Source organism: Gigantopelta aegis, chromosome 13, assembly GCF_016097555.1.
Source record: "Gigantopelta aegis isolate Gae_Host chromosome 13, Gae_host_genome, whole genome shotgun sequence".
NCBI classification, from domain to species: Eukaryota; Metazoa; Mollusca; class Gastropoda; order Neomphalida; family Peltospiridae; genus Gigantopelta; species Gigantopelta aegis.
The window spans coordinates 17,981,230-18,042,346 of NC_054711.1; the positions used below are offsets into that span (position 1 = coordinate 17,981,230).

The 61,117-nt window shown below is 38.6% G+C and overlaps 2 protein-coding genes across 4 annotated transcripts; both read left to right on the forward strand.

The window, feature by feature from the left end:
• The first annotated feature begins 890 nt into the window (after nt 1-890).
• On the forward strand, nt 891-36,198 carry LOC121387030 (mammalian ependymin-related protein 1-like). Of its 3 annotated transcripts, XM_041518038.1 has the most exons (5): nt 891-1,070; nt 26,203-26,321; nt 27,464-27,660; nt 34,921-35,067; nt 35,123-36,198. In XM_041518038.1, the coding sequence occupies exons 1-5, from the start codon at nt 975-977 to the stop codon at nt 35,140-35,142; spliced, it is 579 nt and encodes a 192-aa protein (XP_041373972.1). In that variant the 5' UTR covers nt 891-974; the 3' UTR covers nt 35,143-36,198. The 3 variants fall into 3 exon arrangements, with proteins under 3 accessions (XP_041373972.1, XP_041373971.1, XP_041373973.1); XM_041518037.1 differs by having other exon boundaries at nt 34,921-36,198; XM_041518039.1 differs by lacking the exon at nt 891-1,070 and adding an exon at nt 23,314-23,453 and having other exon boundaries at nt 34,921-36,198.
• A 5,039-nt stretch (nt 36,199-41,237) lies between these two features.
• LOC121387569 (mammalian ependymin-related protein 1-like) lies at nt 41,238-51,113 on the forward strand. The gene is made up of 4 exons (XM_041518727.1): nt 41,238-41,392; nt 42,705-42,829; nt 45,218-45,420; nt 50,888-51,113. Exons 1-4 carry the CDS (start codon nt 41,303-41,305, stop codon nt 51,052-51,054), a joined length of 585 nt encoding a protein of 194 aa, XP_041374661.1. The 5' UTR covers nt 41,238-41,302; the 3' UTR covers nt 51,055-51,113.
• Nucleotides 51,114-61,117: the final 10,004 nt, after the last annotated feature.

Sequence of the window (61,117 nt, forward strand, 5' to 3'; positions counted from 1 at the left end):
AACTTGGGAAACTGGCGGCGAGTATGGTTCAGCGACGAGTTTCCTTCTACAGCGACGTGATATACGACAACGTGTTTACAGACGCCGCAGTGAACAGTTTGCCAACAACTGCGTCGCCCAAGTTGACAGATTCGGTGGAGGGAGTGTCATGATGTGGGGAGCTATCTCACACACCGGCAGAAGTGAACTTGTGTTTGTACAAGGCAACCTGGCAGCTGTACGCTACTAGGATGAAATTCTTCGCCGTCACATGCCGTCACATTTTGGTTCGACAGAGAGAACTCTTTCAGCAGGACAATGCCAAGCCGCATACGACACGTGTAACAATGGATTTCCTACAGAATGAGAACATTAATGTGCTGTCATGGCCATCAAGATCGCCAGATCTCAACCCCATTGGACATCTATGGGACGAACTGGACAGACGTGTACACCAGCCTGACCCGGAGCCTCAGACGCTTCCGCATTTGTCACATGCACTGCAGGAAGAATGGGCTAGGATTCCACGTGCCCGGATTCAGAGACTCATTCAGTCTATGTCAAGGAGATGTCGCGGAGTGATTGCTGCTGCTGGTGGGTACACAAGGTACTGATTACAGTGCCCTCGTGCAACACTGTTTGGTGACGAAAACGCCTCCACTGCCGTCAGTCCATAGCACGAAGATTGTCACATACTCATGTCAAATTTGACTGTGATACAATCATAAATAACGAAATTATGCCACTTTGTATTAAAGAGATAATTCCATGAATATTTCGCCTATGCGTTTCTTTTTTGACACAGTATACACACACACACACACACACAATACATTGTACCCATCATATGATGAACTGGTCGGCTTAAATTACATTAGCTGACCAAGCTGAATAAATAAACCACCTGACACACCTCCCTATAGCTAATTTCAAAACAGACAGACAGTCGACTTTAAATATTGGAGTCCAAGTCACCGGTCAGGTAGGATCTCACAATGATGCAGTCCGTGCTTGGTTCGATTCTTGTCCTCGTCGTCGGGGTTACATTCGCTCAGTTTCCATCTCGATGTATGTCTCCGCAAGAAATGCAGGTATGTATTTGAAGATGGAATGGATGAGAGGATGGATGGATGGATGAATGAATGAATGAATGAATTGGTAGATAAATAGCATAAACGAAATATGAAAAATTAACAGAAGACTGAAAGAATTAATGGATGAATAAATAAACGAATGAATGAACTTTGAATGAACGGAAGATTAAACGAAGGGGTGAATGAATGAATGATTTGGTGGATGAATAAGATAAACGAAAGAGGAAAAAATGAACAGGTGATTGAACGAATGCATGGATGAATAAATAGATGGGTTGTCGCATAAAGTTAAGTTTGAAAAAAACGGAAGATTGAACGAATGGTGAATGAATGAATGAATGAATGGATGGATGGGTGGCTGAATGGATGGATGGATGGATGGGTGGGTGGATGGGTGGATGAATGGATGGATGGATGGATGGATGGGTGGGTGGGTGGGTGAGTGGATAAATTAATGAATTGGTGGATGAATATGATAAACAAAAGAGGAAAAATGAACAGACGATTGAACGAATGAATGGACGAATAAATGAATGAGTCGTTGCATAAAAATAGTTTGAATAAACAGAAGATTGAACGAATGGGTGGATGAATTAATGAATTGGTAGATGAATAGGATAACCGAAATATAAAAAAAATGAACAGAAGACTGAACGAATGAATGGATGAATAAATTAATGGGTTGTCGCATAAAGGAACGTTTGAATAAATGGAAGATTGAACAAATGAAGTTATGAATGAATGAATGAATGAATGAATGAATGGATGGATGGGTGGATAAATGAAGAAATGACTAGCATAATGAACACTGGCGTAGCCAGGATTTTATATTGGGGGTGGGAGAGGGCTGCCCATATTGGGTTGGGGGTTGGACAACAATACTCTATGATGTGTGTATTATTGTATGACGACAGGAAAATTTAAAGGTGCTGAGAGAAAAACAGCTGTGATTGGGGTATGGATTGGGGTGGTATCCCCCGTCGTCTGGCTACACCTATGATAGTGAATGAATGGGTGAATGGATGAATGGGTATGTTCAATCTGATTAAAATTAGCTCTACTGGGTCTACCAGTAGATGTAACAGCATTGCGTGTATTCCCATGTCCAGGTGATATTTCATCTATAAATAACAATTTAAATATCGACCAATTACACTTCGCCTCAAAAAGTACAGTAATAAACTCTGGATTATATAATAGTATACCATATGCAATTAGTTTCCGGCATACTTCGTAATTCACCCGAATCATTTCGTATACCCTCGGCATAATCCCGAATGTTTTCAAATTCTTTTCAAATCACTGGCATGATTTTGCAAGTAAGGTTTTAATTGGTCGAATGAAAGGTCAACTGGACATGAACTCCAACGGGTTGCTGTTAGATCCACATGTAATAGTGGAGCTAATTTTAATTAGATTGGGGTATGTTCGTCATGCACCTATTGCGGTGTTCATTAACATGTGCACTTAAGGTACTCAATTAATGGTCTTAAAGATAAGCAAATTGGCTAAAGTTTTATGTAACCCAAGTTACCTTTGGTGTCATATCATTGTTAAAGCTACAATCTCAAAAAACCCTCGAATACCCCCCTTTTACTGACTATTCATTCATTCATTCATTCATTTGTTCGTTCGTTCGTTCGTTGATTCGTTCTTTCGTTAATTCGTTATTTCACAATTCAGATATTCATTCATTCATTCATTCATTCATCCATCCATCCGCTCGGGGCGGGACGTCGCTCAGTAACATAGCGCTCGCTTGATGCACGGTCGGTTTGGGATCGATCCCCGTTGGTGGGCCCATTGGGCTATTTCTCGTTCTAGTCAGTGCACCATGACTGGTATATCAAAGGCCGTGGTATGTACTATCCTGTCTGTGGGATGGTGCATATAAAAGATCCCTTGCTGCTAATCCAAAAGAGTAGCCAATGAAGTGGCGATAGCGGGTTTCCTCTCTCAATATCTGTGTGGTCCTTTGTTGAGTGCGTCGTTAAAAAACCCAATTTCCTTCCTTCATTCGTAACAATATAACGCGCCCTTTTTGATAGTGTACACCCTCTTGAAACTATCCTACAGTCGTCCCTGCGATATCTATAACACCTACACAAGAGTGCCTGGCATCAGCCGTTACACATCATGTAGTTTGTATTGTATCTGTACATGCATTAGCTAGTTCGGGGAATCCCATTTTCGTTTTCCTTGAATTAGTGGTCTCCATAGACGGCATACCGACACGCGTATGAATACGAGGGTTTAAGTAATAGAACTACTTACCTTTAGCTGTTAACATATCGACGCATATATCTCCAAGTGACATCGACATCCTACATTTCTAATCTGTTAAACTGTGCACCTGTGTATCGCTGGATGTAATGTGAGCAACTTGTTTTGTTGTGACGTGTCGTTTATCGGATAACAGTATTCGCTGACCTGTGTTCTTTAGGCTTACAATCCATTGGTTTTTAACAGTTATATAGCATGCTCTGTATTTATAGTTTGTATGTGCTGTGGTTTTTTTTTTTTTAAACATTAACCTTCTGTACATGTATGTAGCGTACACTTAGGAAATCAGTATCGAACACGATGGCAAAGCGTGCAGGTTGGAATAGAAAGCAGAGACCCGATATGGCGGAAGATAACAAAGACATGCACAAACCGGCGCGGACGGAAAACCCGACTAGCGAGTACGAGGAAGATGATCAATTTAAGGGAGATAACTCTGGTGACAACGAAGCCCATCGCAGTTGCAACGTCAGTGCTAAATTCGTTTGTTTTATGTAAGTAAAGAATTATTAGTAGCATAATACCGGCCTCGGTGTTGTCTTGGTTAAGCCATCGGGCATAATGCTGGTTGGTATAGGGTTCGCACGGACATACGGTCATATTTTGACAAGACCATAGAGAGGAAACCCTCTACATTTTTTTCCATTAGTAACAAGGGATATTTTATATGCACCATCCCACAGACAGGATAGCACATGCCACGACCTTTGATATACCAGTCGTAGTGCACTGGCTGGAATGAAAAATAGACTAATGGGCCCACTGACGGGGATTGATCCCAAACCGACCACGCATGAAGCGAGCGCGTAACCACTGGGCTACGTCCCGCCCCGATATTGCTTTAATTTATATGAAGCTTTATCAAGACATAGCAGGAATAATTCCATATTTACAACACTGGGTGGTGATCAGGAGCGATTTGGTACGATCCATAACAATACATACATGTATGACTCATATGAAGTTTATTTTGTTTAACGACACCACTAGGGCACATTGATTTAGATTTATTAATCGTCGTAACCATTTTGTAAATTTTACATGTAGTCTTAGAGAGGAAAGCCGCTACATCTTTCCATTTGGCGCAAGATATATTTTATTAAAATAATTTTGTTTTGTTTAACAATACCACAAGAGCACGTTGATTCACTAATCATCGGCTATTGAATATCAAGCATTAGGTAATTCTGACATAGTCTTAGAGAGGAAACCCGCTACATTTTTTCCATTTGGCGAAAGAGATATTTTATTTTTTAAAAAAATATTGTTTAACGACACCACTAGAGCACATTGATTTACTAATCATTGGCTAGTGGATATCAATCATTTGGTAATTTTGACATAGTCTAAGAGAGGAAACCCACTACATTTTTCCATTAGGAACGAGGGATCTTTGATTAAAAAAACCCCAAATGTTTGTTTTGTTTAACGACACCACTAGAGCACACTGATTTGCTAATCATCGGCTATTGGATATCAATCATTTGGTAAGTTTGACATAGTCTTAGAAAGGAAACCCGCTACATTTTTCCAATTGGTGCAAGAGATATTTTATTAAAAAACATTTTGTTTTGTTCAACGACACCACTAGAGCACATTGATTTACTAATCATCGGCTATTGTATATCAATTATTTGGTAATTTTGACAGTCTTAGAGACAAAACCCGCTACATTTTACCGTTAAGAGCAAGGGATGTTTTACATGTATCATCCTGATCTATAGACAAGATTGCACATACCATGATTTTTTTAATATCAGTCGTCGTGCACTGGCTGGAATGAGAAATATCAGCTGTGGGACAGAGCATCAAACAAAAGCGTCAAGTGACGATGTGTTTATAGAGTAACCTTAACTTACTTCGTGGAGGTTGGCTCAAGGTGTGTTATTCACATTTCAAAACATACATTTAAAAATATGATTATTTTGGTTTTTGGCAGGAAACAGCAATTTCATATAAGGGTCTCCTTATCTATGTCCCGTCCGCTGGACTCACTTTATTGCGAACAGTTTTAAGATGTCCAAAGCTTGTAGAGACCAATTAAACAGGAGCTGGTTGCAGGAAGAAACACGAATGGATGGACGAACGAAGAAAGGAATAAATGAAAGAACAAGGAATGGATGGGTGAACATGCTTGAATGAACAGATGATCAAACATTTTACTACTCACGTTTATCACCAGTCATAGTACTTGTGGTATTAACTGTTCTATCAAAAGATGAGTTCACCTCCAACTTTGACCCAGCCTAACGCCATTTCCTTTAGTAGTATCTAAACGACGCTGACATTTTTTTGTTTTCATTGTGTTTGCAGGTTCGCTCTATCCCTGACGCTTCCACTTATATTCGTATACTCCAACTACACTGACATATTTTGTTTTCATTGTGTTTGCAGGTTCGCTCTATCCCTGACACTTCCACTTCCATTCGTATGCTTCAACTATGCTGAAATATTTTGTTTTCATTGTGTTTGCAGGTTCGCTCTATCCCTGACACTTCCACTTCCATCCGTATACTTCAACTACGCTGACATTCGGCGACTGAACGGAATGTTTGACGCTGTGACGGCCGCGTGTGGCGGAAACGACCACACAGTTATTCGAGTCTGTTTAGAAGGATTACTTTTGAAACAAGGTGAGGTTTTCCATATAGTTTTATTTATATCCGAACAAAACGACATAATACAAGACACATCAGACAATGTCACCGACCCCAGCCCTTCTTCCCAATCCATTGCTGCTAACCACAGGGGAATGGACTCTCATTTTTATAGGGGTGGGGGAAGGAAGGGAGTGGGCTGTCTGATTTTTGCCGGAATTAAACGAAACTGCCTGAATCTGAATAACAGCGTTTATTCATATTTACATGAAATGCGGAATTTAGCTCAGTCGGTAGAGTGCTCGCTTGAGGTGCTTGCGTCGCAGATCGAACCGCATCGGTGTATCCATTCAACTGACTGAATGTGTTCTCGTTCCAATCAATGCACCACAACTTGTCAAAAGCCGTGATATGTGCTTCTCTGTCTATGGGAAAGTAAATACATATAAAAGATTCCCTGCTGCTAACGGAAACTTGCTCTTCTTCTTGTTCTTCTTGATCTTTTTCTTGTGTTAGTCTGCTCTTTCGTCAGTCTGCTGGAATGTTGCTTAACACATATTTAAAAAAAAGGATTAATTTGCCATAAATCAGAATAATCAGAAGTTTACTGTAATTCATATTTCACTCCAACAACCTCCCCCCCAAAAAAAACACAACAAACAACAACCAACAACAGAAAAACAAAAACAAAAAACAAACAAAACAACAAAACCTCTCACCAAAATAACACCACCAACAACACACACACACACACACACACACGCACGCACGCACGCACGCACACACACACACACACGCACGCACGCACATACGCAGACATCAACAACATAACGAGAAGAAGCAAAAAAGAAGACAAAAACCAAAACCAACGAAACAAACCAAATTGTAATTTAAAAAAAAAATCTAATTTGTAAATAACTGTTTTCCATTGTTAATTTTTCTTCAGGTGCCCTTTGGATTGGTATGTTTAGCAACAAGAATTGTATTCCGATCAGATTCCATCGTTTCGACGCCAAGTCACATTTCGAAGAGTCGACAATGGATTTCTATGACGTCGTAGATGGCATCTACAGCCCCGGCGCATTCACCCCACCAGCAGAGTGCAACAGATAGATAACTCATCTACAACCCCGGCGCATTCACCCCACCAGCAGAGTGCAACAAATAGATAACTAATTCTAAACTCAATATCTTGAATCTAGAGATAATTATATGATGTCGGGTGTCTGTATATCTACAACCCTGCGGACTACCGGTTTTACTGATGTTGAATAAAAGTTCTATATAGTACTGCAGAGTTTTATTGTTTGAAACATATTTTATTGTATATAATACACAGAAGGATTGGGCACAAGTTATTCAACTTACGATGCCCTCAGAGTTTAATGTCTGTTGATCCAAGACCGACCGCACAGCGAGCGAGCGAACGCTGTACCACTGAGCTACGTCCCGCCCCCAAAACTATAGAAGTCACGTGGTTATGCAAGACTATAAGACTCCATCATATGCTGTCATGTGGGATAGAAAAAGTACACGCGAGATGGTGAAAATTTCGACCTGGGACGAGGCTTGCCGAGTCCCATGGTCGAAATTTTCACCACCGAGGGTGTACTTTTTCTATCCCACATGACCACACATGATGGAGTCTTTTTCTCTCATTCATTCGGTAAATAAACCATTATTTTACACGAACAGACAAAGATGGCTGAACAAGTAACTTCTTTATTTGACAATTTTATCATAAATAAACTACACTATCGTATTTGCCGTGTTTTTTTCATGTGTTAAATAATATTTCTTCGATGGTGAAAATTTCACCACCTCGGGTGTACTTTTTCTATCCCACATGATCACATATGATGGAGTCTTTTTCTCTCATTCATTCGGTAAATAAACCATTATTTTACACGAACATACAAAGATGGCTGAACAAGTAACTTCTTTATTTGACAATTTTATCATAAATAAACTACACTATAGTATTTGCCGTGTTTTTTTCATGTGTTAAATAAAATTTAAGACTACAAATTAACAAGATAGCTTTTAAAATGAAGGTTTTAATAACAAAATATTAATTTAAAACTGTTTAATGACCTCACGTCACCGCCTCACATTAATATGACGTCATATATTACCAACGACGTCATTTTAAACGCAAGCGCGTGATATCCCGTGTAAGATAGAAATTTCTTACATAGCTTTCTTTCATGGGATAGCTCTGTTCCATATACCTGAGGATGAGAGAAAGATTTATTCCGTATGGGCTGACGTCTTGCATGGCTAGGGATTGAGAACAAATGATCTTACATAGGCAGATAAGAATACACAGACAAAGGACGTTTAAATGGAACACTAGTCGGTATAGAAGAAAAGACCCAACGGGGGCACTGGGTGCAATCGAGCCCATGACGCCCACACTTGAGGCGAACGTTCTACCACCAAACTAAAACCCAAAACCTTCCGCCAGAAGTTTAGCGAATCATAGGGATGAATGAATAAATGAATATTTTAACGATACCCCAGCTAAAACAAACAAGCAAATAAGAAGAAAAGAAAAGAAGAAAAAAGAGAAAGACAAAAAGAAGGGAAAAAAGAAAAAAAAGGACCAAATGAAGAAAAGAAAAAGAGCAATTAAAAAACCACAGCCTCTTCCCCCACCCCACCCTCCCTCCCGAAAAAAAAGCGCCCCCAAAACAAACAAAACAAAACAACCAACAAGAAATAAAAAAAAAAAATAAAAAATTTAAAATAAAAATAAAAAATAAAAAGGAAAGTCCCCCACCCCCCCCCCCCCCAAAAAAAAAAGAGTTAAAAAAACGAAAATAACAAGAAAGACAACAACAAAAAAACAAACAAAACAACAACAAAACAAAACAAACAAATAAGCAAACAAAAAATCCCTACACCAATAGGCCAGTGAATGTCAAACACAGGTAAAAGATAAGGATATGGGAAAGTAATGTCATGGTATTGTCATGGTATTGAGGGAATACCGGTTTACCGAGGGTCCGGTTTTGAGAGGTTTCACTATATATATATATATATATATATATATATATATATATATATATATATATATATATATATATATATATATATAATTAAAAAAAGTAGGGGATATCCCATTAGAATGAGTCATCAATAGGAAAGTTTTAATGTTTTAATGCGATAAACATGATAAGGTGTCATCTGATGATGCATTACGATGTTCGGTAGATTGCAGGGGACCAGGGATTTCACGTGATGAAGGCAAAAACACATCTACTGTCAAACATCAAATTTACCATGAATGCGGTCAGTATTGTGTAAATGTCCCTCTGTTTGCGAGACAGGCACGAATTCGACGTGGCATATATAAATAATCAGGTTATTCCACTCATCCTGCAGAGCAACGCCAAGTTCATGGCGAGTGGTCGGCGGCTGTTGACGTTGACGTAAGCGTCTACCAAGTATGTCCCAGACATGCTCAATAGGGGAAAGGTCAGGACTGAGTGCTGGCCATAGTAAAGTGGTGATGTTTTGTGCCTGGAGGTAGTTGGTAACAATTCTGGCTCTGTGTGCCCTGGCGTTGTCATCTTGAAAGCTAAAACGACGGCCATGGCGACGTGCAAATGGCACAACGTGTGCTGCCAAGATGTTGTCACGGCAGTGCAGACCAGTGAGACGTCCACTGACAATGCGCAAAGCTGTTCGTCCCGTAACTGTGATGCCATCCTAAACCATAACGGACCCACCTCCAAAACGGCCGTGGTGTCTAACGTTTACATCATGGAATCGTTCATTACGTCGACGCCACACTCTGTTGCGTCTGTCATGGAAGTCCAACGTGAACTTGGATTCATAAAAAAACCCATAACATTACTCCATCGCCGATTGTCCCAGCGCTGGTGCTCCTGACTCCAGCAACGTCTTTCAGTAATGTGACGGTCGGTCAAACGTGGAATGACACGAGGGCTCCGTGCATGTAAATGCCACCTGTGTAGCCGATTTCTAATCGTCTGACCACTCACTCTCACACCTGTAGCTGTGTGAAGCTGGTTTCTGATCTGAGTGGCACTTTGGGCACGGTTTCTTAAGGCTGACGTACGGATGAAACGATCCTGTTGAGCTGTTATCGACCTTGGTCGACCTCAGCGACATCTCTCGTCCTCATTATTTGGCTGACGGTATCGTGCCCATAATCTCCTTATCACCGATTGTGACACGTTCAACGTTCGTGTCACAGCGGCCTGTCTCGTGCCAATATGTGACATGTCAACGGCACGTGAACGCTCGTCATGTGACAGTCGACGCATGTCAGAAATGTGTAATTTCAATAAAAAACAGTACAATCTAAAGTTTGAGTCCAAAAGAGTATCGATGCAATGGCTAGGAATTACGTGTTCACTTTAATGCATATCTCGCAGTGAACCCCTATGACTTTCATATGGACCACGTGCAAAACGCCTGCACTTGAGTGTTGTGTTTTTGCGTTTTTTTTATGACAGGTATTGAATAGTCTAACATGGTTCATACTTCAGCTTATGCAATCGCATTCTCCAGAATTATAAACGCGAAATGGAATATCCCCTACTTTTTTTTGATAGTATAGATACTTAGGCAAAAGTAAAGAATCAACTGACTAAAACTCACATTGGACCCGAAACATTATATGTGTGGTGCATTACTTAAATTGGGTTAGAAATAAATAAAAATGTAACAATCTGTTCAAAAGTCATGTTGGTTAATTGATTTGGTTTTTATTTTTTGTTGTGCAAATGAATACCACATGATACATGCCCACTAAAGAAATAATTTGTAACTACAAGATAAAACATGTACAGTGAATGTAAACTTAAAACATTCATAAAGTTATGTGTGGTGCTTGACTTTTGCCATAGTGTATACATTTTAGTGAATTGATGGAAAAAAGTAAAGTCTGTTTTATTTAACGACGCCACTAGAGCACATTGATTTTTTTTTATCTTATCATCGGCTATTGGACGTCAAACATATGGTCATTCTGACACTGTTTTGTTTTTAGAGGAAACCCGCTGTCGCCACATAGACTACTCTTTTACGACATGCAGCAAGGGATCGTTTATTAGCGCTTCATACAGGCAGGATAGCACAAACCATGGCCTTTGTTGAACCAGTTATGGAACACTGGTCAGTGCAAGTGGTTTACACCTACCCATTAAGCCTTGCGGAGCACTCACTCAGGGTTTGGAGTCGGTATCTGGATTAAAAATCCCATGCCACGACTGGGATCCGAACCCAGTACCTACCAGCCTGTAGACTGATGGCCTAACCACGACGCCACCGAGGCCGGTCTGAATGGATGGATGAATGATGGACGTATATAGGGATGGACGAATGGATGAGTGGATGGATAGTTTAAAGTGTGAATCGATGTATATGTGGACTGATGAACAAATTACTTCTTGGGTGGGTGGCTTTAAGGAAGGATGGATAGATGACTGATGGGGAGCATTTATTCATGGATGGATGGATGAATATATGGCTGGCTGGCTGGCTGGCTGGCTTGATAGATAGATTGTTGGAAGGGATGGTTGTTAGATGGATGTATGTATGGGTGGACGAATAATTGGATAGATGGATGGATAGATGGGTGGGTGGACTAATGTATGAATGGATAAGATGCAAATAAAACATACTGGTGCGTTGTCACACTAAGTCTTAGTTTAATGTAGTGCCGTGGTATAGGCTATTTCTTCCGAAAAGTAAGTAACTAGGGGTCCCTAAATGTACTTTCTCACAGACAGACCTTTGATATACCAGTCGTGGAGTGTCGGCGGCGGGTTATCTCTTTAATAATCTCTGTAATCCTTAACCATATTTCCGACGCCATATATATATATATATATATATATATATATATATATATATATATATATATAATGTATATATATATGTCTATATATGTCTATATATATATATATATATATATATATATATGTGTGTGTGTGTTTGTTAATGTTCCTGGAATGGGACAGCATGCCCAAATGCACTCTAAAACAAATTTAACGCACGTTGTGGCACATTGTGCGACAATTGCAGGAAATCGGCGTGAAATGGTCAGATTTTGGCGAATGCACGTGAAACTCGGGAAAACGATTGGGGTAGTGATGGGTATTTAAAGCTTCAATGCTCACAATGATGCCTCGTTTCCATTTCGACGTAGACGGGTTACAAGATGCCAATACTAAGCCTGCCGAATCGAAACATTGTAATAGGCCGCCTCCAGTTAGACGAATCGCAGTCAGCAGTCGCACGCCACACGAACGTCCATTAGAGGACCATTTCACGTGTCTGGGACAGGTACCAGCAGTTTCAATCAGCTGAAGACCGGCCCAGAAGTGGAAGACCTCGTATAACAACTGCAGCACAAGATCGCTACATCCGGGTTCTGCACTTGCGTCACCGAACTGCCACAGCAACGAACAATGCTGGACACATACCTGGTTTGAGAAGAGTGTCTGCACAAACCATTCGGAACCAACTTCGATAAGCTGGTTTACGGGCTAGGAGACCGTATGTTGGCCCCGTCCTGCGACGTCAACATCGACATTTACGTGTTTGCTGGTGCACGAATGTACAGGGGTGGAAATTGGGAAACTGGCAGCGAGTATGGTTCAGCGACGAGTCACGTTTCCTTCTACAGCGACGTGATGGACGACAACGTGTTTACAGACGCCGCAATGAACGTTTTTGCCAACAACTGCATCGCCCAAGTTGACAGATTCGGTGGAGGGAATGTCATGATGTGGGGAGCCATCTCATACACAGGCAGAAGTGAGCTTGTGTTCGTACAAGGCAACCTGACAGCTGTACGCTACCGGGAATGAAATTCTTCGCCGTTACATGCTTCCCATTTTGGATCGACAGAGAGAACTTTTTCAGAAGGACAATGCCAGGCCGCATACGGCACGTGTAACAATTGATTTCTTACAGAATGAGAACATTAATGTGCTGCCATGGCCATCAAGTTCGCCAGATCTCAACCCCATTGAACACCTATGGGACGAACTGGACAGACGTGTACGCCAGCATGACCCGGAGCCTCAGACGCGTCTGCAACTGTCACATGCACTGCAGGAAGAATGGGCTAGGATTCCACGTGCCCGGATTCATTCATTCATTCATTCATTCAGTCTATAGAAGGAGATTTCACGCAGTGATTGCTGCTGCTGGTGGCCACACAAGGTACTGATTTCAGTGCCCTCGTGCGACGCTGTTTGGTGACGAAAACGCCTCCACTGCCGTCAGTCCATAGCAAGAACATTGTCACATACTCATGTCAAATTTGACTGTGATACGATCATAAATAACGAAATTATACCACTTTGTATTAAAGAGATAATTCCATGAATATTTCGCCTATGGGTTTCTTTTTTGACAGAGTATATATATATACAGTTGAATTTACAATATATACATGTGTATGTGTATATGAAGGGTCCACCAGAATAACCTGTGTCCGTGACGTCACAGTTGAATTTACAATATATACACGGGTATGTGTATATGAAGGGTCCACCAGAATAACGTTTGTCCGTGACGTCACAGTTGAATTTACAATATATACACGTCCGTGACGTCACAGTTGAATTTACAATATATACACGTGTATATGTATATGAAGGGTCCACCAGAATAACCTGTGTCCGTGACGTCACAGTTGAATTTACAATATATACACGTGTATGTGTATATGAAGGGTCCACCAGAATAACTTGTGTCCGTGATGTCACAGTTTTTTACAATAAGGTGATATGTATTGAATTGAATAACGTGTGTCCGTGACGTCACAGTTGACTACAATTATATTATATGTATATGAAGGGTCCACCAAATAACCTGTGTCCGTGACGTCACAGTTGATTTACCAACTAATACACGTCATGACCACCATCAGTGATGGCACATTTTTAATAAGGTGATATGTTTGAATTGAACTCTGCAATCGTGGACTATTTATTTATGCCCAAGAAAGCAGGATTTACCAACTAATTCATACAATCAAATTGAAGAAACACACAAATTCATACAAATAAAACTGAAGTGAAAACACACACACACACACACACACAAACACACATACAAATCAGGTTGGCTTTTTTACTCCAGAAAATAGCATTCACATCTGAGAGTTTAATAATAATATGTATAGTGTTTCATTAGTTTATAAAGAAGTAGTGACCCCCTCCCTAGGATTTTGATCAGGGTACAGCCTTGCAAATTCACATACGCACACGCACGCACAGACACACAAATAAATTCACACACATACACCCCCACAAACTCACATACACACACACGCACACACACACACATCATACACGCATACACATGAACACACTATACATCACACACACACACACACATCACACACACAAACACACTATATTTCACACATACAAATATGTTTCTCTTAAGTCGGCTGTACTTCAATTTTTGACAATACACCCAACTGACTGTCCCTGATTTTATTAATTAAAAATGTTAATTATGTATGAGAGAAGACGAGAGAGAGAGAGAGAGAGAGAGAGAGAGAGAGAGAGAGAGAGAGAGAGAGAGAGAGAGAGAGAGAGAGAGAGAGAGAGAGAGAGAGAGAGAGAGAGAGGTGGGGGTCGGGTATCACAGACTGAAATGTATTCTGTTTATTTTTCTGCTTAGTCACAAGTATTTAATATTTATACTGGTCACACGTAATCAGATTGATATTTACTTCACCTACAATCATAAATCTCATCTTTAAATACCCGGCTAAAATGCTCGACAGCTTTAACCACTTGACAACAGACACCGTTTCTTGTTTGTTTTTGTGCTTAGTCACCTGTATACAAGTATAATAATAATCACATCTCGAGCTACCTTGTCATGTGACTGGAAATACCTTTAAAAGAATAAAAATAGAAAAAAAAATCAATTTGCCCTAACCCCCAAAATATATATATTTTTTAATCAGGGTAGGTAACTCCGTTTTGCAAAAAAAAAAAAAGAAAAAAAAAAAGAAGTTTGGCACATTAAATTTTTTAAGAATGTATTCATTATTTTCAAATAAAATACTTTCAATACGATTAATATAATCAGTATAATCGACTAATTGGTCATTATAATACCCATCCACCCCCAAAAAGGGTTCAACATAAGAGAACGGCCAATTTTGTCGCATAAGCATATATCATACAACATGTGGAATGCAATAAAAATCATTTGTGCATTACAAATGAACATTACCATCATCGTCATGTGCTACATGTAGTAATCAGTAACTCCTCATTCGTTACCCACATTATCACAGCATTCAGTTGTACAGAGTAAAGAGCATCAGTCGGCCATGGAAAAAGTGATATACAGGTCAATGTCAATATGTAAGAGGACAAAATGTGTACCATTAATGTTGTATCTCTGTCAAAATGTCAGCTTGTGTCTTATATGAGAGATAGAGAGAAGAGAGAAGTGAGACAGAGAGACAGTGAGACGGGGAGGGGGGAGGAAAAGAAGGACAGAGCAAGAGAGATAACAGATGTATGTGTTAGGTTTTGGCAAATTGAGTTTCTTCATAATTACAAAATTTTGAATAATTAGACAATGCTTCATTGTTGGTTGTATGTTAGCTAGCCTGTCTTTGATTTAAAAAAAATAAGTTAGTGGCATTAAAAAACAAAATTACATCACCCATGCTGTGTTATTGAGACAATTATATACACATTTAGTGCTGTCATTGTCAAAGGTGTGCAAACAGTGCTTTAATTGGTGAAACGAAAAGTCGTACAATAGTTAGGATTTTTGGGAGGGTTTTTTTACACATTAAGTATAATGTGAAAGTTGACATTTTTACCTGGGTACAACTTTAATAGATTACAGCCAGTGCTCCACAACTGGTATAACAAAGGATGTGGTGTGTACTATCCTGTCTGTGGGATGGTGCATATAAAAGATCCCTTGATGCTAATCGAAAAGAGTAGCCTATGAAGTGGCGATAGCGGGTTTCCTCTCTGAATATCTATATGGTTCTTAAACATATGTCTGACGCCATATAACCGTACATAAAATATATTGAGTGCGTCGTTAAATAAAACATTTCCTTCCTTCCACTTTAATAGTTGATATTTTGACTTGATATTTTTTCCAGTGACATTTTATCCTACATCCGTTAATAATAACAAATCATTGAAAATGTAAACAAATATTCCCCATCTTGGATTGTAGTAAACACACTAACAGGATGAGGTTGATAACGGGCTATCACAGTTATACAATACATCAACACATCTAAATGTTGTCATGTACTGCAAGAGTAATAAATTAAATATAATTACCTCAAAAAAATAAATACTTGCAATAACGACAACAACACTATTTTTCAATAATGAAATGCGGCATCATTACTTTTTCACTTTACCACTGAATAAAACGTAAAGTGGCAAGTAACGTGAGTTCTATATTTGTTATAAAGTTTTATTAATGTATTTTATACCTGTTACAAGTACTGGTATTCGTCCAATATTAAACCATAAATGTTTTATAGACGGAAATGGTGTAACGGAGGTGGGTGGCGCTACCAGTCTTCCGGTGCGGTCTCTACTGTAACTTGTAAATGTTTCTATTTCACGTGTGAATATATTTTAAAATATTATTATTTTGTAATTAACGTTTATAATTTATATCGAAGCGTTTGTAATGAGAAATGACGCGATATTTTATACGTTAGGATTGTTAAAAAGGAACTTTCACCTGCATTTTCGTTACTAACAAAACCCCACAAAAACAAAACAAATGACTACGTTAGGATTGTTAAATAGGAACTTTAACCTACATTTTAGTTACTAACAAAACCCCCCAACCCCCCCCCCAAAAAACCCCAACCCAACAAACAAACAAACAAAAAAACCCAACAACCCCCCCCCCCCCCCCCCCACAAAAAAAACACAAAAAACAACCACACAACAAAAAACAAACAAAAACAAATGAATGATGTTTTATACGTTAGGATTGTTAAATTAATTGAAACCAACACAACTGAATAATAATAATAATAATAATAATAGTAATAATAATAATAATAATAGTAATAGAATAAAAAATAAAAAATAAAAATAATAATAAATACAAAATAGACACCCACCCACCTCCACCCCGACCCCTCCCCCAACTAAACTCTCCTCTTTGATGAATGTTGTGTACCGAAACAAAGTTCCACATGTTTCCGTGTGTTTTTCGTGTGCTCACACGTGTGTGTATTTTGTGTATGTATGTGTGTTGTGCATTTTAATGCATGTGTCTATGTTTGTGTATATTTATAGACACCTACCCACCTCCATCCCAACCTCTCCCCCAGCTAAACTCTCCTCTCTGATAAATGTTGTGTACCGAAATAAAGTTCCACGTGTTTGCGTGTATGTCTGTGTTTTGTGTGTGCGCGCACGTGTGTGTATTTTTTATGTATGTATGTATGTGTGTTGTGCATTTTAATGCACGTGTCTATGTGTTTGTGTATATTTGTGTATGTATGTGTGTATTTTTGTGGATGTATGTGTGTGTGCATTTTTGTGTTTGTATGTATGTCTGTGTGTATTTGTGTGTGTGTGTACGTTTGTCTATGTATATTTGTATTATTGTGTATGTATGTGGTAGGGTATCTGTGTGTGTCTGTTAGTGTGTTTGTTTGTGTCTGTCAGAGTGTTTGTGTGTGTCTGTCAGTGTGTTTTTGTGTGTCTGTTAGTGTGTTTGTGTGTGTGTGTGTGCGTCTGTGAGTGTATTTGCATGTGTCTGTGAGTGTGTTTGTGTCGTACGTGTAAGTGTTTGCGTGTGTCTGCGAGTGTTTTTGTCGTATGTGTGAGTGTTGCATGTGTATCTGTGTGTTTGCGTGTCAGTGAATGTGTTTGTGTCGTATGTGTGTATTTGCATGTGTATCTGAGTGTGTTTGTGTGTCTGTGAATGTGTTTGTGTCGTATGTGTGTATTTGCATGTGTATCTGAGTGCGTTTGCGTGTCTGTGAGTGTGTTTATTTCGTATGTGTTGGTGTTTGCATGTGTGTATGTTCATGTGTTTGTGTTTTATGAGTATATATTTGTACGTTTGTGTATGTGTGTATCAAGTATGTATATGTATGAATGTGTGAGTGTTTGCGTCTGTGAGTGTGTTTGTGTGCGCGTAGGCCTATGTGTGTCCATGTGTTTGTGTTTTTATGAGCATGCATTTGTAAGTTTGTGTATGTGCGTGTTTGTGTGTCTTTGTGTATCTGTCTACAGACGCGCGTGCGTGCTAGCGTGAATGTGTGTGTTTTCGGAAGCAAGGGGATAGAGAGCCCGAAAATGTGCCCCGAATCCGCGCCTGTATCACAAACACATGTAACATTGTGATTGTTTTAAGCATTATTGGTTTAGAGTCACTTCATACAAATGTTTAGTAGTTTAATAATTATTGTCACAAGTAAAGCAAACAATAAAATTTTAATGCGTAAAACAAAATAAAATGGTATACCTATCTATACCCCCCCCCCCCCCCCCCCCACCTCTCCCATACGAAATCCTATTTACAGCAACTCGACCCGTATCCCCCTTTCAATGGTTAAGGTAGTTTCAGGGATAGGGTTAGGGTTAGTCTTTAGAGCCTTTGATATAGAAAGGTACGTGTCGAACTCTTTCCTATTAACCAAACTATGACCCATAAATATCAGTACTATAACCCCTACCTCAAAGTATTAACTGCAGAAAATGGCACCTTTCACGGCAAATTTTCGGTATAACCAGATGTTTTTTTTACAACACTCCTAGTTTCGCACACAATTTAAGTTCGTTTGTTTTACAGGTACCCCATACATGTTCCAAGCACAAGGCTACTTGACACAGTGGTACTAGATGAAATAAAATTGCATACATTTTTTTTGCCCAGATGAAACTATATTTTTTTACAACCAACACACTCACATTTATCAACAATCACAGGACTTGTGGTGTTCACTTCTCTATAAAAAGTTTGGTGCACCTCGCACTTTGACCCAGCCGGAAGTTATTTGGTTTAGTACTACCTAAAGCACCATGTTCACAGTGCATGGGGCAATGTCAGTATGTTTGTGAAGAGATGTTCCACAATGAAGATGGAAAGTATAAAGGCATGTAATATAAATTATGATAAGTAACCTGTATTTAGCAACCACAATTATAGGTTTTACATAACTTGAAAGCACTGTAGTAGCTATCAAATTGGATTGATGGGTATGTGGGGTGGGCATCCATTTCCCTTTAAAAAACAAACTTATACAGGCAAACAAATTACTGATTGGGGATGGAACATTGCACACATACTTACCAACCCCCTGCGGCAAATGATAATCTTCTTAAGATAATTTTTAAGGTCTAAAAATTGAGTTTCACATTAACACTGATAATGTTTAAAATAATATATTATAACATTAAATAATTACTCGGGATGTAAAAGCAATATCAGTATACTGCATGAATAAAATAAAAAAAAACCTGCTGAATGTTGTCCATTGTGATTCAGTTTGTTAACATCTTCTTTCAGTTACACGAAGAGAGTGAGGCACACAAGACTGCTGTCCTAAAGAAAATGGGAGAATAAGCTACCCCAAGGACAACATAATATTTATAATTTAATTACAACAGTTTGTAATAAAACTAAAACAAGTCCACGATTTCAATCTGTTTCGACCCTTTCTATCAGTTTCTACCGACTCTGTCTTCTGAGCTGTCCACACCATCGCCTACCTGTCTCAGCTTCCTCCACGGTTGCAGTCTCTGTGTATTTCTCTGCACCCACCTGGCATCCTCTTCCTTTGCCGCTAATAAAGCTGGTCTGACCCACGGCACTAACTAACGACCGTCGGTAGTAGGGATGCATAGTAGGTGGTTACAAGTGCCTCTTAACAATGCCAGAAGTAACTACTGAACACTCCCCGAAGTGGTCAGACTAAGCCCACAGCTAAAATTTGACGGGGAATGGCAGGTGTATGGCACAGATAGCCACAAGAGACAAACACCTGTCGCGGTTGGAGAGACAAGGACTTGGATGTGGAGGTGGACAGCGAAAGAAGTTGAAAGATAGGAGGAGTTGCCAGATCAGAAAGAAAAGAGATGGAATTCAAAGGAGTGAAAGGAAAGGGGGCAGTGGGATAAACAATAATAATAACAGACCCCCCCCCCCCCCCCCCCTCCAAACCCCCAAAACAACAACAACTAAAACAAGTTCTGTTTCCTTCTTTTATGTTGTTATTATTGTTTGTATGATATGATAACATGTTTTTAAACTGCAATTTAAGTAAGTTCTCTTTTTAACGAAATTCGGTCGCGGGCCATTCGAAAGTTGTACGGACGAGTCAAAGTGTTGCTGTGAGTGGCTCGATTGGCCAGTCAAAACAAATTCCAAGTGCATACCCTGATTATGTATGTATGTATTCATGTATGAATATCTATATATTATATGTATGTCGAGGTTGACTGTTACATACATAGATATTAACACACTGGCGCAGGGGATAATTACATCTTTTCTGGCCTCACAAATTGTCCCTTGCCGTTGCTGGGACTCGAACCTATGGCATCGAATCGCCCGCAACTTTGCAGACTTGGCACGATACCTTTTGAGCTATTGAGGCATCCATAAAAAGGATGCTCTTTAACTCAACTATATGCATGGGGTCCACAAGTTACGCGGTCGATCCCGCTTACGTACATGAAACAGTGGGCAGACCTGGCACTGGCTAGTATGTATTCATGTATGACTATCTATATATTATATGTATGTGGAGGTTGACTGTTACATACATAGATATTAACGCACTGGCGCAGGGGATAATTAAATCCCTTCTTGCCTAACAAATTGTCCCATGCCGTGTTGCAATACTATTGTGGATTCTTAAATCGCTTGATAATAGTAATATAAATAACTATTTTGCAAAATTTTGGGCTGCATGTTCAAGACAGTGGGTTAGTAGTTAATGAAAGAGAAGTCGATGTAGTTAGGCTTGGGGAAAGATATACGTTTTTTTTTGTTTCATTAGAGAACTATAGCCTCGTCATTACCTTTACCAGCCTAAAATGAAGTGCGGACCCAGGAGTTTGTGAAGTGATGGGGGTGGGGCGCCGAACACGGCCAGAGGTGTTGAACAGGATTTTAATTTTATAATGTTTTTGACCGACGAAAAAAAAGAAAGAAACAAGTTCGATCCGCGCCTATTAACCACCACACCGGGTATACCACCGAGACCGGTGTCAGATATAATTTGCACTCTCCTGGATTTGCACTCCCCAGTCAACATTATATGTAGCATAAGCACCCCCCCCCACCCCCCACCCCTGTGCATATTATACATGTAATATACACTGAATGCAAATAATTCAAGGGGAGTGCGTATTATACATATAATAATAACTGGAGGAGTGCAAATTGTACGTATAATAATGACTGCGGAGTGCTTATTCCTGGAGAGTGCAAATTAAATGCTACACCTGTATTTCCTTTCCTAAACTCCGACTCACACACTCATTGTAGCCTATCTCGTGGTATATATATATATATATATATATATATATATATATATATATATATATATATACTCTTCAAAAAAAGAAACGCAAAAGGGTACAAATGGGTTATAACTCCGATTTTATGTTTCCTACCGGTTCATGCTTTGTGAATATAAGGTCATTGCATGTCCCAAACACATTCCCACGGTTACATTCGATAAAACGCAGCTACTGTACAATAAAGTTCCAAAATGTGAATATTCGCAAAAACGCAGCCACGTGCAAACCATGTCACCACTGCACGTGCGTTGTCTGCACGTGCAACATGAACACCGACAGTATAAAAGTGCAGGGTGTTCGCTTGCCTGGCCTCTGTATCTGGCCGACAGTTGACAATCTAGGACATGCCACGTCTCAGTGAACCGCAGAGAAACAATGCCATCGGCCGACTAGACGCAGGCGAATCCAGAACGGCCGTTGCCAGGGCATTCCATGTGTCCCCAAGCACCATCTCCAGACTGTGGGACCGTTACCAGCAACATGGATCAACACGTGACCTCCCTAGATCCGGTCGACCACGGGTCACTACCCCCGGGCAGGACCGCTACATCCGGGTACGCCACCTTCGGGAACGATTGACTACTGCCACCTCCACAGCCGCAGCAATACCAGGTTTGCGCAGGATATCCGACCAGACCGTACGGAACCGCCTACGTGAGGTAGGAATTCGTGCCAGACGTCCAGTTCGAGGTGTCATCTTAACACCACAACACCGTCGACTCCGACTGCAGTGGTGCCAGATTCATCGACAATGGCCTCAACTGCGATGGTGACAGGTGTGGTTCAGTGACGAGTCCCGATTTCTGCTCCGACGTCATGATGGAAGATGTCGCGTGTATAGGCGTCGTGGTGAACGTTATGCGGCAAACTGCGTGCAGGAAGTGAACAGATTCGGCGGGGGTAGTGTCATGGTGTGGGCAGCCATCTTACACACTGGCAGAACTGACCTGGTCCACGTGCAGGGCAACCTGAATGCACGGGGCTACATTGACCAGATCCTCCGGCAACACATCGTTCCAGTTATGGCCAACGCCAACGCAGTGTTCCAACATGACAACGCCAGGCCTCACACAGCACGTCTCACAACGGCTTTCCTACAGAACAACAACATTAATGTCCTTCCTTGGCCATCGATATCACCGGATTTGAACCCAATTGAGCATCTATGGGACGAGTTGGACCGACGCCTCCAACAGCGACATCCACAGCCCCAGACCCTGCCCGAGCTGGCAGCAGCCTTGCAGGCCGAGTGGGCCACCATCCCCCGGGACGTCATCCGTACTCTGGTTGCTTCAATGGGCAGGCGGTGCCAGGCAGTTGTCAACACACGCGGAGGCCACACCCGGTATTGACTCCAGATGACCTTGACCTTGGTGGTGTGTCCTATCACTTACTCACAATGGACTAGAGTGAATTGTGAACAATCCTGCAACATTTGGTAATTATCGGACTCACCATTCAATAATTAAATCAATTCTCCAAATGTTACGACAATGTGGTTTTGCGTTTCTTCTTTTGAAGAGTATATATATATATATATATACAATGGCGTAGCCAGCATGATGCAGTCGAGGTGCTTGCCTCGTCTGGAATTTCCCCAGATTTATTTTATTTTCCCCATGACACTGATATTTATTTTACACACATATATATATACACACACACACACACACACATACTGATACACATACAACATTGTACCTGTCATATGTTAAATTTGTCGGCTTAAATTGCATTAGTTGACCAAGCTGAATAAATAAACCACCTCTCTAGAGCTAATTTCAAAACAGACAGAAAGTCGACTTTAAATATTGGAGTCCAAGTCACCTGTCAGGTAGGATATCACAATGATACAGTCCGTGTTTGGTTCGATTCTTGTCGTCGTCGTCGAGGTTGCATTCGCTCAGATTCCATCACGATGTATGTCTCCGCAAGAAATGCAGGTATATATCTGAAGATGGAATGGATGAGTGGATGGATGGATGGACGAAAGAACGAATGAAATAATTGGTGGATAAATAAAATAATCAAAAGAAGAAAAATTAACAGAAGATTGAATGAATGAATGGATGAATAAATGAATGAATGAACTTTAATAAACGGAAGATTGAATGAATGGATGGATGGATGAATGAATGATTTGGTGGATGAATAAGACAAACGAAAGAGGCGAAATGAACAGAAGATTGAACGAATGAATGGATGAATAAGATGAATTGTCGCATAAAGGAAAGTTTGAAAAAATGGAAGATTGAACGAATGGGTGAATAAATGAATTAATGAATGAATGAATGGATGGATGGATGAATGAATGATTTGGTGGATGAATAAGATAAACGAAAGAGGCGAAATGAACAGAAGATTGAACGAATGAATGGATGAATACATAGATGAATTGTCGCATAAAGGAAAGTTTGAAAAATGGAAGATTGAACGAATGGGTGAACGAATGAATGAATGAATGGATGAATGAATGAATGGATGGATGGATGGATTGTGGGTTATGGATAAATTAATGAATTGGTGAATGAACATGATAAACGAAAGAGGAAAAATTTACAGACGAATGAATGGATGAATAAATGAATGGGTTGTTGCACAAAAGAAAGTTTGAATAAACAGAAGATTGAACGAATGGGTGGATGAATGAATGAACTGGTAGATGAATAGGATAAACGAAAGAGGAAAAAAGAACAGAAAATTGAACGAATGAATGGATGAATAAATGAATGGGTTGTTGCACAAAAGAAAGTTTGAACGGAAGCTTGAACGAATGGGTGGATGAATGAATGAATTAGTAGATGAATAGGATAAACGAAAGAGGAAAAAAGAACAGAAAATTGAACGAATGAATGGATGAATAAATGAATGGGTTGTTGCACAAAAGAAAGTTTGAACGGAAGCTTGAACGAATGGGTGGATGAATGAATGAATTGGTAGATGAATAGGATAAACGAAAGATGAAAAATGAATAGACGACTGAACGAATGAATGGATGAATAAATGAATGGGCTGTTGTACAAAAGAAAGTTTGAACGGAAGATTGAACGAATGGGTGGATGAATGAATGAATTGGTAGATGAATAGGATAAACGAAAGATAAAAAATGAACAGACGACTGAACGAATGAATGGATGAATAAATAGATGAATTGTCGCATAACGGAACATTTGAATAAACGGAAGATTGAACGAATGAGGTTATGAATGAATGAATGAATGAATGAATGAATGAATGAATGAATGAATGAATGGATGGATGGATGGATGGATGGGTGGATGGATGGATGGGTGGATCAATGAACAAATGACTAGCTTAATGAACATTGGCGTAGCAAGGATTTTATATGGGGGGGGGGGGGGGTGGGAGGGGTGCCCATATTGGGTTGGGGTTTGGGCAACCATACTGTCTATGATGTGTATTATTATATAGTAAAGTAAAGTTTGTTTTATTTAACGACGCCGCTAGAGCACATTGATTTTTTATCTTATCATCGGCTATTGGACGTCAAACATATGGTCATTCTGACACTGTTTTTAGAGGAAACCCGCTGTCGCCACATAGGCTACTCTTTTACGACAGGCAGCAAGGGATCTTTTATTTGCGCTTCCCACAGGCAGGATAGCACAAACCATGGCCTTTGTTGAACCAGTTATGGATCACTGGTCGGTGCAAGTGGTTTACACCTACCCATTGAGCCTTGCGGAGCACTCACTCAGGGTTTGGAGTCGGTATCTGGATTTATAATCCCATGCCTCGACTGGGATCCGAACCCAGTACCTACCAGCCTGTAGACCGATGGCCTGCCACGACGCCACCGAGGCCGGTATATTATTATATAGCGACAGGACGATGTGCATTAACATGTGTACTTGACGTACTCAATTAATGGTCTTAAAGATAAGCAAATAGGCTAAAGTTTTATATAACCCAAGTTACCTTTGGTGCTACATTATTTGTAAAGCTACAATCTCTAAAAAAATACCCCCCCCCCCCCCCCCCCCCACCATATATAATAGTATATTTAAGCATTTTGAACAGATCATCCAGTACCTACGACGCACCATTTTTCACTTTGATTTTACTGACTATTCATTCATTCATTCATTCATTCATTCGTTCTTTCGTCCATTCATTCATTCATTCATTCGTTCGTTCTTTCGTTCGTTCGTTCGTTCGTTCGTTTATTCGTTCTTTCGTTGATTCGTTCGTTCTTTCACAATTTAGATATTCATTCATTCATTCATCCATCCATCCGCTCGGGGCGGAACGTAGATCAGTGGTACAGCGCTCGCTTGATGCACGGTCGGTCTGGGATCGATCCCTGTTAGTGGGCCCATTGGGCTATTTCTCGTTCCAGCCAGTGCACCACGACTGGTATATCAAAGGCCGTGGTATCTGTTATCCTGTCTGTGGGATGGTGCATATAAAAAATCCCTTGCTACTAATCCAAAAGAGTAGCCCATTTAAGTGGCGATAGCGGGTTTTCTATCTCAATGTCTGTGTGGTCCTTAACCATATGTCCGACGCCATATAACCGTAAATAAAATGTGTTGAGTGCGTTGTTAAATAAAACATTGCCTTCCTCCCTTCCTTCATCCATCCGCTCATTAAACTTATTGATTCATTTCATTTAAAAATCAGAAAGGATGAAATTCACAGTTTATAATTTGTTGTAACTGAATGTTTCAGTTTGGAATGACTATAACCGACCATGTGAAGAACACGATAACTTTGTACACAGTGGAATATGATGCACCCAATGAGCGAGTCGCTTTCATGGAGACAGGCGTCTTCTCAACCAGTCGACAGTAAGTTAACAAAACTGATAGATAATGTTAAAACTGTCTTGTAATGTTAAAAAAGTCGAGACTCAAGACAAAGCAAAATCTCCAGTTTAACAATGTGCTACCTGTAGGTCATATTGGCGGAATTTGATTGAAGGGGCATAATCAAGTTTGCATACTGACCAAAAAATGTGTTTTTTCTTTCTTGTAAAATGTAAAGATTTTACTTTGAATTACATGCCAACAAAGTGTTACATCCAAATAATTTTATTTGCTACTACTTTGTAAATTTATATTCTGGCAAAATTCGGTAAGAGTGACCGACAGGAGAACACGTGACTTCAGAGTTTGAATTTGAATTGCATCTCTACATTGACTCCTCACCCCCCACCCCACCCCCCAGAAACAACAACAACAACCCCCCAAACCCCCCAGAAACAACAACAATAACACACACCCCCAAAAAAAATAAAAAAATCCAAAACAAAAACAAAAAACAAACAAGCTCTGTTTGTCTCTCTGTGTTTCTCCGTTTCCCTCTCTCTGCCTGTCTGTCGCTCTCTGTTTCTCCGTTTCTCTCTCTCTCTCTCTCTCTCTCTCTCTCTCTCTCTCTCTCTCTCTCTCTCTCTCTCTCTCTCTCTCTCTCTCTCTCTCTCTCTCTATCTCCGTTTCTCTGTCTGTCTGTCTGTCTGTCTCTCTTTTTTCCCTTTCTCTCACTGTCTGGATGTCTGTCTGTCGGTCTCTCTTTGTTTCTCCGTTTCTCTGCCTGCCTTTCTCTCTGTCTCTCTGTTTCTCCGTTTCTTTGTCTGTCTGTCTGTCTGTCTCTCTCTCTGTTTCTCCGTTCCTCTGTCTGTCTGTCTGTCTGTTTTCCCCCGTTTCTCTCTGTCTGTCTGTCTCTGTGTGTTTCTCCGTTCCTCTCTCTCTCTGTCTGTCTCTCTGTCTGTCTGTTTCTCTCTGTGTGTTTCTCCGTTTCTATGTCTGTTTGTCTGTGTCTATCTGTGTGTTTCTCCGTTTGTCTGTCTGTTTCTCTTTGTCCCGCTCTCTGTATTGTATGTCTCTCTCTGTCTCTCTCTGTCTCTCTGTCTCTGTCTCTTCTCTCTCTCTCTCTCTCTCTCTCTCTCTCTCTCTCTCTCTCTCTCTCTCTCTCTCTCTCTCTCTCTCTTCAGACTGCACACACAGATCTACCTGTACAGAGAGAGGACGATGTACGACATAAACCTGGCGACGAAGGAGTGCACCAAACAAACTCTGGACATGCCGTTCCGTCCGTACAGCATTCCGGCCAACGCCACGTTCATATCCGACCTTACTGTGGGCGATCCATGGGAGGAGGTGTTTGCACAGTCCTGGTCAGAAATAGATGGTAGGCTTAGTGATAGTAGTAATATCTGTGTGATCCTTAACCACATGCTTGATGCTTATATAACCGTAAATAATAAAATGTGATGAGTGCGTCATTAAATAAAACATTTCCTTCCTTCCTTCCTTATGATAGTAGTTTACTCTTTTCTCTTTTCTTCTCCCTCTCCCCCTTTTCTTTTATTCATCTTTTTATCTCCACCCCCTCCTTATTCTTTTTCTTCTCAACCCCTTATCCCTTTTCTTCTTCTCATCCTCATCCTCTACATTTTTCAATTTTTCTTCTTCCTTTTGTTGTTGTTGTTGTTGTTGTTGTTCTTGTTGTTGTTGTTGTTGTTGTTGTTGTTGTTGTTCTTCTTCTTCTTATTCTTCTTGTTCTTGTTCTTCTTGTTCTTCTTGATCTTTTTTGTGTTAGTCTCCTCCTCTTCCTTCTTCGTCAGTCTGCTGGAATTTTGTTTAACAAATATTCATTTTAAATGATTAATTTGCCGTAGATAAGAATAATCAGAACTACTGTAATTCATATTTCACCCCAACCCCTCCTAGTACGGGAGCCAGGTCGATTTATCCATGTCGGAGAGTCAGGAAGGTTTGAACATTGATACTTATGTAAAACTATGAGTAGATTTCAGATCTGAAACTCTTACCTGCCTAAACCTGTATGTTGATTGAGAAATTGCATACGTTTAATGGTACGTCAGGGTCAATTTGTGTTCGATCTGTTGCTACCCAAAAACAACAGTCCACGGGACAGACTCCAAATTTCAGTTATAGGGGAGATTAAACTCTTTAAAAACGTTTTTTGTGACGCTAAATACCCAAGCTATCCATTTTGATTTGCTGGATTTTCATAATTAGTCAATTTGACCTACATTTTTAAGGTCAAATGAAGGTCATTGTTTCTGAATATATAATATGCTGTAAATGACACAAATCATTGGTTTCTTTTAATTCTTTCCAATAATATTGATCATTAATGGTCATATTATGACTTTGGTTTATAGATATATCCATTACACATCTAGTAGGGGTGCTTCCTGACTGAAATTTCAGTGGCAGATGCATAATTTAACGAATGGGGGAGATGTTTAGAAAAATGTTACGTCTACATTTAGGGCCATGGTTTGTTAGAAATGGATACTAATGCTTACTGAGGTATGTACAGGGTATGGCTAATGGCGAGGGTAGTTGCGATTGACGGTGAGGTTCCCACATAAAGGTGACCGTTAAAAGTCATTTTGAGGGTCATTTAAGGTCATTTAGGGTCAAATTAGTGGAAGTTAAGTTGTTTTTACATCTTTCTTATCTTTGTGGGTAAGCCTACTTACAAATATGCTACCTAAAGTTCGCTTTTCATAAATATGATTATAATGGATCATTATATATTACAATTTACATGCAACATACAGGGAAACTTGATATAAAAATCAACTGATCTCGAAGTTATGTCTTTCTGGGGCAGATCCAGAATTTAATCAAAGGGAATAATTTCTGAATGGGTTATGTCCACATTTTGGGCATGGTCTGTTAGCAATGGGTACCCATGCTTAGTGAGGTCTTTATATGGTGAGTGTAGGTACAGTTTATTGCGAGGGGAGGTATCCATGCGAAATTGACCCGTAAGGATCATTTTGGAGTCATTTGAGGTCATTTAGGGTCATATTAGTAAAAAATAAGTTTATTACATTCTCCTTATCTTTCCGGGTAGGGCGTTTTACAGATATGCTACTTAAAGTTAGCTTTTCATAAATATGATTATAATGGATCATTATATATTACAATTTACATGCAAACTATAGGGAAACATGATATAAAAATAACTGATCTCGAAATTATGTGTTTACTAATGTCTAAAACATATGTTTAGAAATAATTAATGGTAGCTTTGTTAGAAATGGGTACCCATGCGTATTGATGTTTATACTGAGTAAGTTTTATGGTGAGGGTAGGTATCCACGTAAAAGTTACCTGTATTGAGATCTGTTTAAGGCAAGGTTTATGGTGAAGGTAGGTTTTCACACCATTGCGACATTTAAAGGTCACTTTAGGGATGATTTTAGATGTCAGTGCAAGTCAAAATCAATATTTTGGTTACATTTTAAAAAATATCTATGAGAGTAAGTCTTTTCTAAAAAGTGTTGTTTAAGGTTTACTCTTGGTTATGACCAACTGATCAGTATATATTGCAATATTCATATAAACTACGGGGAATCGGGAATGAAAAATGTGTTTATTTGACAATATTCATTTCGTGTGACACATCCTTCCCCCCAAATCTTAACGCAGGTTTTAGACCACTATCAATTTGTAGAATCTTTACACGTACCAATATGTATGGTTGGATATAGGTCTTCCCACATATAACTCAGTGGCATCCTTGCTAGATGGAAGTATTTCAGAACTTCTGGGTTTTTTTTTTTTAATATCCTTAACCTGAGTATCAATCCCAACATCTGATTCAGTAGCTCCATACACGCAACATACATACACCTCATTTCAGGCGGTCCACAACAGTTACTCTCTTTAAGAGTGGCGAGAACACTATTGGTTTCATTAATAATTAATGAACCATTGGAACTACACGTGTGTCAAATGAATGTCACATCTATAATTTTGCAAAAATTACCTTTCTCTTTCCTACTCCTTAGATTTTTGTTGGTAGCTTTATGTATTGTTTCTCAATATGAGTGTCAAAGATAATATCATTTTTTTTCTGGTGGAACCGTCAATCTTTCCCATTGACAAATGTGTTTGCAATTGGTTTGTTTAATGCATAGATCAGAGCATAACCACCAACATGTAAGGTAAGAATACTGTCAGTCTACAGTTGTCACTCTACGTAGCATTCCCTTGCCACACGTATTATCCCAGATGATCATGCAGGATCAGAGTAACAATGTTTTTTGTTTTCTATTCAATATTCTATGGAACATGGGGTTACATTAGTTTGTAAGTATGGGCTCACCATTGGAGATGGTTGAGGATCCAAAAATGACACATTCAACTAGATAGGAAAGTATGACGCAGCTATATATACACAATTTGTTTATCCAAGCATGAAGCATATTCTCGAGTTGTGGTTGAATACAGACAGACACACAACACTATTAATGGTTTGCTATCTTGGTCGCCCTAAAGACGAATCTTTGATACCATTTGGGTAGTCGTCAAATACTGGGCAGGACATACTCCACCAAAAACACGCTGTCACGGACCGCAGTAGACATTGTGGATTTTCTGAAAAGTTGATGATTTGTATGGTGATACGGAGTCATTGATAAAGCCAGGAAGGAGAGGAGGCTCTGGAGGTGTTTCCACCATCAAGAATGCCTCAGCTACATTTGAAAAGAGCTAATTTCTAAACATATACTCTTCAAAAGAAGAAACGCAAAACCACATTGTCGTAACATTTGGAGAATTGATTTAATTATTGAATGGTGAGTCCGATAATTACCAAATGTTGCAGGATTGTTCACAATTCACTCTAGTCCATTGTGAGTAAGTGATAGGACACACCACCAAGGTCAAGGTCATCTGGAGTCAATACCGGGTGTGGCCTCCGCGTGTGTTGACAACTGCCTGGCACCGCCTGCCCATTGAAGCAACCAGAGTACGGATGACGTCCCGGGGGATGGTGGCCCACTCGGCCTGCAAGGCTGCTGCCAGCTTGGGCAGGGTCTGGGGCTGTGGTTGTCGCTGTCGGAGGCGTCGGTCCAACTCGTCCCATAGATGCTCAATTGGGTTCAAATCCGGTGATATCGATGGCCAAGGAAGGACATTAATGTTGTTGTTCTGTAGGAAAGCCGTTGTGAGACGTGCTGTGTGAGGCCTGGCGTTGTCATGTTGGAACACTGCGTTGGCGTTGGCCATAACTGGAACGATGTGTGGCCGGAGGATCTGGTCAATGTAGCCCTGTGCATTCAGGTTGCCCTGCACGTGGACCAGGTCAGTTCTGCCAGTGTGTGAGATGGCTGCCCACACCATGACACTACCCCCGCCGAATCTGTCCACTTCCTGCACGCAGTTTTGCCCGCATAACGTTCACCACGACGCCTATGCACGCGACATCTTCCATCATGACGTCGGAGCAGAAATCGGGACTCGTCACTGAACCACACCTGTCTCCATCGCAGTTGAGGCCATTGTCGATGACTCTGGCACCACTGCAGTCGGAGTCGACGGTGTTGTGGTGTTAAGATGACACCTCGAACTGGACGTCTGGCACGAATTCCTACCTCACGTAGGCGGTTCCGTACGGTCTGGTCGGATATCCTGCGCAAACCTGGTATTGCTGCGGCTGTGGAGGTGGCAGTAGTCAATCGTTCCCGAAGGTGGCGTACCCGGATGTAGCGGTCCTGCCCGGGGGTAGTGACCCGTGGTCGACCGGATCTAGGGAGGTCACGTGTTGATCCATGTTGCTGGTAACGGTCCCACAGTCTGGAGATGGTGCTTGGGGACACATGGAATGCCCTGGCAACGGCCGTTCTGGATTCGCCTGCGTCTAGTCGGCCGATGGCATTGTTTCTCTGCGGTTCACTGAAACGTGGCATGTCCTGGATTGTCAACTGTCGGCCAGATACAGAGGCCAGGCAAGCGAACACCCTGCACTTTTATACTGTCGGTGTTCATGTTGCACGTGCAGACAACGCACGTGCAGTGGTGACATGGTTTGCACGTGGCTGCGTTTTTGCGAATATTCACATTTTGGAACTTTATTGTACAGTAGCTGCGTTTTATCGAATGTAACCGTGGGAATGTGTTTGGGACATGCAATGACCTTATATTCACAAAGCATGAACCGGTAGGAAACATAAAATCGGAGTTATAACCCATTTGTACCCTTTTGCGTTTTTTTTTTTGAAGAGTATACTTTTAAAACATTCCATTATTTGACAGTAGTCTACCTCCTGCTTAAGGAGATTGGAAAAATAATTCAAATGTATCAAAACAAGGCAGATATGTATTCCAGAATACACATGTACTGCAATCCAGTGCTGCTATCTATCAATCATTATATAAAACCGGTTAGTTAGATGGCAATTGTTCATGTTGAATGATAAGTTTAATCATAGAAACCAATTAAGACATACCATTTTAATTGTTGCTAGAATAAACAGTGATATTGTCTTTAATTAGATAATAACATTATATCTTAAATATTGATGATGTTCAACCACTCCCCCCCCCCCCCAAAAACACAAAAAAAAAACCAGCAAAAAAAAAAAAAAAAAAAAAAAAAAACCCAAACAAACCCCAAAAAACCCCAAATAATAATAATAATAATAATAATAATAATTATTATTATTATTATTATTATTATTATTATTTTCCTTAATTTGTGCCAAATGACTTTAAATGATCTTAATATGACGGGGTACCTACCCTCTTTGTAAACCTTACACTGTATATAACATTAAGCATGTGTCCCCATTTCTAACAAAACGTGCCTGAAATTGTATTTGCCTAGTCGTTTGGAAAGACAGATGGGATCTGTTTAAATCCCCAATAATATTATATGAAGCATATTTCATTTCATTCTACACGAAAACCAAAGATTAAACAAAACATATATAAATTTATATTTCATATTTTTATTCATAAACATCTTTCGAACAATTAGTTAACTTAAAACTAGCATTTGACTTTATTCAGGTGAGAAACAGTTAATATAGTGAGTACTTCTTTGTCTTTGGGTAGTGGTTGACAGAGGAAACAATTTCGACATACCAATAAAAACATGCACATTCCCAGCTAACGCACAGGTTTATTTTGAATAACTGCTATACGGATGCAAATTATAATAGTCTGTCAGTTTGTATGCATTGTAGAGCCAGTTATCTACATACATTATTTGCAAGAATGTATCGCACGAAATTAGTATTGTAAAATAAATGCATTTTTCGTTCCAGATGTCCAAGTTACATACAGTAACTAGAAGAATGTATCGCACGAAATTAATACTGTAAAATAAATGCATTTTTTAATTCCAGATTTCCCAGTTAACATGCAGATTATACTGACCAATTAGATACATTTAATAATCAAAAGCAAACCTTTAATAGTACTTTCTGGAAAGAACCTAGACTTACGAAAAGAAAAAAAAAAGAAACATTTTGATTTTGACACCAACTAGCTTCTAAAATAACACCCTAAAGGTCAAAATAGCATGAATGCCTACCTTTACCATAAACCATACTCTACATAGATCTCAATAAAGGTCAAATTAGCATGGGTACCTACCCTCACCATAAACCTTACCCTGCACAGATCTCAATAAGCATAGGTAACATTAATTTTTTAAATACATGTTTTAGACACTTATAAACACATTGTTTCGAGATAAATTGATTTTAATATCAAAATTCCCCATAGTATGCCGTGATATGTGCTATCCTGTCCGTGGGATGGTGCATATAGAAGATCCCTGGCTACTAATGGCAACATGTAGCGGATTTCCTGTCTAATGTAATCAAATCTAGTAAACCTTATGTAGCATGTTTGTAGAAAGCCCTACCGTCAAAGTTGTGGAAAATGTAAAAACGTAATTTTCCCTAATTTGCAACCAAATGATCTTAAATGACCCCCAAAATGATCTTTAAAGATCACTTTTACATGGGTACCTACCCTCACCATACACCGCATCCATTCTCACCATAAGCCACACCCTGTACAGACCTCAGAAAGCATTGATACCCATTTCTAACAAACCATGCCCAAAAATGTGGACTTAACCTTTTCCTAAACATCTCCCCCTTTCGTTAAATTGTGGATCTGCCCCTGAAATTTCAACCAGGAAGCACCCCTACTAGATGTGTAATGGATATATCTATAAACCAAAGTCATAATATGAACATTATTGATCAATATTATTGGAAAAAATTAAAAGAAACCAATGGTTTGTGTCATTTATAACATATTATATATTCAGAAACAATAACCTTCATTTGACCTTGGAAATGTAGGTCAAATTAACCAATTATGAAAGTCCAACAAATCAAAATGGAAAGTTTGAATATTAAGCATCACAAATTTTTTTTTTAAAGAGTTTAATCTCCCCTATAACTGACATTTGGAGTCTGTCCCGTGGACTCTTGTATTTGGGTAGCAGCAGATCGAACACAAATTGACGTTGACGTACCATAATAGAAAGAGAACAAGCAAAAAAGAAGACAAAAAACAAAACGAAACGAAACAAAACAGAATTATAGAATTTCGAAAAAACTAATTTGTAAATAACTTTTATCCATTCTTAATTTTTCTTCAGGTGCCCTTTGGATTGGTATGTTCAGCTTCAAGAAGTGCATTCCGATCAGACAGCATCATTTCGACGCCGGGACATTTATCGAAGGATCGACAATGGACTTCTTTGACGTTGTGACTGGCATCTACAACCCCGGCGCATTCACCCCACCAGCAGAGTGCAACAAATAGATAACTCATCTACAACCCCGGCGCATTCACCCCACCAGCAGAGTGCAACAAATAGATAACTCATCCTAAACTCAATGGCTTGAATCTAGATATAATTATGTCGGGTGTCTGCATAGCTACAACCCTGCGGAGTACTGGTTTTACTGATAGTCAGTAAAAGTTCTATCCGTATAGCATTGCAGAGTTTTGTGTCTGTTGACATTTCTTTGTATATCAGGTGACAACGCCCCCCCCCCCCCCCCCCTCCGCCCCGAAAAAACAAAACAAACAAAAGCAACAGCAACAACAACACCCCCTCAACAAAACAAAACACCCCCCCCCCCCCCAAACAAACAAACAAACAACAAAAACCCAAACAAAACCGTATAGAAAAAACGCTACGATAACCCTACTGAATATGGAATGATTTTTCAAATATGGGGACTGTAACTTTGATATCACACACCCATTACAATATAGATATTTGCCACTTTCAGCATAGATTCAGAACTGTTTGTCAAACAATGCGACGCGAAAAAGCTAATTCAAAGCTTTTACTTTTGTTGAATAAAAATAATTGTGTCGGGTCTCTATGTACCTCCAGCGTTAACCCTGCATAGTGTTTTACTAATATGGAAAAACAAATAATTGTATTGAGTCTCTGTTTATCTACGTTAACCCTGCATAGTATGTTACTAATATTGAATAAAGATAATTAATATACATCGGGTATCGGTACATTGTTGACGATATATAATTTTATCGAGTCCTTGCATATCTACAACTTTTTATTAATGTTGAATAAGATACTTGTACGAGGATTTTGTTTATATCTACAACCATGCCGAGTTTCTACTGATGTTCAATAAAGATAACTGTATCGAGTAGGGTGTATATGAACACCAAGTATAATTGTTTTATATCTACAACCATGCCGAGTTTCTACTGATGTTCAATAAACATAACTATATCGAGTAGGGTGTATATGAACAACCAAGAATAATTGTTTTATATCTACAAACATGCCGAGTTTCTACTGATGTTCAATAAAGATAACTGTATCGGGTAGGGTGTATGCGAACAACCAAGTATAATTGTTTTTACTACTGTTGAATAAAGATAATTCCACACAGTCTGCAGTTTTTATTATTTTTGAATAGAAGGAAGGACATGTTTTATTTAACGACGCACTTTATTTACGGTTATATGGCGTCATACATATGCTTACGGATCACACAGATATTGAGAGAGGAAACCTGCTGTCGCCACTTCATGGGCTACTCTTTTCGATGAGCAGCAATGGATCTTTTTATATGCACCATTCCCCAGACAGGGTAGTAGATACCACGGCCACTGACTGGAACGAGAAATAGCCCAAGGGGATTACTGACGGGACTCGAGCCCACACCGACTGCGCATCAAGCGAGCGCTGTTCCACTGGGCTACGTCCCGCCCCCAATTAATGGGCAATATAGAGGATAATAAATGAGTGGCTGTTAGATACCATTTATCTCACAACGACTTGTTTATATAGAGGATAATAAATGAGTGGCTGTTAGATACCATTTATCTCACAACGACTTGTTTATATAGAGGATAATAAATGAGTGGCTGTTAGATACCATTTATCTCACAACGACTTGTTTATATAGAGGATAATACATGAGTGGCTGTTAGATACCATTTATCTCACAACGACTTGTTTATATAGAGGATAATACATGAGTGGCTGTTAGATACCATTTATCTCACAACGACTTGTTTATATAGAGGATAACAAATGAGTGGCTGTCAGATACCATTTATCTCACAACGACTTGTTTATATAGAGGATAATACATGAGTGGCTGTTAGATACCATTTATCTCACAACGACTTGTTTATATAGAGGATAATACATGAGTGGCTGTTAGATACCATTTATCTCACAACGACTTGTTTATATAGAGGATAATAAATAAGTGGCTGTTAGATACCATTTATCTCACAACGACTTGTTTATATAGAGGATAATAAATGAGTGGCTGTTAGATACCATTTATCTCACAACGACTTGTTTATATAGAGAATAATAAATGAGTGGCTGTTAGATACCATTTATGTCACAACGAGTTGTTTTAAACTAAAACTAACGAGCGAAAGCGAGTTTGATAAGATTTATTCATTTCAACTTATTTTCGTGCTATATCCAATTAAGGTTCAAGCACGCTGTCCTGGGCACATACCTCAGCTATCTGGGCTGTCTGTCCAGGACAGTGGGTTAGTTGTTAGTGAGAGAGAAGACGGTGTAGTGGCCTTACACCTACCCATTGAGCCCTTAAGAAGTCGCTCTGGGTTGGAGCCGGTGCCGGTGTAACAGCCCAAAATATACCCCCGCCAAACTATACCCGGGGTTAAAGTGGGCTAGCCTGTTTTATACCCTTAACCCTAACCCTCATTTTTTTTTATTACTAACCTGTATACAAAATAAATAAATAAATAAATAAATAATAATAATAAACGCTTTAAAAGAAAAGCAACTATTGCTTTCATAAAAGAGAGGTATATTCTGGGCTAGCCTGTTTTATACCCCGGGGTATATTCTGGACTAGTCCAGTTTATACCTCGGGTATAGTTTGGCGGGGTATATTTTGTGCTATTACATCGGGCTGCGAACCCTGTACATACCAGCCTATAGTACGATGGCTTAACCACTGCGCTACCGAGGCCGGTATTTGACGTCTAACATATTGTTATTGCGACACATGGTCTAGCCAGTTATACCCGGAGCAGACGAACTTTTTTTAACGCATGCGTAGTGCGTTGAAAAACGTATCCGTACGAACGCAGTAAAAACGCATCGTGTGCGACCCCCTCTGCGTTGCGTTTTTTAGCGCTGCGTCGATTTTTCAAATATCAAACATGTTTGATTTTAGACGCACAAACGCATCCGTCTCCTGTCGCATCCGTCTAAAAACGCACGTGTGCGCCTACTTGCGTCTGCGTTGCGTTCACATTTTTATATTGACCAATCATCTGTCTATATATCTGTATATAACGAAATTAACAATTAGTGGTTTCAGTGATGAATAGAACTGTGAAAACAAACCCGACCATTAAAAATGACTAACATGTAAATGTTTCAACACAAATAATTTCCAACTGCTCATCTTTGAAACAAAGACTAGGCATGTGTACGGTAATTAATGACATTTCTAAATAGATGAAATTAAAAAATATAAATTATTGCATTAATTGTACTATGCCTAATAATAATAATTAAAACAAACAATTGTGAAATAAGAAAGATTTATATCGTAATAGTATATTGTACATAATGTTTTAAATAAAGTTTATTATGTTTTAAAATGTATTAATAAATTACATTTAATCTTTGTTATTTTTCCTAGAGTAAAGTATAAATAAATTAATTAATAAAAAAAATCGTCAGTGGATCGCAAGAACGCATCGCAGGTAGGCGCACACGAGACGCATCCGTCTGCGTTGAGTCTGCGTTTTTTAACGCAGACGCATGCGTTAAAAAACGCTCGTCTGCGCCGGGCATTAGAGGAGAAATCTGCTGCCACCATATATGTTACTCTGTGGTATAACAACAAATGATGAATGCATATTTTAACGATACCTCAGCTAAAACAAACAAGCAAACAAGAAGAAAAAAAAAGAAAAAAAAAAGAAAAAAAAGGGAAAAAAAGAAAGCAAAGGACCAAATGAAGAAAAGAAAAAGAACAACAAAACCCCCCGCCCCCACAACCTCCTCCCCCACCAAAAAAAGCACCCCCCCCCAAAAAAAAAAAAGAATGAATGGATGGATAGTTAAAGGAGTGAATGAATGGATGGATGGTTAAAGGAGTGAATGAACGGATGGATAGTTAAAGGAGTGAATGAATGGAATGGATGGATGGTTAAAGGAGTGAATGAATGGATGGATGGTTAAAGGAGTGAATGAATGGATGGATGGTTAAAGGAGTGAATGAATGGATGGATGGTTAAAGGAGTGAATGAATGGATAGATGGTTAAAGGAGTGAATGAATGAATGGATAGTTAAAGGAGTGAATGAATGGATGGATGGTTAAAGGAGTGAATGAATGAATGGATGGTTAAAGGACTGAATGAATGGATGGATGGTTAATGGAGTGAATGAATGGATGGATGGTTAAAGAAGTGAACGAATGGATGGATGGTTAAAGGAGTGAATGAATGGATGGATGGTTAAAGGAGTGAACGAATGGATGGATAGTTAAAGGAATGAATGAATGGATGGATGGTTAAAGGAGTGAACGAATGGATGGATAGTTAAAGGAATGAATGAATGGATGGATAGTTAAAGGAGTGAACGAATGGATGGATGGTTAAAGGAGTGAACGAATGGATGGATAGTTAAAGGAGTGAACGAATGGATGAATGGTTAAAGGATTGAATGAATGGATGGATAGTTAAAGGAGTGAACGAATGGATGGATGGTTAAAGGAGTGAATGAATGTATGGATAGTTAAAGGAGTGAATTAATGTATGGATGGTTAAAGGAGTGAATGAATGGATGGATAGTTAAAGGAGTGAATGAATGGATGGATAGTTAAAGGAGTGAATGAATGGATGGATAGTTAAAGGAGTGAATGAATGGATGGATGGTTAAAGGAGTGAATGAATGTATGGATAGTTAAAGGAGTGAATGAATGGATGGATGGTTAAAGGAGTGAATGAATGGATGTATAGTTAAAGGTGTGAATGAATGGATGGATGGTTAAAGGAGTGAATGAATGGATGGATGGTTAAAGGAGTGAATGAATGAATGGATAGTTAAAGGAGTGAATGAATGGATGGATAATTAAAGGAGTGAATGAATGGATGGATGGTTAAAGGAGTGAATGAATGGATGGATAGTTAAAGGAGTGAATGAATGGATGGATGGTTAAAGGAGTGAATGAATGGATGGATGGTTAAAGGAGTGAATGAATGAATGGATAGTTAAAGGAGTGAATGAATGGATGGATGGTTAAAGGAATGAATGAATGTATGTGAGGATTGACGAACACACGAATTAATGGGTGGGTGGATTTAAGGAAGGATGGATAGACGACTGACTGACTGATTGATGAAAATGGGGAGCGTTTATTTGTGGATTGATGGGTAGATGGATGGTTGGGTGGATGGATGGATGGATGGATTGATAGGTGGATGGATGGTTTGGTGGATGGATGGATTGATGGGTGGATGGGAGGGTTGACAGATGGATACATGTGTGAAAAAATTATTGGATGGATGGGAATTGACGTATGGATAGATGGATGGATGGATGGATGGATGGATGGATATACGGATAGATGGATGGATGGGTCGACAAGTGCAAAAATACTGATACATTGTCACACGCAGTCTTGAATTAATATAGTGCCGTGGTATAGGCTAATTCTTCTGAAAAGTAACTAGGGATCCCTAAATGTACTTTCTCACAGACAGGCCTTTCATATACTAGTCGTGGAGTGGCGGCGGCGGGTTTTCACTTTAATAATATCTGTGATCCTTATCCATATTTTCTTTGCCATATATATATATATGAACCAAATTAGTGCCCTAAAAATAATAAAAGAATTAAATCTTTCTCTGGAGCAATTGTTATTACGGGAAACAAGTTACTGATGGGAGTCGCTCTGCTCCTGATCATGAGCTACTTCCCTTTTCAAAGAAGACCGGCCTCGGTGGCGTCGTGGTTAGGTCATCGGTCTACAGGCTGGTAGGTACTGGGTTCGGATCCCAGTCGAGGCATGGGATGTTTAATCCAGATACCGACTCCAAACCCTGAGTGAGTACTCCGCAAGGCTCAATGGGTAGGTGTAAACCACTTGCACCGACCAGTGATCCATAACTGGTTAAAAAAAGGCCATGGTTTGTGCTATCCTGTCTGTGGGAAGAGCAAATAAAAAATCCCTTACTGCCTGTCGAAAAAGAGTAGCCTATGTGGTGACAGCGAGTTTTCTCTAAAAAACAGTGTCAGAATGACCATATGTTTGACGTCCAATAGCCGATGATAAGATAAAAAAAATCAGTGACGTCGTTAAATAAAACAAACGTTTTTTTCTTTTTTAAAGAAGAGACACATTACCCATCACATGTTAGAGAGATCAGGTTTTTAGGTATACCGGCCCACTTAATCACGAGACACTCATCCTAATCCCACGTCACCTCATTTCATTCGAGTCCAAGTCAGCGGTCCGACTCGACGTTCAAAACATTCGACATGATACTGTTCGTCTTTGGTTTGATTCTTGTCGTCGGTGGAGCATTTTCCCAGAATCCACGGCGATGCAATGTACCAAAACAGATGGAAGTAGGTGTTTTAAGATAAGTTTAGAACACATCATTTTTATTTTCATGGAGAGGTGGGATGCAGTTATGTACAATCTGATTAAAATTAGCTCTACTGGTCTACCAGTAGATCTAACAGCATTGCGTGGACTCCCATGTCCAGGTAACATTTCATCTATAAATAACAATTTAAATATCGACCCATTACACTTAGCCTTTTATAGCGTTATTCGAGAGCATACAAATTCTAAAAATATCGGACGAGACTATTTATGCAATAAGCAAACTTGGTCGTCTATTTCAACATTAAAAGACAGGATGAAAAATGCAATAATAAACTCTGGATTGTTTACTAGTATAAACAGATTTATGGTTATGCCATCACGTTTTTGTTTTTTCGTCTTGAAACGAATTTTATATAACATTTTATATTGAAATTAGTTTTTGGCATACTTCGTAATTCACCCGAATCATTTCGTATACCCTCGGCATAATCCCGAATGTTTTCAAATTATTTTCAAATCACTGGCATGATTTTACAAGTAAGGTTTTGATTGGTCGAATGAAAGGTCATCTGGACACGAGCTCCAACGGAGTGCTGTTAGATCCACAGGTAATAGTATGGTAATGGAGGTAATTTTAGTTAGATTGCAGTTATGTATAACATGAAATATAACAAATATTCATAATATAGAATTTTATAATTTTTTAAGACTGTATTTTCAAAGAATCTTTCTTTATCTGTCTTGCTCCCCATAGTCCTTCCCGCACGGATTGCCTTTTTCCATACTATGAAATTAATTTTTGTTATTTCCAAAACACTTTTTAGTTTTAGTTTTCTTCTTAATGTCAAAGCAAATTGAAATTATTTACAAAGAAACATTTTAAAATTTGTAGTAGGATGGGACGGACTATAGTACCTATCTACCTCAGTCTATTCATGCATCCATGCATTCTTACATCCATTCATCCATCCTATCTGTCTGTCTGTCTGTCTCTATCCATCCATCCATCCATATCCATCCATCCACTCAACCACCCACCCACCCACCCACCCACCCACCCATCCATCCATCCATCCATCTGTCTATCTATCTATCTATCTAATCTGTCTGTTTGTCTGTGCATCTATATATCTGTCCAATACCCAGACTTACTAAGACCCACTCGCCCATCCATCCGTTCGTCCGTCCATCTCCTGTCTACCTATATGTCTATCTCTACAGGTCTGTACGCCCGTCTGTCCATCCGTTGTTCTGTCCATCCGTCCACCACTCGGCCTGTTTGTCTTTCAGATGTATTTATTTATGGTATTTCTCTCTTTGTTGTGTTAGTTCCGAGCTAACAAGATCGACCATCGGGAGAAGACGACAACCCTCTACAAACAAGTGGTGTACGATGCCGTCAACAAACGCATCGCCTGGATCGAAGAAGACAAATCATTCTCCCAGAAAGTAGAGTGAGTATTATATGGAGGATAATAAACGAGTTACCAGTTATTATCAAATGTATGTTCCGAGTGAAAATTATTTCAATTTGATAATAACTGGTCCCGAGTTTGTTATTCTATTTATTATCCCAGCTATCTTCGGCACACGTCCATGTGTATAAAACTGAAACCAGAATATTTTTGTAAAAAAAATAAAAAATTTTTTATAATGAATTGCATTAAACTACCATTTTGTTACGTAACACTGCCATTGTGACGTCATTGTGTGTGCTTTGCAAATTGTGATGACGTCATATTTAGTACCGACAAGGTGATTGGTTTGTTGGCGTCAAATCGACCAATAGTAAAGTAAACCAATGCACGAGTAAATATGATTTTTATTTTCCCCGTTACGAGTGCCTGCTAAGGTAATAAATAAATAAATAAATATATACATATATATACAGAGAACCCAGATAGCTGAGGAGTGTCCAGACGAGCGTGCTTGAAATTTAAGTGGACATATGCAAACACAAATTAACTATTATTAATGAAATGAAGTGATTTGATTCAGGTACCCCGCACACATTTACTTCTACAATGAGAACACGGTGGCCAGGACAGCGTGCTTGAACCGTAACTAGATATAGAAGCACGAACATAACTATAAATGAAATGAAATGATTTAATTGCCATACTTGTTTCAGTAACCACGCTCACATTTTACCTCTACAACGAGGAAACGGTGTCCAGGAAAGCGTGCTTGAACCTTAACTGACTTATAAGCACTAAAATAACTAGTCCAAGGCGAACCCAATAACCCACAAATTTGTTACGTTCGATTTGGACTATAAAATAATTAAAAATGAAATCACTTGATTTCTATTCTTGATTCAGGTACGAAGCACACATTTACCTCTACAACGAGAACACGGTGTCCAGGACAGCGTGCTGGAACCTTAATTGGATACAATTACTATACATGAAATGATTTGCTTGTTTACAACGAGAAGACGGTGTATGACATCAACGTCTATAACGAGAACATGGTGTCCAGGACAGCGTGCTTGAACCATATATATATATATATATATATATATATATATATATATATATATATATATATATATATATATATATATATATATATATATATATATATATATATATATATATATATATATATATATATATACCTGAGCAGGATAAAGCCGATATCTTAAAGGGACATTCCCGAGTTTGCTGCAATTTTTAAGATGTTATCGACTAACAGAGACTTTTTAACGATTGTAATTACATATCAAATATATTTGTTTGTATAAAATATTAGTGGCTGTATAGTAAACGTGTTTTTGATCGTTCTAATATTTGTACTAGGTTAAACTTCATTTTATTTCCTAAAAATGTTTTTTTAGGCTTCTTACAAATATTGAGACGACCAGAAACACACTGAATATACAGACACTGATATTCTAAACAAGAAAATATATTTAATATTTAAGTTTAATCGTAGAAATAATTTATTAGTCGGAAACATCTTACAATGCAGCAAACTCAGGAATGTCCCTTTAAGGCTAACCAGTTATTTCTTTTATCCTGCAATCCTACAGGAATATTCAAAAAATCATTATTTATTCCAGTTTTGTGTACGCTTTTGTCTTATGACGTCATACATGATACATGACGCCATTATTTGTAAGAAGCTAGCTACATTCTGTCACATTTAAAGAAGCGTTTCTAAACTCCAATTAATAAATAAATTTACAGGTTGTGTATTGTTATCGTGAAACTAAAAGTTATGTTTATTTACTGTACTTCAAAAAATGATTTAAAGAGTATGTTTATTGAAAATCTACTATAAAATACTGGAGTCGAGTCAGTGACCGAAAATACAGAGATTTATCTAATCATATATATATATATATATATATATGATTCGTCACGAGTATTTTTTAATATGGAAAAGTTATTTTACATATTACAAAACACGAGTAGCGAATTCTATTTATCCTATAACATTTATAAAATAACATTTAATTAATGTTTTAGTAAATCACAGTACTAAAGTCGCCGCCATCGATAATATGACGTCATCACGATTGGCACAGATTAGTTTGACGTCACGCATTTTAAACAAATCTTTGAAAACGTTACGCTCAGGTACACGGGTCTTGTTGGCTTGTAAGCAAATGACCCATCCACAGCAACACATTAACTAGAGACCTTGCAAATTTGCATACCATTATTAACCGGGTTAATAAAGTAAATTATCACATGGGTTTATGACATGGATATCATGGGTAAATTATAGGATATATGTATATATATATATATATATATATACAAATGTATATATTATATAAGCACGAAAATAACTATAACTGAAATAAAATGATTTCATTGCCGTGCATGTTTCAGCTACCATGCTCGCATCTACCTCTACAACAAGAACATCGTGTATGACATTAACATCAGCGCACAGACCTGCTCCAAGAAACCCATCAACAAGCCATTCCATGAGTTCCACATTCCAGCAAACGCCACGTTCGTGGTCGACATGGCAATCGGGGGCCCGGGGGAGGAGCTGTTTGGGCAGATGTGGGCAGACGCATTCCCAGACCGTGAGTTAGATATAATAATCTGGAGGCTAATTCACAGAAGTCTCTTATATTAGTCTGTGTCTGCTTTTCTGCCTTTTTTTGTCTCGTAATTGTTGAACCAGCTCTCTCAGAAACCCATGTCTTCTGATTTACATTAATCTTCTAGGCGACATCATATGCTCTTTGCAAATCTTTTTGCATTGCATTACAGGATAGCAAAGTTGCTAGAATTTACACGAAACAATCGTAGCTGAGGCTAATATAATTGTAGTGACTTAAAGTGAGCATTACGGCTGGCACACCTAAGTTTTACAGCTGTTCCACAAAGCAAACTTACGGTAGTCGCAAACGCCCCTTTAAGGCTGGGTCAAAGTTCGAACTTTTGATTGGTGATAAATGTGAGTGTGTTGGTTGTAAAAAAAAAGATTTCATCTGTGCAAAAAATGTATGCAATTTTTATTTCATCTAGTACCACTGTGTCAAGTAGCCTTGTGCTTGAAACATGTATGGGGTACCTGTTAAAGTACTAAAACTGTATGCAGAACTAGGATAGTCATAGACGCTACCCGTTATCTCTGAAATGAGCAGTTTGACCCCCATATTTTTCTGATTCACTTTAAGGCTGAAGTGTGGTAGTATTTATATCCGTGGTTTTTATGTTGCACGTAGGACTTAGCCTCATGTTACTATTGTCATCTATGGGATTCGATTTGGTAGTATACACCCTATACCACTAAAATCATCTTTGCGAAGAAATACGAATTAGTTAAATAATAAATAAAGAAAATTGCCGAATGCATAAGACGTTAGGGTTATCTCCCATATTTTTGTGTGAAGGTCGTATGGTGTATTTTATACGCCGAGTTTTATGAAAGGTATTTGGAGTTTATTAGATCCATGTTTACAAAGAGTTTCTAGAAAATGACCAAATCATCATCTAAGTGACTTACACCTCGTACACCGGCCTCGGTGGCGTCGTGGTTAGGCCATCGGTCTACAGGCTGGTAGGTACTGGGTTCGAATCCCAGTCGAGGCATGGGATTTTTAATCCAGATACCGACACCAAACCTTGAGTGAGTGCTCCGCAAGGCTCAGTGGGTAGGTGTAAACCACTTGCACCGACCAGTGATCCATAACTGGTTCAACAAAAGCCATGGTTTGTGCTATCCTGCCTGTGGGAAGCACAAATAGAAGATCCCATGCTACCTGTCGTAAAAGAGTAGCCTATGTGGCGACAGTGGGTTTCCTCTAAAAAACAATGTCAGAATGACCATATGTTTGACGTCCAATAGCCGATGATAAGATAACAAATCTATGTGCTCTAGTGGCGTCGTTAAATAAAACAAAACTTTACTTTTACACCTCGTACCAATTGTAAATTTTCACCGTAATTTACGACTGTAAGCTACCCGCGTTATGGAACGGGCTGGCGATCGTAGAAAAACGTTAATGTCGCGATGATAGATATTTACGGCAGTAGTACTATTGCTAAGATCGTTTCCTGTAGTGAGGCCCTGGGGCCTTATTCGCAAAACTCTCTTTGTCAATATCGCATAATTGCATTGCATCTCCAGAGTTGAGTGAGTTAGCCGTACCCTGATCAAAATCCTAGGGGGGGGGGGGGCAATACTTTTTATAAACAATACAAATTAAACCCTCAGATGTGTATGCTATTTTCTGGAGTAAAAAAAAGAAAGAAGAAGATTAAAAGTGAGATTCTCAGAGGGCAACTGCCTCCCCCCCTTCCCCCGGAGCATACGTCCCTGATTATGTCCCTGACTTCCAGGACTGCGTTAAGGACACATGAGGTTTTAGTTGCATGCACCCGTTTGGTTGGTTGCCACCCAATCGCGTTTACATAATGAATGAATTAATGAATTAATGTTTAACGACACCCAGCACAAAAAATAAACTGACGATCAAAAGAACGTATAACAATTATTTTTATTATAAATAAACACAATACACGTTCACGGAAGGTTCGATAAGTTCCAGTATTGTTCGTTATAATGCAATCAATGACGAATAGTCGCACATTGCTGCGTTTGGGCGATGTCACACGTGCAAAATGAGTTTATTCATCAAATTTATACTGCACGAGAAACATGATACTCGTGACATACGGGTGTAAAAAAGAGTGCCAATGCTTAGAACATGCCTCAGTCAACAATAAAACACCAGAGAACATGGCAAGGCTAACTGCTGAAGAAAGAGAGACCTATTGGTATGGTGCAGTTGGGTGCGAGTTATGCCCATGTGGCAAGCATCCTGAATTGCACAAAATTGACGATCACCAGGTTGATACAACGTTACAGGGTGACTAGCAGGACTGCAGACAGACCATGAAGTGGATAAACCCGCGTCACAACAGCCAAAGAGAACCGCCATCTCCTCATCTTACACTTACGTAACAGAATCCTCACTATGACGTCATCTGCAGCGACTGGCCTTGGACATGTCATCAGTCATCACACTGTACGTCGTCGACTACGACAGCATGGTATCAGGGCCTATCGACCATTCAGAGGGATGACCTTGACAAGGCAATATCGACTTCGACGTTTACGTTGGGCACGTCACTTTTAACGTTGGCAACATCGGAACTGGCAACGTGTACTCTTTTCTGATGAGAGTAGGTTCCAGTTATTCAGTGCTGATGGCAGGAATCGGATATACCGACGTGCAGGAGAGAGAACAGCTCCGTGCTGTGTTCAGGAGACTGAACCGTTTGGTGGTAGATCTTTGATGGTTTGGGTCGGTATCTGTGGCCAACAGCGGACCGACCTTATTGTCATAGACGGAAATCTATCCGACGTCGGGTCCATGCTTGCATACTTGCACATGGTGGACATACACGCTATTGAAACATGTTCTCTGTGGTCAAATGTATTCACCTTCGTTATGTGTGGTCCTTTATGAAATCGCACATTTCACCCCTAGTGCTGTTGTGAACTGTGATATTATCATTTTATGGGTTTATTGAGTATACTCGTGTTTATTTATCGCCAAATTATTATACTTTCAAAATATAACATTTGCATCAACTTGTGTTTTGTGTTGTTTCTAATACTTTGAAAAAAATAATTGGTATACTTTCTTTTGATCGTCAGTTTACATCGGCTACATGTTTGCATTCATGTTTGCATTCATGTTTTAACGTTAAAGGGACATTCCTGAATTTGCTACAATTTTTAAGATGTTATCGACTAACGCAGACTTTTAAACGATTGTAATTACATAAATAAAATATTAGTGGCTGTATAGTAAACGTGTTTCTGATCGTTCTAATATTTGTACTAGATTAAACTTATTTCCTAAAATATGCTTTTTTCGTACGTACGAAATTATTTTAAAACAAAATCTAGTTTGGGCTTCTTACAAATATTAAGACAACCAGAAACACATTGGATATACAGACACTGATATTCTAAACAAGAAAATATATTTAATATGTAAGTTTAATCGAAGAAATATTTTATTAGTCGGATATATCTTACAATGCAGCAAACTCAGGAATGTCCCTATAAGACCAAAATTGTTACAGCTCAAACGCGACGTCAAAGCTATTCTTCTTCCGTGTTGAAGCTACGTAGTTAATAATGCTTTACATTCCGGTTGTTTTATAAAAATACCGCCACCATAACCCAAAAGCTGACTAAACTGAAAAGTGCAAAAACAATAACAAAACATGTTAAAGCTAAAAAAAAAAAAAAAAAAAAAAAAAAAAAAACCCACGGCAGTGTACAGTATATAATTTGTGGAATATGTGGAATACAGCGGTCTATATTTCATTGCGCGCTACCCTGTGCTAGACGGGACGTAGCCTAGTGGTAAAGCGTTCGCTCAATGCGCGGTCTGTCTAGGGTCGATCCCAGTCGGTTGACCCATTGGGCCATTTCTCGTTCCAGCCAGTGCTCCACATCTGGTGGTACTATCCTGTCTGTGGGATGGTGCATATAAAAGATCCCTTGCTGCTAATCGAAAAGAGTAGCCCATGAAGTGGCGACAGCGGGTTTCCTCTCTCAATATATGTGTGGTCCTTAACCATACGTCTGACGCCATATACCGTAAATAAAATGTGTTGAGCACGTCGTTAAATAAAACATTTCCTTTCTTCCTTCCTATCCTGTGCACGTTAGGATTTTCTAAGCTACTGTTGGGAGTGACAGTCCTCCGGTGTTACGTATCTCATAGGAGGGTGGCAGTCCTCCTAAGGACGATCACCTGCTAGTGAATCATGCAAACAATCACGACTTTGCCTAATGTCCTCTCGACTCTGCCTTGTACAGAGATACGATTTTGATTTGGAAATACTGATTTGTCATTCAGTTTTATTGCAATCACTGGGCCGTACGTAGCTGAAGAAGACTAGTTTTTAATGAATGAATTATTTATTTTATTATATTATTATTATTATTATTTATTTATTTATTTATTTATTTATTATTATTATTATTATTATTATTATTATTATTACTTTTTTTTGGGGGGGGGGTGGGGGCAGTTAATAAAAGACAATAATATCAGTCAATCAATCTGTCCGCTTTTCTGTCTTTTTGTCTTGTAATTGCTGAACCAGCTCTCTTAGAAATTCATGTCTCCTGATTTACGTTAGATCATTCCACTAATCGTCTGGGGTCGATCCGCGTTGGTGGGCTATTTCTCGTTCTAGCCAGTTCACCACGACTGGAACATCGAAGGCCGTCGTATGTGCCATCCTGTCTGTAGCATGGTGCAAATAAAAGATCCATTGCTAGTAATGGGAAAATGTAGCAGGTTTCCCCTTTAAGACTATGCTTGAAAATTATCAAATGTTTGACATCAAATAGCTTGATGATTAGTGTACCAATGTGCTCTAGTACTGTCGTTGAACAAAACAACTTTTGAACTTTTCAGTTATCCTTAGAACGTAGCCTATAGTTCACGAAACCTCCATTCGAAATTCTTATTTACCAGCTACTGTTCGAGACACTACAGCCCGAAATTATTTTAATGTTGTGCATTACAACTAAATAGGGGCGGGACGTAGCCCAGTGGCACAGCGCTCGCTCGATGCGCCATCGGTGTGGGATCGATCCCCGTCGGTGGGCCCATTGGACTATTTCTTGTTCCAGCCAGTGCACCACGACTTGTATATTAAAGGCCGTGGTATGTACTACCCTGTCTGTGGGATGGTGCATATAAAAGATCCCTTGCTGCTAATTGAAAAGAGTAGCCCATGAAGTGGCGACAGCGGGTTTCCTCTCAATATCTGTGTGGTCCTTAACCATATGTCCGACGCCATATAACCGTAAATAAAATGTGTTGAGAGCGTCGTTAAATAAAACATTTCCTTCCTTCCTTCCTCTCTCAATATCTGTGTGGTCCTTAACCCTATGTCTGACGCCATATAACCGTAAATAAAATGTGTTGAGAGCGTCGTTAAATAAAACATTTTCTTTATTTTCATTACAACTAAATAATTATCTTGAACTTGCACATTTTGCAGAAATCGAATGGTTCGGCGTGTTCAGCCTTAAGAACTGTTTTCCTATCAGAGATCACAGATTTACAAAAGACACGACCAAAGAAGCATCTTCGATTTATTTCTTCGACACTGTAGAAGGAATATCGCACCCAGATATTTTCATTCCGCCTGCATTGTGCAATGTGTAAACACGCGAAATGACGGTTTGTTGGCTTCAATAAAGATGTTTTTTTTATCTTGAAACAAATACAAATATAGTTTGTTGTTCTATGTATCTTGTTTTGCATCTCGGCATCAGCGTATGAGAAACGTGGGTGGGGGGCCGAGGGGGAGGACGGGGGCAACTGCCTCCTAGTGTTGGAGCAAAACCTGAAATTCGGGCAAAACTTAGAGATATTCGGGCAAAATGTGCCAACCTGGGACATTTTTACCGTATATTTCCATCATTCTACCTTGAAAATTAGTTGTAATCCATGTAAAAATGCGTAGTGATTCGTTTCCAGCCCCATATCTAGCTGTTTGGAAGTAATGCTGATATTAATGTTACCGAAGGTTCTATATACCACAGAAGACTTCAGCTGGGGTTTAAAGGGACATTCCCGAGTTAACGATTGTAATTACATATCAAATATATTTGTCTGCATCAAATAGTATCAGCTCTATATTAAATGTGTTTCTGATCGTTCTAATATTTGTACTATTATAGGTTAAATTTCATTTTATTTCCTACAATATTGTTTTTTTCGTACGTACGAAATTATTTGAAGACAAATTCCAGGTTGGGCTACTTACAAATATTAAGAGAGAACACCAGGTAACAAAAGAAACACTAGATGAACTTATTATTGAAAGTAAAGTTTATTTTATTTAACGATGCCACTAGAGCAAATTGATATTTTTATCTTATCATCGGCTATTGGACGTCAAACATATGGTCATTCTGATACTGTTTTTATCTTATCATCGGCTATTGGACGTCAAACATATGGTCATTCTGACACTGTTTTTATCTTATCATCGGCTATTGGACGTCAAACATATGGTCATTCTGACACTGTTTTTATCTTATCATCGGCTATTGAACGTCAAACATATGGTCATTCTGACACTGTTTTTATCTTATCATCGGCTATTGGACGTCAAACATATGGTCAATCTGACACTGTTTTTTTTTAGAGGAAATCCGCTGTCGCCAAATAGGCTACTCTTTTACGACAGGCAGCGAGGGATCTTTTATTTGCGTTTCCCACAGGCAGGATAACACAAACCATGGCCTTTGTTGAACCAGTTAGGGATCGCTGGTCGGTGCAAGTGGTTTACACCTACCCATTGAACCTTGCGGAGCACTCTCAGGGTTTGGAGTCGGTATCTGGATTAAAAATTTCATGCCTCGACTGGGACCCGAACCCAGTACCCACCAGCCTGTAGACCGATGGCCTAACCACGACGCCACCGAAGCCGGTTTACTATTGAACGACTACCTGGCCTGAACACTGAGTTGAGGATGAACACAACTCAAGCTGACTAATACCAAAGACACAGGAAAACAATAGAAACAAAATCAGAGACAGCTTTGTACTATTAAAGTTAGAAAGAATAAAATATACATGTATGTAAACTGTTTTAAAATTGTAGTGCATGTGAAATGCAATTTAAAACATCCGGTTACATTAATATATGTTGTTATTCACATTTGGGCATTTTCGTTTAATTCAGGCAAAAGCCAGCCTGTCCCCATATAAAAATGGTAGCCCGTACGCCTATGCACGATCTGATTAAAATTAGCTCTACTGGGTCTACCTGTAGATCTAACAGCATTGCGTGGACTCCCATGTCCAGGTGACATTTCATCTATAAATAACAATTTAAATATCGACCAATTACAATTCGCCTTTTATAGCGTTATTCGGGAGCATAAATATTCTAAAAATATCGGGCGAGACTATTTATGCAATAGGCGAACTTGTTGGTCTGTTTCAACATTGAAAAAACAGGGGAAAAAGTGCAGTAATAAACTCTGGATTGTATACTAGTATAAACAGATTTTATGGCTATACCATCACGTTTTTGTTTTCGTCTTGAAACGAATTTTATATAAAATTTTATATTGCAATTAGTTTCCGGCATACTTCGTAATTCACCCGAATCATTTCATATATCATCGGCATAATCCCGAATTTTTTCAAATTATTTTCAAATCACTGGCATGATTTTCCAAGTAAGGTTTTGATTGGTCGAATGAAAGGTCAGCTGAACATGAGCTCCAACGGGCTGCTGTTAGATCCGCATGTAATAGTGGAGATAATTTTAATTAGATGTCCAGTCCAGTCAGTAGAGCGACCACCTAGGGTGTCAACCACTGGTTTGCCATTGTGCAGAAATACGGTCTTATCACAGATAACGGTTTTGGCGTTCCGATTTAATGTTAGAAAGAGATTCAGCAACTGTTATCAATATGTAAACTAAGTTTCTTAAAGGGACATTCCTGAGTTTGCTGCATTATAAGATGTTTCCGACTAATAAAATATTTCTACGATTAAACTTGCATATTAAATATATTTTCTTGTTTAGAGTATCAGTGTCTGTATATTCAGTGTGTTTCTGGTCGTCTTAATATTTGTAAAAAGCCCCAATTGAATTTTGTCTTCAAATAATTTCGTACGTACGAAAAAAACGTTTTTAGGAAATAAAATGAAGTTTAACCTAGTACAAATATTAGAACGATCAGAAACACGTTTACTATACAGCCACTAATATTTTATGCAGACAAATATATTTGATATGTAATTACAATCGTTAAAAAGTCTGTGTTAGTCGATAACATCTTAAAAATTGCAGCAAACTCAGGAATGTCCCTTTAAACGAAAATTAGTACCATGATCCGTCGCACTATTTGATTGGCCACCATATCATTGCAATAGTTAATATCCAGCTTGATAGTGGAATTGTTGTGACACAAAAATGCTTGCATAACTTGAAGATATAAGTGCATATTTCATCTATTAGGCGCGAACGGAATAGCACACTGCCACCATAGCCAGGGTACTTTGACCGTGACGGACATTTGGATAGTTATGACGCTATCATTACAAAACTGCGCAATATATGCCTACCATACAGTAGTCAAAGATTCCCGCTCTAATACAACAACAATCCTATGTTTGACATCAAATACCGTTACACCAATCATTTTCGAGTACTGTTCTCTGAGAAAAACTGTTTCACATATTAATCATTAATACACATACTACAGGAAGAAAGGAAGGAAATGTTTTACTTAACGACGCACTCAACACATTTTATTTACGGTTATATGGCGTCGGACATATGGTTACGGACCACACAGATATTGAGAGAGGACACCCGCTGTCGATACTTCATGGACTACGCTTTTCGATTAACAGCAAGGGATCTTTTATATGCACCATCCCACAGACAGGATAACACATACCACGGCCTTTGATATACCAGTCGTGGTGCACTGGCTGGAGCAAGAAATAGCCGATTGGGCCCACCGACGGGATCGATCCCAGGCCGACACTACAGGAAGAAACCCTACAGCACACCCTTTCAATAACGTTCCGGTTAAATGCGTATTTGCAAACGGGTTTCTTCCTGTAGTGTGTTGTGTGAACTGTGATTCGCATCTTGCTGCATTGAGTAGTTGCAGCTTATTAATATTAAAGAAAAAGTTTGTTTTGTTTAACGACATCACTAGAGCACATTGATTTATTAATCATCGCATATTGGATGTCAAACATTATGGTCAGTTTTGACACAGTCACAGAAAGGAAACCTGCTACATTTTGTCATTAGTAGCAAGCGATCTTTTATATGCACCATCCCACAGACAGGATAGCACATGCCACGGCCTTTGATATACCAGCCGTGATGCACTGGCTTAGCTTCTGACATTCCCAGTGACTACGTCCGGGACACGAGGTTTACGCGACCCGGTACTCAAGTAACTTCCCATATGTAGCAATTACCCCCCCCCCCCCCCTCCCCACCATTTGGGGGGGGGGATAAGTCTAGAGGAACCCCGCTGTCGCCACATAGGCTACTCTTTTACGACAGGCAGCAAGGGGTCTTTTATTAGCGCTTCCCACAGGTAGGATAGCACAAACCATGGCCTTCGTTGAACCAGTTATGGATCATTGGTCGGTGCAAGTGGTTTACACCTACCCATTAAGCCTTGGGGAGCACTCTCAGAGTTTGGAGTCGGTATCTGGATTAAAAATCCCATGCCTCGACTGGGATCCGAACCCAGTACCTTCGAGAGAACAAGAAACTATGTCTGTCTTCATCGCGAGCTAGAGCAGATGTGGCAGTCGAATGGACACTTGACAAATAGTGGTAGATTCTATTAGTCTCTATCTAGTGACCATCGGTCTACAGGCTGGTATTAAAATATCCTGGATCCGCGCCTGCAGCCAAATCATTGACATCTTCTGAAGGTGATGTATTTATTTCTTAATACCATTCTTATTACCAATAACCCATGCAATACTTGTGGTATCCACAAGTGTATGAGACAGGGAGCGGGGGGGGGGGGGGGGGGGGGGGGGGGGGGGGGATATTCGGGCAAAATGTGCTAACCTGAAACCTTTTAATCACAGATAATTGGAACCAATTGCGATATTACCATGTTGATACCATAGTTCGTGATTCACATGCTAAGGGATGAGAGCTAAACTTACTCTCCTTGAACAAGTCTTAGGGCAGTGATGGGAGTGACACCTCCCCTAAAATGGAGAGGTCTGTCCGAGTCATGTTGCAGATGTTTATTGTACATTGGTGATTTTCAGGCTCCTTGGCAGCCATCTTGAATATCTCAAATTGCTCGACGATGATACTGGTTTCACACTTTAACCAAAAATAAAACAAAAGAAAAAGAAAAAGAAAAAACTGATCCCCCCTCCCACCAAATAAAAGATTCCCCCCCCCCCAAAACAACAACGATAACAAACAAAGAAAATATTAAATTAATGTTATATGTGTTTTTTATTTTGTTATTACAAAACTAGAACACAAATATAGACCATAGAAAACCTTCCTGTTTTTTTATGTTGTAGCTATTTACTTCTGACTAAAGTGTCTATCCTCCATGAATTTTTATTTGCTACATTGTAATTTATAAAGGGTTGCACTGAATAAAGGGTTTTAGAAAATAATATGTATTGAAAATGTTACCAATTATACTCAAGCCACGCGAGTATAAAGGTTTCATGCAATACAGTCGTTAAAAAAAGAAGAAGGAAAAAGAAGAAGAAAATAACAAAACAAAACAAAACAACTGCCAGCCCCCCTCACCCCCAACAAAAAACCTCAAACCAAACAAACAAAACAATAATAATAATAATAAAAACAACAACAACAAAACATTCAGTACAAAGCAAAACAAACCACAAGCGAGAAATTTAAGTCACGTAAAAAATGACCTTTCTACTGGTTTTATAGTTTATCTTGACACAGTAAATCAGAAGAATTCAAGCATAAATCTGATCAGTTCAGTTATTTATCAAGTACATGATCAGATAAACTAGGCATAATTCAACACCATAACACAGAATAGTATATATGATCAATAAACTGGACAAAAACAGGCGACTTTAGCAAAATGCAAGAACTCGACATTTACGATATAATGCTCAGGAGATTACCATTTTCCTGACTAAATTATCGTTGCAACAGGTAGGTAAACTATTATTCCTTTGCCATATGACGTTTAACGACATTTTTATTTGCGCTTATCTGGTAGAAAACGTGACACGTATACCACGAACTATAATCGAATAAATAAATATTTAACGAATAAATGAATATTTAACGACACCCCAGCACGAAAAATACATCGGCTATTGGGTGTCAAACTATGGTAATGCAAACAAATAAAGTGATGATCAACATCAATATAAAAATTCAAGATTTAAATAAAAACAGTGTAAAGAACTGTGCAAAAATACAAATATCACAGATAGATACTGACCTTTACTCAAAATTTCAATTTTATCTCAAAGAAAACAAGGGGATTTGTGCTGTATTGGCCATTCTCAAAGATAATGTTACACCCCTGCACCACGGTGAGGTTACAGCACGCGCAGGGGCGAACTATAATCATGCATAATCTTAGATTTGGTGAAAACAGCCAAGTTCTGTTGTGTTATTGAAATTATTATAGCTAGCTCAGCGAGCATCTAGAAAACGCGTATTATATGACGTCACAAATTTAATATTCAACATACCATGCAGCTCTAATCACGCCGGAGAACATCGAGGAAGAAAAGATGATTCCACTTTCATGAATGAATGAATGAATGAATGTTTAACGACACCCCAGCACGAAAAATACATCGGCTATTGGGTGTCAAACTATGGTAATGCAAACAAATAAAATGATGATCAACATCAATATAAAAATTCAAAATTTAAATAAAAACAGTGTAAAGAACTGTGCAAAAATACAAATATCACAGATAGATACTGACTTTTACTCAAAATTTCAATTATATCTCGAAAAAACCCCAAAGGGATTTGTGCTGTATTGGCCATTCTCAAAGATAATGTTACACCCCTGCACCACGGGGAGGTTAAAGCACGCGGGGGACTCCACTTTCACGACACACGACACAAGTTAATAAGGCGTTAGATTCAAAATGTCGGAAATATTTAGATGGCAATTAATCTATTTATCTATCTATCTATCTATCTATCTATATATCTATATATCTACCTATATAATGTAACAGGGTCCATGTATTGAAAACAACAAGTCTCGTTTGGAAAACCTTTTAATCTCATGGGAGAACCAATGTCAACAACCACACACAAGTGAGTTGTCGTCTGAAATAGAAGCTTTAGAACGCATAGTAATCCGAGCGGTTTCCCCTTAGTGATTGTCTGATGACCTGAATGATGAACTCGGAACTGTAAGTCTTATCCTGAAGTAAACAATCAACTCTATAAGTCCACAAATCAAAAGAAGTATCTTTTCCCTTCACGAATAATTTTGGAAAACGGGGAAAAGCAACAGCAGCTTCCTTGGATGGGGGAAAAGGATCCTCAACCTGGACAATCGGCTCCTGTTGTGGAGACAAGCCTTGAATCCACGCTTTTAATTCCTCAGGCGTATCATATTTAGGCGCCAAACCCATCTTATGAAACATATTGATCATTTCCCCTATCTATTGCTAAATAAGTTCCATGATAGTAGTTCACTTTGATAACAATCAACATAATGTAAACAATTCCCAAATATGTAATAACATGAAACTAATTCAATGTCACTACATAAATAAGAAAAAAAAATCCAAGATTAGTGTTGTGAAAATAAACAAAGTTATCTGATTTAACAGGAAGAATTCACCAATAGGATTCTGAAATCCACAAATTATGAAATATATATATATATATATATATATATATATATATATATATATATATATATATATATATATCAGAGATGAGGCGATTACTTGACAAAAGTAATCGATTACGATTACTTTAGAATGCCACGATTACGATTACCATTACAAGATAATTGAAAGTAATCGATTACGATTGCGAATACATTGTCTAGCAATCATGATTACAATCATGATTAGATTTCCACAAATCTACACAAATAATGAAATGATGTTACCACCATGAAGTTATGACTTTATTTTACAACCATACCGAATTCATTCATTGAAAGACATAATGGATAATTTTGGATTATTTATTAAATTATTTCAAACATTTATAAACATATGTATACTGCAGGGAGGGAATCAGTTTCCAAACCCAGATTTATTATTCTTAAATTTGGATTATTGACAAAAAGGTACCCATAACCATAGGTATAATTATTGTATCAATGCATAACATATATATTTTGTTATATTATTGAAACTGGGTAAAATTCATTTGATAATCCAGACGTTATGATCCCCTGTCTCTCAAGGCAAATAATAGTTCTACTATGAGAGTAGTAGACAATGGGAGATCAGTTCTACTGGCTGACCAGTACTGCTTCTAACTACAGGCACTGTTACTGGAGTTGATGCTAAACACATCTAAGTTTAGTAAATAATTATGAGTAATCATGAAAGTAATCGCTGATTACGATTACATTAGCAATGTAATCGATTACGATTGCGATTACATGACATTGTCAAACAATGTAATTGATTACGATTGCGATTACATGAAAACATGTACTCGATTACAATCGATTACGATTACTGATTACGATTACACCATATATATATATATATATATATATATATATATATATATATATATATATATATATATATATATATATATATATACCACAATACCACAATTAAATCCAGATTAAAGTGAAATAAAATTTGGTTCCTGAAAAAGAAATGTAACTAATTACCATTAATCTATCATCAGCTAATGACAGATTTACAACCAACACTCGTCAGCAGAATCAACAATAAGCAAGCAACTATAAGCCAACTCCTAAAATTATATCAACACCAAATTTTAATAAAATTATCAATTCCGTTGGTCAATTTAAATGGAATACTGAACGCAATTAAGCAAGCCGCAGCAAAACACGATATAAAAATGTCCTGGAAAAGAAAGAAAAAATATCGCGACGAGAGAAAAAATAAATAAAATAAATAAATAAAATAAAACTGAACTAGTCAAGTGATAACAGTTGAACAGCAAAAAATAGCAATTGTGTATTTACCAAGTAACTTTCAGTGTAGTTAGTACTGAAGTTATTGTAAACTGTCAAACTGAAAACAATTGGGCAGTAAAAATGCAATTGTCTAAATAAACACTTTCATTTACATACAATTGGCCATTCCAATTGCAATATGTTACACTATATGTAAATAGTTAGCTAAAGTAACAAAGTACAAATATGAAATAAGTGAAAAGTGTAGTGCAAATATGATGTAGTTGTCTTCAGTCCATTGTCAGTCAATTAACTAAATGCAGGTGTAATTATTTAACAAATGTAAATAAACTATTTAATAAATTATAGGTATGTATATTATAATTAAACATTTAAAAAAATTATGTATATATTTTAATAAGTAAATTTATATTGTAATACATAAGTGATTTAATTTTAATAAATGCCAAGTCTTATTTCCAAATTCGATGCTAATTCACGCTATCACTCAAAAACAGTCTTACTGACAAATGTATGAAAGGGCAGACCTATAAATAGGAAAGGGGATGGAATTATATAAAGGGAAGGTAACAAATGGAACAGGAATTATATACCTGATGCGCAAGTAAGCAACAACTGGTTGATTCATATGAATCAATTAACCGGGGAAAACCAAAACAATAACACTAATTGGAATGTGTGAACCAGCTAAAAACAAGAAGGATTAACACATTAACCAAAAAAAAAAAAAAAAAAAAAAAAAAAAAAAAAAAAAAATACAATCGACTAACAGACCAAACTGTGAAATTAGTTCCAAACAACAACAACAACAAAACAACAAACACACCCCCCCCCCCCCCACACACACACAACAAAAACACAGCACAACAAACAAAAACCACTAACTGGAATATGTAAACCAGCGAAAACAAAATGTATTAACATCTAAATAAATACAATTGCCCAACTGACAAAACTGTTCGAAATTATCTCCAAGCAAACAACGCCAATATACTTAATATTTGTCAGTCATATATGGGGAAAAAAAGATTTATCAAAAACTAGGACAATTATAGCATGAGCTCATAAATAAAAATAAAAACAACCCCAGACTATAAGTCAATATTACCAAATGTTTGACATCCAATAGCCAATGATTAATAAATTAATGTTCTCTAACTTTAACTTTAACTGTATTAGATGAATATGATAAATACAGTCCAGTAGATGTTGACAATGATACTGAACATAGAATCAATCACTTATCTGATAATAACACCAGTGAGCAGAATGACACTGAACCTGATCCAATTAGCACAAGTTACAGAAAGGATGCAGTGGATTGTCTTTTAGAAAATAATAAAATTTATGACCATATTTTTAAGTTGAGGGAAATGGAAAAAGAGCAGAAGGAAATGTAGGCCTACATAATATTCTCGCTGGGTAAAAATTAAAGGAGGGCGAAAGCACTCCTCCACCCCACCCCCTAAAAAGGAAACCAGATGAGAAAACGGAAAAAAGGGGTGAGAAACATGGTTACCGTATAGGCTAGCCCGAGTACTTGGGCTACGTGTAGGCCTATCGTTGGGTATTGGTCGACTTTGCGAAAA

What these genes read in the sequence shown, in the direction of transcription:
- LOC121387030 (XM_041518037.1), top strand. Translation starts at nt 975, where the DNA reads ATGATGCAGTCCGTGCTTGGTTCGATTCTTGTCCTCGTCGTCGGGGTT. An exon ending in GTCTTCTCAACCAGTCGACA is followed by an intron (nt 26,322 to 27,463) that starts GTAAGTTAACAA and finishes CTCTCTCTTCAG; the next exon opens with ACTGCACACACAGATCTACC. An exon ending in GTCCTGGTCAGAAATAGATG is followed by an intron (nt 27,661 to 34,920) that starts GTAGGCTTAGTG and finishes ATTTTTCTTCAG; the next exon opens with GTGCCCTTTGGATTGGTATG.
- LOC121387569 (XM_041518727.1), top strand. Translation starts at nt 41,303, where the DNA reads ATGATACTGTTCGTCTTTGGTTTGATTCTTGTCGTCGGTGGAGCATTT. An exon ending in TCATTCTCCCAGAAAGTAGA is followed by an intron (nt 42,830 to 45,217) that starts GTGAGTATTATA and finishes TGCATGTTTCAG; the next exon opens with CTACCATGCTCGCATCTACC. An exon ending in GGCAGACGCATTCCCAGACC is followed by an intron (nt 45,421 to 50,887) that starts GTGAGTTAGATA and finishes CACATTTTGCAG; the next exon opens with AAATCGAATGGTTCGGCGTG.